Raw genomic sequence first — 70,697 nt, 5'->3', positions numbered from 1 at the left:
ATCTGGAACTGTCTTAATTTCTCTCATTTTTTTTTGTAGGACAGTTTTGCTGGATATAGAATTCTCCATTGATAGGGTTTGGGTTTTTTGTTTTGTTTTGTTTTGTTGTCTTCTAACCATTTAAATATACCATCCTACTTCTTTTCAGTCTGCAAGATTTCTACTGGAAAATCTGTTGATAGTCTTATTGAGGTTCCCTTTTACATAATGAGTTGATTTATTCTTGCTGGTCTAAAGGTTCCCTCTCTGTCACTGACAGTCTGATTTTGATGTTTCTCAGTGTGGGTTTCTTTAAGCTCATCTTAGTTGGAACTTGCTGAGCTTGAATTTTTATATAAATATCTTTCTTCAAATTTGGGAAGTTTTGGGCTATTATTCCTTCAAATGATCTCTCTGTCCCCTTTTCTTTTTCCTCTTCCTGGGTTCCCATGATGTGTATATGAATCCTGTGGGGGAGTGTATCCTTCCCCCACCCCAACACCAAACAATTCTGGGACATGAGCTTTTCTTGGACACGAGGTATCCAAGAATTCAACTCAATTCTGACAGGAGCTACCCAGAGATAGTACCAAATTCCACAGATAAGAACTCAGTCCTACAAGACTGCCCACCAGGGCACCAAGGTGGCTCAGTTAGTTAAGTGTCTAACTCTTGATTTCAGCTCAGGTCACAATCTCAGGGTCCTGGGATCAAGCCCTGTGTCATTAGGATTCCCGTTCAGTGGGGGGTCTGCTTGTCTCCCTCTCCCTCTGCCCCTCCTTCTGCTTTATCTCTCTCTTTCTTTTAAATAAACAAACTTTTTTTTAAAGAGTTAGCTCCACCTCCAACTTTAGACACTAGTCATAAGCTCCAGGCTGTTACCTATGGTGACTGGCTATAGATTGGAGGCTCCGACAACCTCCTCTTTGGGTTCTTTTAATTTGTTAGAGTGGGTCACAGAACTCAGGGAAAGACTTACTTATATTTACCAGTTTATTAAGGGATATGATGAAGGATATGAAACAACAGCCAGATGAGATGTATGGGGTGAGGTATGGGTAAAGGGCACAGAGTTTCCAGGCTTTCTCCAGGTACACCACTCTTTCAATATCCATGTTTTCACCAATCTGGAAGCTCTCTGAGCTGACTTCTCTTGGGTTTTTATGAAGGCATTAGATAGTCATGACTGAGTGTCATTGGCCATTGGCTGATTCAACCCTTAAGCCCCTTTCCCCTCCCCACACAGGTCAAGGGTCAGGAGTGAGAGTCCCAACTTTTTAATCACATGATTAAAAAAAATCACATGACTAGTCCTCCTGGCAATCAGCCCCTGCCCTTGGGTGGGGTCCAAAAGTCACCTTCATTAGTAATAAGACATTCATGTCACCTTTATGGCTCTGCAACATTTTCAGGAACTGTGGATGAAGACCAAATCTATCTGGGAAAAATATATTTGGTCATCTGAATGACCAAATATAGACTTCATTATACTACACACCTCTAGTAATTTTTAAAAATTCGTTATTATATGTTTAGCCCTAGAATTTGTTTTTTTAATGGTATGTATCTTGTCAATATTTTCATTTTGTTCAGGAATCATTTTCCTGCTTTCCTTTAGTTCTTTTTTTTCCCTTTAGTTCTCTGTGTTTTCCTTCTGCTCTTAGGGCATACTTAAGACAATTGTTTTAAAGTTTTTGTATAGCAAGTCCACAGCCTGTGGTTTTTCATGGACAGTTTCGGGAGATTTATCTTATTCCTTTGAATGGACCATATTTTTCCTGTTCCTTGGTGTGTCTTGTGATATTTTGTTGAAAACTGAGCATTCGATGGGGCACCTGGGTGGCTCAGTTGGTTAAGCATCTGCCTTTGGCTCAGGTCATAATCCCAGGGTCCTGGGATGGAGCCCCTTGTTGGGCTCCCTGCTCAGTGGGGAGTCTGCTTCTCCCTCTCCTGCTTGCTGCTCCCCTGCTTGTGCTTCCTCTAACAGCTAAATAAATTTTTTAAATCTTAAAAAAAAATCGGGCATTTGAAAAAAAAACAGTCTCTCTTATCTTTATCTTTCTTTATCTTCTCTCAGTCTTTGCAAACTGATTCTGAGCAAGGGAAGGTCTTCACTAATCAACCTGGCATGAAGGCTTAAGCCTTTTCTGGATATGTGTTTTCCCTGGCCTGTGTGGTGTTTTTTCCAATCCCTCCATACTCATGACTGCTTTTGAATGTCTTAATTTCCCTAAGAATTCTGCTTGGCTTTCTCTCAGGCCCTTAGCTGTTTTATTGTAATTCCTCAATCAATAATCTTTTATCTCAGGGGTCTGCAGCTCTATGGTTGCCTAACAGTTTTCATGAATGTTCCAGCTGCTTTCTTTGGTTCCTCCAGTCTGAGTTCCAAGCTGTGCTGTTTTTGGTCATCTGAGCTCCATATTAGATGACACAGAGACCAATCCCTTAGGCAGCCCCAGGAGAAGTTAGAACATTGCAAATTTTGATGATTTTGTTCTGTCTTACAGAGGGAACTGGGGACCAGGCTACCACTTTTCCCAACATATGCTATGCCAGGGAGTAGTTGGAAGAAAGACAAGTAAAAACACCATAAAATTTCCTATTGTATTTTTGCTTGTTTTTTTTTTTTTTAATTTTAACTAGGCTTCGCACCCAATATGGGGCTTGAACTCATGATGCTGAGATGAAGAGTTGCATGCTCTACTGACTGAGCCAGCCAGGCACCCCTTCTACTGTTTTGAACATGGTTTTTCTTGTTTGGGCATTCACTTGTTTGCTATAGATCTTGACTGATTTCAAGAGCTCCTATAAAGTTAGGTTATCCAGTACCTAGTTGCTTATTTAACATTTCAATGGAGAATAAGGGCCTGGAGACTCCTTGTCTACCATCTTGCTGGTCTCTTGCAAGTTTTGATTTGTTGAACTTTCATTTTCATTCATTTCAAAGTATTTTCTAATTTCCTTTGTGACTTCTTCTTTGACCCTTTCTTCATTTGACCCGCTTATGGATATGCTGTTTAATCTCTATATTTTGGTGAATTTCCCATATTTCCTGCTTTTAATTTAATTCCAGGCTTGTTCAATGGCCTAGCATGTGGTTTAACCAGAGAATGTTCCATGTGTGATTGAGAAAACATGTATTCTGGGCAGCCTGGGTGGCTCAGCGGTTTAGCGCGCCTTTGGCCCAGAGTGTGATCCTGGAGACCTGGGATCGAGTCCTGCATCAGGCTCCCTGCATGGGGCCTGCTTCTCCCTCTGCCTGTGTCTCTGCCTCTCTCTCTCAGTCTGTGTCTCTCATGAATAAATAAATAAAATCTTAAAAAAAAGAAAAGAAAATATGTATTCTGCTGTTGTCAGGTGGAGTGTTTGATAGATGTCTTTTGGGTCTAGTTGGTTTACAGTGCTGTTCCCACCTTCTACCTGCCTAGTTTTATCTATTATTGAAAGTGGGGTTGGAGTCTCCATTTATCATTATTGGATTATCTATTTCTTTTTTAAAAGATTTTATTTATTCATGAGAGACACAGAGAGAGAGGCAGAGGAGGAAGATGCAGGCTCCCTGCGAGTAGCCCAATGTGGGACCCAATCCTGGGACTCTGGGATCATTCCCTGAGCTGAAGGCAGACGTTCAACCACTGAGCCACCCAGCTGTCCCTGGATTATCTATTTCTTGGCTCCTTGATTCATCTTACAGTTCTTCAATTTTTTAATCTTTTCTTTCTACCATCATTAGCATATGGCTTCTGTATTAGTCAGCTTGGGCTGTCATAATAACATACCCTAGACTGAGAGATTTAAACAACAGAAATTTATTTTCTCACAGTTCTGGAGACTGAAAAGTCTAAGATCAAGTTTCTAGCAGAGTTCAGTTTCTTTCTTTCTTTCTTTCTTTCTTTCTTTCTTTCTTTCTTTCTTTCTTTCTTTCTTTCAAGATTTTATTTATTTATTCATGAGAGACACAGAGAGAGGCAGAGACATAGACGGAGAAGCAGGATCCCTGGACAGGATCATACCCTGAGCTGAAGGCAGACACTCAACCACTGAGCCACCCAAGTGTCCCCAGAGTTCAGTTTCTAGTGAGAGCTCTATTCCTGGTTTGCAGATGCCATGGCCTTTTTTATGTCTCTCTATACTTATAAAGTGCCCTCCAGTGTCTTTTCTTATAAGACACTAACCCTAGTCACTCTTAAGACCTCATTTAACCTTAGTTACTTCCTTATTCCAAATGCAGCCACACCAGAGGTTAGGGCTTCCACATATAAATTTTGAGGAAACATAGACATTTTGGTGTCTAATAGCTTCTATCCTCAAGCATGACAAAGTGCATTGTTCCCCCAATAGAATTAGGGTTTGATTATTAAGGAAGAAAGGGGATGTTTATATGGGTGAGCAACTAACAGTCTTCACTCTAATCTCCTCCTTGGGCAACCTACCACCCATCGCACTCTCTTCCTCTTCATAGAACACATTTACCCTGCCCTATGTCTCATGCAATGACTGCATCCACCTCAAAGTCCAGGTCCCCTGGATGGTGTCTTCTTCATCAGGGGCAGATGTAGCTTTTCAGGGACCTAGAAACTGAAAGGCAAGTCACTTGTCCTAAATGTGCTAAACATGTAATGAATGTAGAGGAAGAATGAGGTGTCCACAGCAAAAACTCCTTCAAAAAAGAGACTGTGAGGAACACAGTATAATCACATGATCAGATCCTGAAGATTTGCTATCTGGGCAATGGAGTGAGTGCCTTGGTCAGCCTACCTGGCCTACCTGGACATCCTGGTTCTGACTTCCGTGATCTTCAGGATCTATTATCCTCCCTCCTCATAGCTGGTGTGGGCGTTGAGGAGATGTCCTTCCCAGAAACCATAATTAGGGGTCTAGCAGCCTGCTTGCTGTTGACATGAGTTCAGGGCCAGAGCCTGTGGCGAGACTTCCATTATCTAATTTTTGGTAATATAGTAACTTACTCTACTTGGAGGCTATCATTCCTCTGGTCAAATCTATGTGTGAGTAACCTTAATCCAGCAACTTACCTCCCTATGGCCTTTAGTTTTGTTTTTATTGTGACAATATGTCATACATAAGAGAGTGCATATAATATCACAGACATTTAAAAACTAAAACAGGAGTGCCTGGGTATCCAAGTCGGTTAAGCATCTGACTCTTGGTTTCAGCTCAGGTCATGATCTCAGGGTTGTGAGATTGAGCCCTACATTGGTCTCTGTGCTCTGTGTGGAGATTGCTTAAGATTCTCTCTCTCCCTCTTCCTCAGCCCCTCCCCAGCTTGTGTGCACTGTCTAAAATAAAATAAAATATCTTAAAAAAATCAACTAAAACAAACCCCACTTCCCTTTGATGACTCTTGCAAGGCAGAGGAAGAGGGAGTAGGAAGCCTGATGGAGGACTTGATTCCAGATCCTAGGATCATGACCTGAGTCAAAGTCAGATGCTTAACTGAGTGAGCCACCTTGGCACCCTGATTTATGGGATTTCTTAAGATATTCTGGTCACTAATTCCCATAATTATACTGCTTCAATGACCCTTTTTATTTTTATTTAAAGATTTTATTTATTTATTCACAAGAGACACAGAGAGAGAAAGAGGGGCAGAGACACAGGAAGAGGGAGAAGCAGGCTCCATGCAGGGAGCCCAGCGTGGGACTCGTGAGATTCGATCCCAGAACTCCAGGATCACACCCTGGGCTGAAGGCGGTGCTAAGCCGCTGAGCCACCAGGGCTGCCCCATCAATGACCCTTTTAAAAAAACATCTGAAAATTTTGGGTCCTGTAACTGCTGAGCTCTGCACTTGCTCAGCCCTTCCCCTTTGGCCCCTCTCCCTGGCCCAGCCCCCTCTGCCCATGCCTTGAGGTCATTTAAAACAAATTGAGGTGGGAAGGCTCCCTCCTAGTCTGATTTTCCTGGTGGATTTTCCCTCGTCCTCTGGCAGAAATCTACCCGGTTTCACTGGAAGGAAACTGAAAAAGCCTGAAGGTGAATTTTCTTGCCCTCTGCTAAAGTCCCTTCACATTCATTTCACAGCATGTGGAACAGGAGCAACTGAATTCACTCTGTAAGGTTCCAGATTACAGGACCCCTGATCAATTTAGAGTTCAGGCTGTAGGCAGAGTGGTAGTTCCTTCAGCGCTGATCAGCTGGCTCTTGCCTGGGTTTCTCATTCTTGTTGGATTCGAATGAGCTGAGCCAGCCTATGCGAATATTCTGTTCCCTTTCCGACCATGAGCCCTGACCTACTGCCTTGGTTGGCACAGAGGCCAGTTTCCAAAGCATCAAAGGCAACAATCTGACCAAATATTTCACTACCATATAACCAAAGGTAACAAGTTTCCGGCCTCCTGGCCTCTCACATCTGTACCTTCCAGCCCCAAACTTGACCATTTCCTTTCAGCCAATTCCAAAACTTTAGATTCTGTACCTTGCAGCCCCCACTCCGAGGTATCAAATGAGGGTCAATTAATGTCAGTGAAGATTTGATGAGCAATCCAGAGCTGAAATGGTGTCTTCATGAGGTTTTTAGGGAGGTAGGCTGCTTTTGTATTTTTGTTAAGACAGTGTTAAAATGGGCATATAGCCTTCACAAGATGGCAGCTTGAGCTCCAGCCTTCATATCTGCATTCAAGGCAATAGGGAGGAGGCAAAGGCAAGGGCAAAAGGTTAAGCTCTCCCTCCTCTTGTTCTTTGCTATAAAAATTTACTTATATGAGCACTGAGTCACTCTTAGGTGGGAAAGATGATACTCAGATTTCACTACTAAGTTCAACAGAATATACTGTGGAAAAATGCTATATCCAGCGTGGAATCCAGCGTGGAATCGGTGGTGGCACACTGAAACAAATGTGAAAGAACACTTAATCTGCAAAACCTTATAATAACAATTTAAAACTTCATCAAGTGGTATTATTTCAATTTGAAACACTAAGAAATAGGACCTTTAGGAAAACAAAATCAACTTCTGGAGGTACCAAAGAGATGTAGAACAAACTAGGTGGAAAATTAGTATTTGTCAAGTTATAAATATGGGTTTTTCCATAAGACAGACATTAATATTCCCCTCAACGTTATTGAGGAATAATTGACAAACATAATTGTATATGTTCAAAGAGTACAAAGTGATAATTCGATATACATATACACTGTGGAATGATTACCCAAATATAATTAACACATCCATCACCTCACTTAGTTGAGGATGTTAATTATCATTCAATGACAAATCCTGCAACTACAAAATAAAACTCAAATCTGTGGTTGGGTAATTAATAATGTAACTAGAAAAAAGGCAAGGCAATAAACTCAGATTCTAGCCTGTCCCAGATTTCCTGCACTGACATTATCTACAGAAGCACTTTGCCAATTTGTGCCAAGTGACTCCTTCCGCAGCTGACTGTGGTTCAGACACAAGGCAGTAAGCCTGAACATTAGTATAGAGCCAAAAGATCATTCTTCGCCAGCTATGGGGGTTTTCAATAGACAGCAAGTGACCTAAGGTTCCCTATCTTTGTTGTCTTAGGGTAATTCCAAACACGCGTTTTGAGGTGTGGTTAGTTTTGAAGACATTCCTCTTGAATAGGTGCCCTATGACCACAATTAACAATAATAAATGAAACTCTAGCTTTGAAGAGTTGACCCATACCAACCCAACCCACGGGAGAGACATGACCTTGCGGGACACCCTGAAATCCGCTCACCCTCTGCGGAATTTCTCCAAAACCTCCACCCACCAACTTCATCTTACATCTCATTGGCCAGAACTTAGTCATGTGGTTAGCCCTCTCTTTGAAGGAGCCTGGGACATGTAGTTGTTAGCCCGGCACAAATTGCTAAGACCCAACAAAATCAGGGTTTTGTTAACAAAGAAGGAAAGAAAAGATATTTAGGGTGGGTTATTTTATTTTTTTAAGATTGTATTTATTTATTCATGAGAGACACAAGGAGAGAGGCAGAGACCCAGGCAGAGGGAGAAGCAGGCTCCTCAGGGACCCTGAGGTGGAACTTGATCCCAGAACTCTAGGATCACGACCTGAGCCAAAGACAGACACTCAACCACTGAGCCACCCAGGTGCCCCTGCTTTCCCCATTTCTCTAGAGTAGCAGCCCCCTGGGGAAGAGGTGCCAAATCAGGCCTCCCTGCAGAGGCCAGCACTTGTAACTGGGGAAGTCTGTCGAAGGAGGCTTAAAGCAGGTAACAGGGCCCTTGTCTGGCCCCTGGAGAGAAGGCACTGTGCCAAAATACGTGTGGCTGTCTCTGCCCAGGACACTTGGCTGTGTGGGGCGTAGGGCAGTTCTCATCAGAATGAGGATACTTGACTGCCCAAAAGACTGATGAGAGAATCTAAATAGAGCGGGAAGAGTCAGTAGAAGGCAGTAGCAGAATCTTTGGAGTGAGAGGGACTGGGGCTCAAATCCCAGCTCCTCCACTTGTTAGCCATGTGCTCCTGTGAAGGTTGCCTAACCTTTCAGATCTCCACAGCCTCATCTGTAAAATGGGCATAGAAGCTGCCTCCTAAGGCCATTTGTGAGAACCAGGCTAGCTCGTAAACCTAATGCTCCCATACAACTCTTGGGACATGCTAAGGGCTGGATGTACACTGGTTATTTGTTAGAATATATCTACCCTTTCTGGGCTGTTTGGTGAATGATAAATGTTAGTGGTGGGGATGCGCCTTGCTTTAACAAAACCAAACCTCTCACGAGGAAATGTATCAACTTGACTATTTGAATTCTGGAGGAAGATTTTTTTAGACATTGTCTCCCCTTAGTCCTCCCAACAGCTGTGAGATGCAGGTGTCATCATCTTCATTTCACGAATGAGACTCAGCTCGGAGAGCCTGGTGGGTGCTGTGCCCAGCTGAGGTCCCCACCGGCTGAGGCACTCAGGCCCCCACTGGCCATTCTTACCATTGACTGGGTCCCTCTCCAGGACTTGCCTCCAGCTGAGTCACTTTGCTTAAGGTCATGTCCCTGGGGGCAGCCTGTGCCTGTCATTGCTGAGTGTGGGTATAACCTTTGCTCAAATTCTGGACCATTCTGAGGACAATCCCAGCCCCAGAGCTCCCATAGGATCCACTGAGACCTCACAGCTTAATTCACTCCTCTACCCTCACTCACTCCCCGACAGCTGCTGATCCCAAGAGCACTCCTCAGCAAACATCCATCATGCACTCAACAACAGAGAAGTTAAATGACTTGCCTAAGGTGACATAATCAGTCCCCTCCCCAGAAGTCAGAGGTCACTGAGGCTTACTGTCACTTGGCCCTTTCTTACTCCAGGGGGCTGCCCCCATTATTGTACCCTAGGGAAGCACACTGTTTGCTCCCTCTGGACCTTTGCACACACTGTTCCTCATGCCTGGAGAATCCCTTCTGTTCTTTCACTGCAGAAATCCTACCTCTCTTGGGGGGGAGGGGCGGGCCCAGCTCAAATTGCGCCTCCTCTTGTCCCCCCCCACCTCCAGGAAGCCTGTCTGGGTTGCCTAGCTCTAACATCTCTAGATAGCTTGAAATGCCGAGTGTGCCTCCCAAAATCTGTGGACACACATATTTGGGAAGAGCCCATGGAAACTGCTCACCCTGAAAAGGTGAATGAGGGGAGAATTGGGGGGCGGGGGGTAGGGAAGAGATTGTCCTTTCTGGATACCACCCTTTGAATTTTGGGCGCATTTCTATGTTATTCCTAGAAGATTAGTTAATTATGTAATAGACTATACTAGTGAGTTTCCTATTTGAAGCATCCACCAGGGTGTCTCATGGTAGTTTTTGTCAATCAGATTAATCCAGCAGCTCCTAAGTAGCCCCTCTGTGATGACCCCATGTCAGGTGCAGGGCATACATTTTGGAAGAGGACACGGCCCCTGCCTGGGAGATTCCAGAGCCTGATGGGGGCACAGACTCAAGGAAGACTGTGGTCTTCCCAGTAGGGCCGTCAGCTCCTGAGGGCCTCTGACACCCTAGCCTTCCCCAGCTGTTGGGTGCAGGTTGGGCGTGGCCTGAGTTGGGCACAGCTGCCTCTCCCATATCCTGGCCTAAGCTGAGGGTCAAGGGGCCGTGCCAAAAAGAGGACTGAGTGCAGAGGTCCAGAGTCAGATGGCCTGGGTTCAAACCTTGAATCTTAGGCACCTTGCCTCAGATCACTGCCGCCTTTGGTGCCTGTTTCCCCTCCTGGCAGAGATGCAGTAGGGATTGAACGAATTAAATTTACACCTGTGCAGAGCCAGCGCTCAGCAGGTGGGAGCTTCCTCCCTATCCCCCGCACCCCCCTGCCTAGGGCGCTGCCTCTCAGCAGGAGTCAGAGTCTGAGGGCCCAACAGCCCAAAGACCAGGGCTAGGAGGCCTCCGTCCTGCCAGCCCCGGGCCCATCCAATTTTCCTGTTGGGCTATGTGCACAGCAGTGAGAGCAGCCAGACTTTCACTCTCCTGTCTCAATAGCCATTTGGATGTGGACGCCCCTACCTGGGTGTGGCCTTGGGCGAAGAGGCTCTCACAGCCAAGGCTGTCCCTGACCCAGTTGACGGCTGAGAGCTACCTGCTTACAGCACTCCCTGTGGCTCACACAGAAAGTCCGTCCTCGTCCTGGCAGGGGGATCGGAATGACACACTTTTGTTTCCCTCATGGGATAGAGGAGCAGCGGGGAGGTAGTAGTCCCTGAGAGTGCCAAGAGGAAGTGTCTCGCCAGCTGAGGCCTGTGCTGGAGGAAGAGTTGCTGTGAGCGCAGTGTGAGGGGGGGTCTTACCCACATCCATGCTTGGGGGAGCTGGGAGTTTCAGGACTGGATCTTCGTGGGTCTTCATTCCATTCCATCGACACTCAGAGACAACATCTAGCCCTCCTGTGCCAGGCGCTGTGCCATGTGCTGGGGTGAGTCCTGGCTCGATGGCCTCCACTGTCTCCCTACTGACCGCAACCCACTGTCGATACTTCTTCCAGACTGATCTTTCCAAAAGGTAAATCACATATTCGACTCCTCTCCTTAAAGCGCACTTAGAAATCCCAGCTAGGAGCCGGGCCTGCCAGGCCCTCTGTGCTCTGCCCTGCCCGCCTCTGTCGCCTTATTTCCTAGATCTCCTCGGTCACCCAGCCCCAGCCATGCTAGGTCGGTCTGCCTCGGCAATCACTGGGGCCACTTTCCCTCCAGATGTTCAGAGATGCTTCCTCCCAGTCTGTAAAGCGTGGGCTCAAAGTCGCCTCCTCCAGGAAGCCTTCTCGGATTACCCACTCGATGCATTCCTTTTTTTTTTTCATATTTATTCAGCAAATATTTACGGAGCGTTCACTAGGTCCCAAGCACTTTTCTAGGCAGTGGGAAAACACGGTGAGTTGAGAGTCCAGGCCTTGCCGTCTTGCAGCTTACATTCCAGGGGAAAAGACCATCAATGAACAAAATAAAGAGTACTGTGGCTTCCGAGAGTGGAAAGGGCGATGAGAAAAACGAGAGTAAGTAAGAGGGGCGGGGCGGAGAGCGTCCGGTCCGGGGTCCCTAACGTCCACACGCGGAGCCGCGAGCCGCGGGCGGGGGCCCTCCCTGGGCGCGGAGCCGGGCGCGGGAGGCCGTCGGGGAGGCGCCGAGGGTCGCCCGGGCCCGCCCTCGGGGAGGGAGAGGGGCCGGGCCGGGTCCGCCGCCCGCCCCGCAGCCCCGCAGCCCCCGCAGCCCCGCGGCCCCGAGGCGCGCTCGCTCCCGGGAAGGGCGCGCCCGCGCGGGTCGGCCAGGTGCGCGGCCCCCGGAGGCCCCGCCGCGCCGCCGCCTGGGGGCGGTCCCGGCCGTGGCCCCGCCCCCGAGCCGTCCATAAAGGCGCGGGCCGGGGCGCGCGAGGCTGCGGGTTGCAGCCTGATGTTCTGGCACACGCAGCCCGAGCACTACAACCAGGACAGCTCCGGCAGCTACCTGAGGTAAGGGCTGCGCTAAGGGCTGCGCAAGGGCTGCGGCGGGCGGGCGGGCGGGGCGCGGGGCGCCGTCGGGGCTCCCGGGCCGGGCGGCGGCCGCAGGACCCCGGCCCCAGCGCCCCCGCCCCCCCCCGGCTCCTGGCGAGCGGCTCTCGGGCCCGGGGACGGACGGACGGACGGATGGACGGAGAGCGCGCACCTGCTGGCCGCAGCCTCCGCGTCCGTCCGTCCGTCCGTCCGCCTGCGTGCGCGGAGAGGGCGCTTCCTGCCGTGAGTCGGGGGCGGGGGGGGGGGGGTCTGGCCCCCGCGCCCCTCCCTCCGGCCCCGCGCCCTTGGGCGGCCTTGGGCGAGGGGAGAGCGGGGGGGCGGGGTCGGGGCGCGGAGAGGACGGGCGGCCCCCACCCCGCCCTCAGGTGGTCCAGCCTGGCCCCTGGGGCGCGCACGTTTACTCCCTTGACGGAAATCTTTCTTCCTCTGCAGGGACTTGACTAGTGCTCTTCAAAGGGAAAAGTAAGTCCTGCTTGTGTTTCGAAGTTCATTCCTGCCCCCTTCAAGGAAGTGGGAGCCCCGTTAGCTTCGGTTCCTGGAGGATTGTTGTTCCCTGTTCCGCAGCTGGCCGGGCGCTAATGGGCAGTCAGGTCATTTACCGAACTCGCCTGAACCAGCTCTAGCCTGTCTTTACTTGCATCCGAGCCACGGGTTATGAAATGCGCCTCATTTAACCCAAAGGGCATTTGGTGTGGGCTCAGAGAAAGTGAGTCGTGATGCGGAGGGACTCGCTGGCCCTGATAACCCCGAAGCAGAGCCGTTCTGAGCCCCCCCCCCAAGTTCCCGCTCAGATTTAGCAGCGCGCGTCATTTGGAAATCCTGGTTCTGATCCTGTGTGTCCACGGACCCTCTCTGAAGACATCACCATGCCTGAAGCAGAGAAATGATTGGGTTTAACTGCTGTGGCTTCTGCTTTTTATTCATGGGCCTGAGTAGTAGGAGGTGTTGGAAGTAAGTCTCACGTCGTAAGGAACAGTAGCCTTCCCTGCAGACCATGGAAATGTCACCAGAGGGACGTTCCTCTGGGAGATGTCAGACGTCCACCGGGCAGATGTTAGTCTCTGCAGAAAATGTATCCACTTACCTGTGTGAAATGCTACAGTGGAGCCATTTATTTATTTATTTATTTATTTTATTTATTTATTTATTTATTTATTTATTTATTACTTTTTGGAGTCCATTTAGATTGTACTGTGTGATGATGGGTTATGGTTGGGGTTTTGCCTAAATTTTAGCTTGTGGCTGTTAAATATGTTGCCCTATCTTAAAAATGAGTTTGAAGGTGACCTTGAGGGGAATGTGAGGGTTTTTAAAACTTCCTGGATACTTAAAATGTCATCCCATTAGGGGATAATTTTCTCCTTGTATGGGAGGTGCTTCTGCTTCTGAAATTGGAAATTGGTCTGTGGAATTCCTCAGGTACAGTTTTTTAGGATTTTGGTATTGTTTTGAGCGGGTTGGGATGTGGGGAGGAAATTGAGGTGAAAGGTGCCATAAAGCCAGATTGGTTTCTGGGGTCATTTAGGGACCGTGGATAAGGAAGCATTTAGTCCACGCTATTTAAAAAAAAAAAAACATTTTTTTTTTCTTTTTCACATCTTGGAAGCTGGGGGTTTCACCCTTTTAGAAGCTGACCTCAGTGAAGGCCAAAGTGGAGGATCAGTAAATATGCTACTGGCTCCCCCAACTCCAGAGTGAGAGTCTTCTCCTTTTCCTTGGTTTTTATATTTTCTTTTCCATCATCTCCTTATGCTACAGAACCTCTGCAAGCTGTCTGACCTTACCAGGATAGTGACCTATACTCCTTTCTTCCCCTTTTCTGTTTGATGTTCTTGTGACTTTTATTCTTGGCAAATAAGGATGCCAGACTTGACACAAGTTACTGCTGAGTGATGGTTTTTACCACCCCTGCTTTTTCTCTCTCTTTCTTTCATTCTTATTTTAATTTAAAGGCAGCCCATGGATTATTAACTTAACACGGTCTGGGCAAACATGGAATTATGCAATCCCCAGGTGAGCAGGCCTGCCTGCTTCTCCTGTGTTCCGAGATAACCATTTGGGCTGGGAGTGTGGGTTGGTGTGGTGAAAGGAAGGTGAGGTGTGTGGGAGGGGGACCAAGAGAGCACTGTGCCTCTTGTCTTTGGGCTGGGGACAGTGGCCAGGGAGGCCCCCACACAGGAGAGTTTCCAGGTGTGCTCCACACCAGACTTTAACGTCTAAGAATTGTTTGGGATTACTGGGGTGTGTTCCTGGTTTGTGTTTTAGACTACCCGTTTATTGTGTTGTACCAGGAACAGATTGTACCAGTGACTGCTGTTTATACACTGAAGTGGGGTCGGTGGATCTGACTCATAACCTGGGATCTTCAGGGAGGAAATTATCAAGATAAGGGCACTAGCATTTTTGGGGCACCTGCTTCTATGCTACTTAGGATTCAGAGTTCTTAAATGAACCTCTCCTGCTCACAGGCGCTTTATGTTCTCAAGAATTTCTTTTTCCCTTGTAAGGGCATTTAAAAAGTACATCTAGAGACCAGTCCTAGGCTGATATGAGGCTGATTGTTTTTGGAGGTGGAAGCGAGTTTTGTAATCCCTGAACATCTTATTTTGCATTTGGATAAGAAAACGGAATTAAAACCGAACTCTTAAAAAAAAAAAAAACACCGAAGTTTTCTTCTCTCCTCCTTTTGCATTTAGGAGATCTTAGTATGATCCTTAAAATAAAGATTATGGGCCATCTGGCCCTTTTGGATGATTGGGGTGGTCTCGGCCTGGATGAGTGAAATGCAGTTTCATTTGCATAGTTTACTACGGAGCCTGAGGACAGGGTTGAATTGGTCTGAGAATCCACCAAGGAATGGAAAGAAGGGTTTACTTAAAAAATGAAAAAGTTTTGCTCAGGTTCTTCTGCTGAGAGCAAGACCCCATAATGAGCAGTCTCTTGGGGATGGAAACCAGGTGACATTTAAAGTTCACTCGTCTGCTGCCAGTCCCCTTGTCACAGAGAAGATTTCTCTTCTCTGTAATTTGTAGATATTAGATAACTTTGCATTTTTACCTCCTTTGATTTACTCTCTGGAGGGCCGTTGAGTGAAAGAATCGTGGAGGATTGGTTGACTCCGTTTGAAATCAGCATCTGGGCGTATGGGGGTGACCGGGAGGTGAGGTCGCGTGCTGTGCCGCGTTGCCCTGGAGGCCCCCCGCGAGTCAGGGTCCCTGTCCCCGTCTTGGCTCTGTCTCTGCCCGCGGGCTCCCCGGGGCTCTGCTCCTGACCGCCCCACCCTGTGTTGCAGTGATGTGCTCGCCCGGCCCATCTTCAAGCAAGAGGAGCCCCAGCTGTCCCCCGAGAACGAGGCCCGCCTGCCGCCGCTGCAGTGCGCCGCTGCAGTACGTGTTGTGTGCCGCCACGTCCCCGGCCGTGAAGCTGCACGAGGAGACTCTGACCTATCTCAACCAAGGTAGTGGCCGGAGCGCGGGGGCCACAGCGGAGCCTCCTTACCGGGTCACCGTGGGGTTGGCGGGGACCGAGACTGTTCTGTCTGCTTCCTAGCCCTGTGCCCTCCCCGAGCCTCCACATCTTCATCTGGAAAGTGGGTTACCCAGGCTGGCCGTGGGTAGCCGAGGTCGTGTTTCTGGTGCAGGCCCCCCACGGGGCGGAGGCTCAGTGCTTGGCCGTGGTTAGAGTGACTAGTGACCGGGACCGTGACCGGCGGCCCTCCCTGGACGGAGATGGGGCTCCTCATGTATACTAGGTCTGCTGTCCCCATCCCCACGCAGCACCGGGGCTGGGCTCCACATGCGCCTGACAGGAGCCCCGGGTGGGGGTGGCGGTGGCGCTGACGACAGGCCCGCTCACCCTGTCCTGAGCCCTGAGCCCTGGCACAGGGTGGGGTGGAGGGCCTTGCACTTTGCATCTCCACGCTAGCACCTCCCTCACACCGACTTGGAGCTGCCTTTCCTTTCTGTGCCTGGCTGTTGGTGTTTCCCTGTGTAAACTGAGAAGTGTAAATTTGTGACATTTAAAAGAATGCAGCTGTTTATTTTTTATTTTTTTTTAAATTTATGATAGTCACACACAGAGAGAGAGAGAGAGAGAGAGGCGGAGACACAGGCAGAGGGAGAAGCAGGCTCCATGCACCGGGAACCCGACGTGGGATTTGATCCCGGGTCTCCAGGATCGTGCCCTGGGCCAAAGGCAGGCGCTAAACCACTGCACCACCCAGGGATCCCAGAATGCAGCTGTTTAAAGTGCCCGGTATGATAATGGCTGTTGGGTTGCTGATTCCCTTTATCAGGACACGTGGGTCAGTGTCCTAACAGATGGCGTTTTCGTGGTTTCTGTATGATCGTGTGTAAGTGTTTATTGCACTTCCTTCCTGGGTCACCTCGTAGACACCCTGGCATCAAGGGGATTAATTGACCCTGTGTTTTTAAACGGGCAGAGCAGAGCGGCAGGGGGAGCACGGTGGTTTCTGTAGGGCTGCACTGAACTGCGGGGAGCTGCAACGTGGTGGCAGTTCGTCTTACGTGGGCTGCCTCCTTTCTGTAGAACCCGAGAGGCCTTAATTTGGAGAGCCCACGGGGGTGGAAAATCCAGCCTGATCATCAGGCCGTCCTCTGCCGCCTTGCCAGCTTCTGGGCTGGGGCACCGGCTCAGAGTTAGCAGTGGCCCTACGTCCACCTGTGGATGGAAGCCGCCCCGTCCCCCCCATGGTTGACATGGCCCAGTGGAAGGGCATGATGCTCTCCGAGGGGAGCTCCGTGGCCTCAGCTGGGTGCCGGCCCGAAGCCAGGGTTAGGGGGGGCCGACTCAGGCCCTGACAGCGGTGATGTGGCCGTGCGGGAGGAATACCTCCGTGCCTCTGCGCTCGTCTGTGGAGTGGCTCTGGCCGTTTTCCTTTCTCTTTCAGACAACATCAAGTGCTTCCAACTCCTGTAGCTCTGCTTTCCTCCCTGGGCCTCTGCTTCTTTGCCTAAAGGTAGCCTGAAGCAACGGGCTGACGTGCACAGAGCACGGAGCTCCAAGGCTGGTCTTGCTCCCGCCCCGTCCTGCGGTGCTGAGGAGTGAATGATGTCTGGGGCCCCGGGGGTGGCCCTGCCCACCGAGTATGCCCCTGCCCTCCCGCCTGCCTCGCCTCCTCCTCCCCTCCACCACTCCCCCCTGCAGTCAGCCAACTTTGCACCATGTTTGGCAATCGGCAGACGAGGCTTTTTCGTTTCTCCTTTGATCAGTATAGAAAAGTTAAAACAGAGGGGAAAAGAGTTGCCTTATGGTCGTTACCATCCTGTGTCAGTTTGGTGTATTTACTTTAGATATTTTTTTGAGTTGCATTTTCCTGGTTATTAAAATAGCACATGCTCATTATAGAAAATTCGGATGATTTAGACACGTATGAGGAAGAAAGTGAAAAGGAAAATCTCTTCTGATTTCACCTGAAGACTACTGCTAACCTGATTTCCACATATATTTGTGTATGTGTCTTTTAAAATTGTGATCCCGTTCATTTATTAGAAATATGAGCTTTTCGTATTTCATCGAGAAGCTTTGAGAACTTGTTTTTTGTAATGGTTACATAGTATCACATGTTAATAGGGCTATGGCTTTAACCAGTTTCATGGGATGGACATCTAGCTTTGAATTGTTGTCTTTGTGTGAGATGTTTAAAAAACATAATAAATTACCTTTGAAGTAGGATTATTGGATGGAGAGTTACAATAAGGCTTCCTATGCAGTTTTGCCAAATTGCCTTCTCAGCAGAATGCCCCAGCTTATACTCTAGCCAGCAGGGCACATTTTACTGTTTCTTTTCTGATAGTGGACATTGTGGCTCTTCATCTGAGTAGTGAAACTTAGAACTTAAAGTAGCGCTTTCGTCATTGTGGTTATGATAAGCTAGCATGTATGCAGCCATGCGGTTGAATATTGTAAAATAGGTTTCTTGATCTTTTAAATTTCTCCATCAGTTATGTTCATGTTCTTCACACATTTTTCTATTGGGATGCTTATATCTTATTGATTATAAGAGCACACCATATGTGAAGACTGTCAATCTTTAAGTTGCTATCTGTTGCAAACATTTTTCCATCTTGGTTGCTGGCCATTTACCTATATTTAATTGTGTGATACCTATATTTATGCTGTGGGATCTATGTCTTTTTTTTTCTGTGTGAGAATATATTTGAAATGTTTATTGTAAACTCGGTCTTTTGCAATAGTTTTTCTTCGATTCTAAGAATGCCTGCCCACCCTGAAATCACATAGAGATCACTAAATTTCATTTCATGGTTTCTAAATTTCAACCTTGAAACGCATTTGGAATATTTTTTTGGGAACTAAATAATTAAGTATCTAGTGATATTTTGAATTATATATATATATATTAGCTTTACCAGTGAGATTTCTACTGTCACATTGCATTTGGAATTTTTGATGTTTTAAAGGTCTAACTTTATGTATTTTTCTAAGTAGTTAACTTACTGGTTATTGCCTAGCTGATCTTTCTCTCATTGGCTTAAAATGTGGCTTTGGAATATTTAAGCTGTATTCTAGAGCATTAGTCCAGAAATATAGGTATTTGTCCTGTTGCCCTGATATTCATCTGTTCTTGCTCCAGTTCACATTGAGCTACTCATTGTGGCTTGGAAATTGTTTCCCTATTTGAGTGTAGAAGTTCTTTTCATAATTTTTCTTAGCTATTCTCTATCATATATTATTATAGATGGATTTTATTATCATTAAATCTCTTTTGTATATCTTTCCTTTTACATTGATGAGATTATATACTTCATGAAATTGTTTCTTGGTTTTATTAAATACTATTCTTGTAGTAACGTTTTCTGTCATTATTAGAGCCTCTTTGCTGTCATTTAAAATGTCTGCATATTATCTCACTATTTTTGTTATTTAGGAGAGTATAATGGCATAAATGCTGGAAGAAAATATGCAGTGTAATTATTTTAATGTCTGTCTCCTATAATAGAGTGGAACCTCTATGAGGGCAGAGCCATGTCTGTTTTTCTTAAACATTGTATCCCCAGCATTAAGCATAGTGCCTTGACACTGAAGTAGGTGTTCTATAGATATTCAGAAAATTGAACAGTAGGCATGACTTATTTCTTTTATTTTATTTTATTTCATTTTATTTTTTTCTCCTCCCTTTTTGTTGCTGTTATTAATAATGCTGAACTGAATATCTTTTTCAGCATCTCTTATTTATTTATTATTTTTAAAAAAGATTTTATTTATATATTCATGAGAGACACAGAGAGGCAGAGGGAGAAGCAGGCTCCCACAGGGAGCCCGATGTGGGACTTGGTCCCAGGACCCCGGGATCACACCCTGAGCTGAAGGCAGGTGCTCAGCCACTGAGCCACCCAGGTGCCCAACATGTCTTATTTAAAGTAGCCTCTACTTCTCTGTCATATGACAAATGGTCATTGATTCAGTTAAAAACAATAGTTTTGACACATCCATTAAAACCTTTTTGATTAATTGAAGAGTTAGCTAATAGCATTTGATGTTTATTACATTTCTATGATGTCTGTTGTACTATTTCTATGAGGCCATACCATATCTTTTTCCTTGTAATGGTGTTTTTAAAGTTCTCTGAAAACATGGGGTGGGGGTGGGGGATGCTGTGTCTGAAAGACATTTAAACCATTGGATATTCATTTCTCAGAGCAGTGTCAAGCCAGTGTGTTACATATGGGTGTCTTATCACCAATGGCTAATTTTATATATGGTGAATATTATTTGTAAAACAAAGTATGTCCTCTTCCTCTGACATGGAGTCCTAAGGAATAGGTGGACAGCTATTACATGGAGGTCTGCAAAGTCCCAGATCAACCTTTTTGTCAGTGGCCTGATCTTTCTTGAAGGCTGGAGCCAGAAGGGGCGGGGGGATTGGGGGAGGAGGATTCAGGGAAAAGAGAGGAAAGAAAACCCCAGGCAATCTGTGTGGGGAATTTTGGCTTGGAGCTTAAGGAACAGCTTTAGCTTTGCAAGAATGGCTTGTTACAGAGGTACCTTTTAGTATTTCCTTCCAAAGAACTTGGATCTTAAATATAGTAATGGATTCTTACAGGAATCTTACTTTTTCATTTATTCATGGAATGAAACTTCCTGTCCTTTGGAAGGAGAGGGTGGTTTAGTGAGAAGAAAGAAAAGCCACCAACAAAGGCAAGAATGAAGTTTGTGTGTGTGTGTGTGTGTGTGTGTGTGTGTGTAGGGGTGGGATGGGGGTGCAGTTAAGCACACTGCCTGTCCGAAGAACCCTGAGTGGTTTAGGATGACTAAGGTTTGGGGAATACAAAGGAAAGTGTGAATGCTATGGCTGGAGTGGTAGACCAGATTGCCAAGTTCTCCAGCTGCCTCAAGGAGGCTGAACTGTTGGGCAGCCGCCTGGGCAAATCCTTACCCTCTTACCTTCCATTCCTCATTTGTAAGATAGAGGAAATAACATTTCTGTAAGGTAAATGCTACCATGTGGATAAAATAAGTTAATGCCTGTAGAGCACTGAAAATGGTTCTGGCACATAGAAAGCACTCACATATTGGCCATTATTAATAATAAAGAGTATTCTTGTTTACCTTCATGTTATTATTATTTTTTGCCCTATTCTTACCCCAATTCTATTTTGGAGGTTAACAAGGTTTATCAAATTGGGAGTTCCAGTTTTTTTTTTTTTTTTTTTTTTTACTGTTTTGATCCTTTTCCTAATTCTAAGATTAATACAAGGTTGGTGCTAGAACTAAAACTGCATCTCTTAGAACTGCAAGGTGTCCAAGCTTTGGACAGATTAAAGCCAAGAAGGCCTGCTGGACTTTTCTGTTCTTCATTCACTATACAACCAGATAATAGACATAACCTGGAGGAGACATTTCCTACACAGGCTGTTAAAATGCTATCTTTAACTTTGATTACAAAAGTCCCCCGACCCGTCCCTAAATGATGTGGGCTGTTTTATTGGGGATTACTTTGCTTGAATCCTGAGCGAAGTAAAGCTTTGCGCAAGGACCTCTGCCTTTAGTGAGATCCTTTGTTCGAATACTTTCTGCTACTCCTTTGAATACTTTTCTCAACAGGTATTCCCGTTTTACAGATAGGCTGAGAGAGGCGAAATCCACTTTCCTGTGTCATGCAATTAGGCAAGCCTGGGGAGTGGTTGAGTGGTGTGATGTGATAATGAGGAGGACACCCCCCCACCCTGGCCTGGCCTGGTACTTCCTACCAGGCAGTATTCCCAGCTGGGCGTTTCTGGGAGCGGTGCCTGCCACCTGTTACTCCCAGTGCCGCTCTGAGGATAGTCAGGGAGACCACTGAAGGAATGGAGGGGTAGACAATGCCTCCTTGAACAGAAAACCATAATCCGTTGCCCTCCTCCCCACCCCCCTGCTCTCCACCCACGGTGACCTGAGGGAATGGCCAGAGAGATAAGAACTGAGGGTGGGGAAGTCCTGTCTTCCTGCTCCTAGACCAGAACAGAATGACAGCTGCCTTTTTACCAGCTTCTACTCTAGGGAAGTCACTTAAACTCCAGAAGCCTCCGATTCGGGATGGTTTCACTGGTGTGTTGCCTTGAGAATTAAGTGAGTCCCAAGTGTCTGGCAAGTGGTAAAGCACAGTTATGTTGCTTGCTCTCCCCAGTTATATCGGTGACTCTGAATTTAAGGAATGAGGCAGAGGGTTACTTGTTAGACTTTCTCCGTAGCTGACGTTTTCTTTCCACATTAACTTACAGCTTGGAGTTTGGGAATATGAACTGAGTAAACCACATGATCCTTAAATATATTACTTTTTTCTTAAAAATGCTTTTTCTCTCTTACTGCTTTTTTTCTGAGTAAAAAAGTGGCACATGCTTACTGTAAAACAGAATGTCAAATAGTACACAAATTTGTATTCCAGAAAGTTGTCCATAATCCTACTTTCCAGATTTTTCTTACTCCTACATTAACCCACATCTGTCTAATTATATAGACATATATGCATACATACTTAATAGAAATGTGTGCCTCCCCCCCTTTTTTTAGGGTGCCCATGCCCACATGAGTGACTGGGTGGGGGTGAGGGGTGGGGAAGGGGCAGAGGAAGAGGGAGAAGCAGACTCCCTGCTGAGCAGGGACCACCCCCCAACTCAGGGCTCCATCCCAGGACCCTGGGATCATGACCTGATCCTAAGGCAGCCACTTCACCAACTGAGCCACCCAGGCACCTGGGAGAGAGAATATTAAGCAGGCTCCAAGCTCAGCCCAGAGCCCTGCATCAGCCTCTATCTCATGACCCTGAGATCGTGATCTGAGCTGAAATCAGAAGTCAGGTGCTTAATCAACTGAGCCACCCAGGTGCTCCCTGCCCCTTTCTTTTCAAGAGAAATGGGATCGTATTCTTATTTTCAGCCATTTGCTCTCTTTTCCCCTCAAACAAAAATATTCTCAGTCTTTCCATGTGGGTACATTACAAAAATAAAAAAACAAAAGTTGATCCTTACTTGTTACGTTATGATCCATTGTGTGGATGTCCCATAATTTGTTCTGTTGAGGAACATCAGGCTTGTTTCCTCCTTTCTTCTCTTTGCCTTTTTCTTTTTTTCCTTATCAGAATTATACCCAGCACTGCAGTGAGCTTGCATGTGCACATATCTTAGGCTTAAGCAAGAGTGAGAATATCTGTGGGATAAATATTGAGAAATACAATTGCCAGTACAACATTTTGATAGGTATTGCCGTGTTGCCCTGTGATGAAGGTGTACTTATTTGTAATTCTACAAAAAATAAGTATCAAATAATTTTTTTCCTCCTGCCTTTTCTTCTCTTCCTTCTCTCTACTACACCTGAAATATAAAGTCCTTGAAGCAGAGACTTTGTTCTCTGCTATTCCCAGCTCAGTGCCTGGCATACATGACTTCTTTGTTTTATTTTTATTTTTTATTTTTTAAGATTTTATTTATTTATTCATGAGAGACACAGAGAGAGAGGCAGAGACACAGGCAGAGGGAGAAACAGGCTCCATGCAGGGAGCCTGACCTGGGACTCCATCCTGGGTCCCCAGGATCACACCCTGGGCTGAGGCGGTGCTAAACCGCTGAGCCACCTGGGCTGCCCACATGACTTATTTGAATGAATGAATGATGTCTGTTTTTCTATACCTTTGCCAAAACCTTTTAACCTTAAGAACCTTAAAGTAGTGGGGAAAGTATAAGGTATTCTCATAATTTTTATTGCACTGATGATATTGAATATATGTATGCATATATTTTTTAAAGATTTTATTTTTAAGTAATCTCTGTACCCAATGTGGGGCTCAAATTGACAACCCCAAGATCAAGAGTCGGTTGTTCCACCAACCACCAGCCAGGTGCCCCTGAATATATATAATTTTTATGTTATTTGGTTATTAATATTCTGTTTGCTTTTCATGTGATATATCTTCTTCTTTCTTTCTTTCTTTCTTTCTTCTTTCTTTCTTTCTTTCTTTCTTTCTTTCTTTCTTCTTCTTCTTCTTTCTTTCTTTCTTTCTTCTTTCTTTTTTTCTTTCTTTCTTCATGAGGGACACAGAGAGGCAGAGACATAGGCAGAGGGAGAAGCAGGCTCCCTGTGGGGAGCCCAATGTGGGACTCAATTCCAGGATCATGCCCTGAGCCAAAGGTAGATGCTCAACCACTGAGCCAGCCACCCAGGTGCCCATACCCATTTTTCGAGTGGGATTTTTATCCTTATTTAGTTGTATAGGCTCTTTTCATATTTGTGATAATGTGTTATAAATATTTTTCCAAGGACGCCTTGGTGGTTCAGTAAGAAGCAGCCAGCTCTTGATTTTGGCTCAGGTCATGATCTCAGGGTTCTAGGATCGAGCCCCTTGTAGGGCTTTGCACTCAGCAGAGAGTCTGCTTGAGGTTCTCTCTCTTCCTCTGCCTTTGCCCCTCCCCCTGTGTGCACACATGGCCTCTCAAATAAATCTTTTTTAAAAGATTTTATTTAATCATTAGAGAGAGAGAGAGAGAGAGGAGTGTGTGTGTGTGTGTGTGTGTGCATGAGAAGGGGAGGGGAGGGAGAAGCAGACTTTCTGCTGAGTGGGGATCCTGACTTATGGGGCTCGATTCCAGGATCTGTGATCATGATTTGAGCCAAAGGCAGATGCTTAACAAATGGACTGAGCCACCCAGGCACCCCCTAGATAAATAAATCTTAATCTATTTTTCCCTGTTTTCATTTATTTCATTCCTTTTTCATTTGTTTGCTTGTTCTTTCTCTTACACAGTATAGGTTTTCATAAATATTTATGGGATCAGACTTTTGGATCTTGCCTTCTTTTTGTGTGTCACTTCAGGTCCCATATGGGAGAGGCCTTCCCTACTTCAGGATTTTAATTTACACACCTGTTTTTAAAAAATATTTTTCCCAAGTCTTTGGCACTTTGGCATTCATTTTGGTGTGTAAGAAATGAAGGAGGAATCCACCTCTCTTACCTTTGGGGCAGAGATCATAATTGTCCCACAGTAACTGATTGAATATGGAACATTCATATAGTAGAACACTGTGCAGCCAGAAAAAGCATGGGGCAGATCCTTGTGTTTATCCATGAAAGATATCCAGCATGTGTTAAATTAAAAAAATTCTCCCCTTCTTGGCAACACCAGTTTGGATGACACTATTAATTATCCTTTCTTAGAAACTGGGTGACAGATAAAAATCCAGGAATCTTCGATTTAGATACACCCAGGTTCGGATTCTGGCTCTCTCTCCTCTATCCCAGCTTACTGAACCTGTTGTCAGCCAATGTTTTCTGTGGAAGACTAACACCCACTTCGGGTGTGGTTTTGAGAATTAAATGAAATATTTATTGCTGTTTTTTATTTGTTTTTGCTGTGCAGGGATACTTCATTTTGGGTGCATAAAATTTAGAAATGTTTTCTCAGCAAAGAATTTTATAAACTTTGTTGCAAAGGTTAAAAAGAGAAAGACAAAATAAGGAAGAAATGTTTTCTCAGATGTCAGTTCCCCATGATTAATCTATGAATTAATAAACTAATAAAATACTAATAAGTTAGCTGGGGGTGTGGATGTTGGTTTTTGTTGTTGCTTTGTTTTTAAAACCAACGAACATTTAGAAATGAATATGAGGTTAGTTGTACAGATTGTATATCTCAGCTCACAGCATATAGAAATGGTTTTTAATGCTTCAGAGGTCTCCTAGTTATATAAAACTTGATTGGACCAATTAACTAAGTTAACATATAACACTTACACAATCTAATTCCAGAGCATCCAATTTACTGGGATTGGTATATTAATAAGAATATACTTAGAAAAAAAAAGAATATACTTAGGGGCACCTGGGTGGCTCAGTCAGTTAAGCATCTGCTTTGGGCTCAGGTCATGATCCCAGGGTCCTGGCTTGGAGCCCCATATTGGGCTCTCTGCTCAGCAGGGAGTCTACTTCTCCCTCTGTGCACGCCACCCCCCACCCCCCACACACACTCTTTTCCCTCTCTCTTCTCTCTCTCTCTCTCAAATAAATGAATAAAATCTTAAGCAGAGAATTATGTTAATACCATCTATATTCTGGAAGCACTGTTTTAGAAATGAGAAAATGCAGCATCAGTTCAGTAACACTTTAAATGAAATAGGCCTCAATCAGAATGAATTTAAAGAGAGAAGACACCTCAGATGTCCCGCTGTGCTTGCAGATGTGTAGAAGATGGCTCCTGTGAATCTGAATCTGATCTGCCCCTGTGTCCCTCCCTCACAGCCAACCCCTCCAGCTCCCAAGGGGGTCTGATGATGCAGGGACTGTGCAGATCTATTTAAAATGTAGGTTTTCTTGTTTTTCAGGCATTGTGAGGCCACCAGATAAGCAGACAATTACCATTGAAAGATAGCGTGTTGGTCACTGTTCTCCAGAGGAAGGGGCACACCCCCCCCACTAGGGGGCGGCTATGTGGGGAAGCACCAGAGCCGGTCAGGAGGCAGAGAGATTGAGGGGAAAACCTGGACAGGAGCCTTATGGTGTCCAGGGGAAGGAATGGGCGAGGGCTGAGCAAACAGGCTCAGGAGTGGTCCTGGGGCCTAGGGGCCGACCCTACTCTGGTACGTGGCCCTGGAGTGGTTCATGCAGAGGAATAGTGGCCTGAGAGCAGAAGCCCTGGGAGGAAGTGGTTGGGGGCACGATCTCTGGATTGGTTGGTTTGCTTATGAATGGCACACACAAAGGCTAGTCATTGATAATCTAGCGTTGGAGGGGCAGCCTCTGGTGTCGTTGAGGCCCCAGATGCTAAAGCATCAGAAACAAAGTTAATTTATAGTAATTTAATACATGAGCTTGGGTGCTGCTCTGGGCTGCAAGTGGACAAAGGAGCTACTTGGAAAAAGCTACTTTTCCACCTTGAATTGAGCCACTTACCTTCCATGACTGAGCTTCCTCTCAGTCTGCACAACTACCAGCACACTGAGCTGTTTCCTCACAGGACCTGATCCACTGTAGATTTCTCCAGGTTTTTGACCATCATCCCGCAGGAGCCAAAGTTTGGATGATGTGCCCCTCTTTTTTTTTTCTTTTTTGAAGATTTATTTATTTATTTGAGACAGAACAAGTGCATGGCGATGGGGGGTAGGGGAAGGAGACGGACAGAGGGGAGGGTGAGAGAGAATCCCCACAGGGACGCCTGGTGGCTCAGTAGTTGAGTGTCTGCCTTCAGCTCAGGGCATGATCCTGGGGTCCTGGGATTGAGTCCCCGTGTTGTGTTCCCACTGTAATGCCATTCATCTGCTCACCTACTTGACAGATTCTGTAACTTGGGCAGAACATCTTTTGGCTAGCTTGTTTTCCTGCATCGTACCTTGGCTTTTTACTGCAAAAGCAATCAAAGCTGCGCATACCAAAATTTCCAAGAGATACCCAGATAGGCTTGATCCTTGTGCCTATCATTAAGGCAGCCTCGTCAAGAGTGTTGCACGGCTGCCACATGGTCAGCAGCAGGGACATTTATGTGGTGATGAGCAAGTTCTCCCTGGCCCCAAAGAACACTGTACCCTGCCCCTGGCCAGTAGCTTGTGGGCTACCCCTAAACCAAACAAGTGCCTGATGAGCAGGACAGATCATCAGTGAGGCTGAGGGACAAGGTACCAGATTTAATAAACTTTGCTCTGGTCACTGCATAAGTGGGAAAGGTTATCATTTGCATGGTACCATTGTAGGAAGATAATCATATTTAAATGCCAGGCATATCACTGGGTCTCAGTAAATGTTAATTCCAAGTTTGGCTGTTTCCACGTTTGGCTGGTACCAAGTTTGGCTTTTTCCCCTTGGCTGTTTGGAGGGGAGGGAGCAGGAAGGTAGGTCAAGGGACGATTGGGTGGCTACCAGTGGTTGAGTGTCTGCCTTTGGCTCAGGTTGGGGTCCTGGGATTGAGTGCCACATCGGGAGCCCCACAGGGAACCTGCTTCTTCCTCTGCCTGTGTCTGTCCCTCTCTCTGCGTCTGTCATGAATAAATATTTTTTTTTAAAGGAAGGTAGGTCAGGGTAGAAAGACCCACTTTATGTTTTGTAAAGTGGCTCCTGAATCAGGTTTCAGTTTCAGAGGCCACACAACTATGTATGGTTAGAATTTCGACTTAGAAGAATGTATATAGAGTCTCTGCTCTGAATGAGGAAGGTGTTTTGCATTTGTTTTGTTTTAAAGGAGCCACTCTGATTGTTCCAATCCCTTCATTTCACCAGAGAAGGAAGGAAGCCAAGTAAAGATGGAATGTTTCTGGGCCATCCGCCTGCTAAGGGCAGGGCCAGGTATGAGCCCAGAACTCTCAGCTCCCAGGCCCTGAGCTTGACAGCTTGAGTCTATAGAGCTCACCAGGAGATGGAAAAATGCTTCTCGGTGTTAATTAGAAACTGGTGTTCCCACCTCATTTTTCTTAGGACTCTATGTCCCTCCCACAGGTCCCTATGGGATACTCTTCTTGCTGAGCTCTCTAGCAAAGAGGCACATTCCTTAGGTGGGTTGGTGTTATTTTGGTTGAAGGCCAGAGATGGCCAGCAGGCCTTTCTTTTTACCTTCTACTTTGCCAATCACCTTGTCTTATACAGGAATGTCCTTTGGGTGCCTTGAGGGATGGATATCTTATCCAACCCCCTCTTACTGATGGGGAAACTGAAGTCTGGAGGGAGGAATCAACTTGTCAGCATGTGTAGTGTGTTCTTGACATTCTCTGGGAGTTCAAGCCTGTCTTCTCCCAGGAGTGGCTCAAGGTTATTTGGTCCTTGGACCATCAGCATCAGAGTCTCTTGGAGTTTGTGGTTCCTACTGTGATAGAGCTGGGTAGGGCAGGAATGTCTTTTCACTAAGTACCCCCAGTGATTGATGCTTAGGAGTGCAAAGGTTTGTTAGCCACTGTGTTGAGGGCATTGGTGTTCTCTACCTCCTCCTTTCCAGAAACAGAGGACTGGACCTTGGAAGGCAAATGTGAACCCCCTGCCCCACTCTTCGCTCTTTGCTCGTAGCTTGAAGACCTCACCTATGCCCAGCTGAGGGCTCTGTGCTTAAGCAGACTTGGGAGGTTCTTGATCTTTCTCTGCCACTCTAGCTGGTGTTCATGGCACAGAAGCTTCCATGTGGGTGGTCAGAGGATCCTGTGAATCTTGAATGGGAAGGATGACACATACCCTGGGAATTCACAGAGGTGGGCAAAAGTAGACTTCTAAAGGAGTAGGGCTGGATAGGCCTAGGATCTCATCTCTGCCTTGCTACTGAAAACGTGGTCCATGAACCAGCATCATCTGAAATCTTGCTAGAAATGAAGAATCTTGGGTCTGCTGCAGGACAAAATTAGAACCTGTACCTCAATGAGTTAACAAGTGATTTACAAATATTAAAGTTTGAAAAGTGCTGATCTGGCCTATCCCCTTCCCGCCCCATTACCCCCCTGTATTATAGGTGACTAAACTGAGGCCCAGAGAGGCTGTGTGACTTGTACCATGTCACAGAGCCGTACTTCAATCTGGTCTCTGTTTTTACACAGTTTTATTGGGATGCAATTCACATACCATATAATCCACCCATTTAAAGTACACAATCCATGTTTTTTTTTAATATGTTCAACTAAACATATTACACCACTACCACCACTAATTTCAGAACACTTTGTTCCTCTTAAAAGAAGTTCTACACGTATTAACAAGCAGGGAGCGAATGAGGCAGTCTTCATTGAATGAAGAGTGCCCTGCACCACAACCCTAGGCAACCCCCAGCCTTGGGCAACCACTCTCTGCTTTCTCTAAAAAGTTGCCTGTTCAGGATATTTCATGTAAGTGGCATTGTACTAACGGTGGTCTTTTGTGACTGACTTCCTTCACTTAGCATATTGTTTTGTTTTTTAAAGATTTTATATATTTAAGTCCTCTCTACACCCACTGTGGGGCCCAAACTCACGACCCGGAGATCAAGAGTCACAGGCTTCACCGACTGAGCCAGCCAGGTGCCCCTAGCATAATCTTATCTTTTTTTTTAAGATTTTATTTATTTACTCATGAGAGACACAGAGAGAGGGACACAGGGACATAGGCAGAGGGAGAAGCAGGCTCCCTGTGGGGAACCTGATGGGAGACTGGATCCCAGGATCCGGGATCACATCCTGAGCCAAAGACAGATGCTCAACCAGTGAGCCAGCCAGGTGCCCCTCACGTAATGTTTTCAAGGGCCAACTGTGTTGTAGCATGAATCAGAACTTCATTCTTTTTTATTGCTGAATAATACTCCATTGTTTGGGCCTCATTTTATTTATCCATTCTTTAGTTAGTCGGCCATTTGGGTTGTTTCTGCCTCTTGTCGTATTATGAATATGCTGCTATGAATATTTGTGTACAAGTTTTTGTGTGGACCTGTATTTTCATTTCTCTTGTGAATATATTTAGGAGTAGAATTTCTGGGTCATATGGGGACTCCTTTTAATTTGTTTTTTTTTTCCTTTTAATTTTTTGAGGAACTGCCAGACTGTTTGCCAGAGCAGTTGCACCTATTGCATTGCTAGCAGGAGGATTCCAGTTTCTTCCCATCCAGCGTTTGTTATTGTCCATCTCTTTGATGGTATAAGGATAGGAGGGTGGAGGCCTCTTCTGGTGGCCGCTGTTGGCTGTCTCCTGGCATCACACAGAGCAGGGAACCTCAAGGCATGGCTGCAGCAGGGCCACAGGAGCAAACTGAAGCCATAGGCTTGAACACCATGAGAATTCCCCTACTGTCTTCTCTGTTCCTCTCTGGGAACCTGCCTTATGCTATCTCTGCCTGTCCCAGCTTCCATAGGCAGAGGGAAGGTGGTAAGACCACCAAGAGCTCCTGAGAGCATAGATCCTCAGCCCAGCTCCCAGAGGGGCTGGTGCTCTCATTCCCTGCCTCTGGTTTAGCATTCCCAGGGAGGAAACCATTGGCCTGTCCAGATCCCATGTCTCCTGGCTGGGATGTGGCCCAAGAGTTGGGCCTTCTGTAAGCATGGCTACTCCCACCCTCTCCCTTTCTCCACCCTCTAAGCAGAGGCTGAGATAGACCAGTTCCTGGAGATTGGCCCTAGATGCCTGCTCTTCTGGAAGGCCTAGGGGTGAGGGGAAAGAAGAGGCTTAGGTTGTCTTGGGGCTGCATGGACAGGAACTACAAAGTCCTTCATCTTATCAAGAGGCTGAGACAGAAAATGGGGCTGCCCAGGGCCAGATGTCAGGGGTCGGGATGTGAATGACCAGGAAGTCTGGCTCCTACCTCCAAAATCTTGGCCAATAAAGGTCACATGAACACCTCAGCCCAGGATGTGGTGCAGGGCAGGGCTCAGAGGGGAGGTACTCCAGTGAGTCACAGTTCTGACCTTATCTTAGAGATTTGGTTTTTCTACTCTTTACTGTCCTTTGTCCTAGTAATTTAAGTAGGAGGGTACATATTTCTTCACATCCATGCCTGAGCTCTACATTGTCGGCCTTTTAAACCATTCTAATGTACACACAGAAAGTGGGCTCCTTATTTTTTATTTTATTTTTATTTTTAATTTTTCTAACTAAGCACCAAGCCCAGCATGAAGCTTAACATGGGGCTTGAACTCCTGACCCTGAGATCAAGAGTTCGACGTTTACCAGCTGAGCCACCTAGGCACCCCAAGCTCCTTATTTTAATTTGTATTTACCTAATTTCTAATAAGTGTTATGAGTGTAATTGAACATCTTTTTTTATGTTTACCTTTACATTTCTTATACGAAAAACTGGCTGTTTATATCCATTGCTCATTTCTCTTTTGCCCTTTTAAAGCGTATTGACCTGTAAGAACCTTGTATTACGTTGAACCATTATGCAGTTACCATTTAATATACCTTACTGTCAAATTTACTAGTTAAATCAAAATGGGTTTACAATCTGCAGTTACATATTGTTCATTTGAATAGATAACGATTCAGTTTGGCAGTGTGGCTGGATATAAGCTCAACATACAAAAATTAGTGAATTTCTTATGAACCTACAGTAACCAAATAGGAAAAAGAGATACCATTCTCAGTACTGAGAGCATATCAGACAGTTTAAAAAATTGCTTAGCAAATGTCCCGGGGCTCAGAGGCCCCTGGTTTAGAATCAGCCGGCAGTGCTTATGAGCAAGACCATTCCTGGGTCCCACCTAGGTCTACTGTATACATTTCTAAGTGGAACTTGGGCATCCGGAGCTTTTTGGGGAGGGAGAAGAGAATAATTTTAGACTTAAAATGTCAAAGGGGATTAAGAGGTACAAAGTATCAAAAGTAGTGCCAAGATTCTTATATACCTTTTGCCCAGCTTCCCATAATATTAACGTCGTACATGAACATGGTACAATGATTGAAACCAGGTGCTCACATTGGTGATGCTCTTACCTATACTAAGACTTGCATTTTACCATTGTCTCTATGGCAGTCCCTCTTCTGCTTCAGGATCCAAGCCAGGATCTCACTGGCATTTTTTTAAAAAAGATTTATTTATTAATTTGAGAGAGCATGGGGGTGAGGAGGTCAGGGGAGAGGGAGAGAAGCAGACTCCCTGCTAAGCACAAGTTCCAACATCACTGGCTCGATCTCATGAGCCTGAGATCACCACCTGAGCCAAATCAAGAGTCACTTAAATGACTGAGCCACCCAGGTGTCCCTCACATGGCATTTTGTTGTCTCCTTAGTCCCCTGCAATTGGCTACAGTCCCTTGGTCTTCTCTTGTCTTGCATGACCTTCAGACTGAAAGAGTGTTCACTGCTTAGTTATTTGGTAGGATGCCCTCAATTTTGGTTTGTCTGATGTTTTTAAATAACGAGATTGATGTTTTTACATTTTTGGCAAGAATGTCACAGAAGTGACATTGTGCCCAGACTAGTGCATCATATTGGACTTACCATGCTGATTTGTTTCATTGCTGGTGGTGGTAACCTTGATGAGTTAGGGGTGTCTGCTAGGTTTCTCTACTGCAACGTTGATATTTTTTCCCTTTGTAGTTAATAAATATCTTGGGGGAGATAATTGGAGACTATGCTGATGTCTTAATTATCCTCAAACTTAATTATCCTCAACTTCTGCCCGATAGTGTAGCATCCATGATCCAAGTTGATCATTTCTGCACCAGTTTTTACTGTAGCATTTGCTAAATGGTGATTTTCTATTTCCCTCTTTCCAATTACATTGAGTAATTGGAATGCTATTGTAAGAAGGAGCTTTTTCTTTTTTACCACTGATTTACACATTCACTTATTTATTACATCAGTATGGATTTGTGGATATTTAATTTATTCTCGGCATTAAAATTCAATATCGTGGTTCCTCTGTTCTTGCCCAGTTTGTTCTAGCTGTGCCTGGAGGGGGCTCCTTAGATTGGGTTCTCTGGTGCTTTGACGTACCTCTATCCTTACTCTGAGCCTGTCCTCATTTTTGGCACTCCCAAGATGCCGAAGACAAGATGAGAATCTTGCATTTTCCCTACTGCAGCCCTGGTAATAATCTCTTCTCTAAAAAGTTTCTAGGACATGGAGACCTTTACTTTCGTACACACACACACACACACACACACACACACACACACTTACTTTATGTATGTAAGGGATCCATTGTGTACCAGGCTTGGTGCCTCGTCCCTGACTTAAGTGACTGTGAGGAAGTTAAGTGCCGGGCCCAAGGTCACACAGGCGACAGGTCATCATGATCAAGGCTTGGATGTATTGATGGCACAGCCTTTCCACAGAAGCCTGCCTTGTGTTGGATTCTCTGTGTCGACACACTTCCATGATATTGCACACATGCAGGTGACAAGACAAACTCCACATGCTGGACACAGGGCATGCACTGTTATGCTTCCTTCACCTGCCATTATTGCAGCACTTGTTGGCGTCCTGCGCTCCCGTCTCTGGGGTAATGATGGCCTCCATTATGTTTTATGTGGCATTAATTACCCAAAGCAGTAACTGTTGGAAAGTAAACAACCTTTCAATCTTGGCCGGCCTGGGCAGTTGCCTTCTGTTCTTGGGAACACTGTGATCTGGGCAGGAGGCCCTGTGCTGGGTTCTGCTCCCTGGGCAGAGCGGCTCTGCAGCAGCACCTGGTAGGCATGGCCTGGGGGAGGCAAGCACGGCTGGGCCTGCTCTGGGCAGCACCCTGGTCGCAAGAGCCGTGCTCCTCACCCTCTCTCCCCCAGACAGTCAAGAAGAGACTCAGGTAGCCCTGGTCGAGTCGTCCCAGGACCCGTCCCAGTTTGGTTGCCTCTTGACTTTGTGACCTTGAATGGCCTTGGGTGGCTGGGTCACTGGTGTACGGAGCTGTTGTGAAGGCCGGAGGAGTCCATCTGTGCAGCACTGAGTACAGTGGTGAGTGCACGGATGGGGGTGAGTACCTGAGAGCATAAAATACTCGTTTTAAGTGCTAATTGTGACTGGTACTTGTTGAGTACTTACTACCTGCCAGGCTGGAAGTACATTACCTCATTTAATCTCACAACCATTCTGCAAAAGAATATTTTGCAGATGTAGAGGGGGAGATGCAGAGAGGTTCAGGACTTGCCAAGACACGAGAGGGTCTGAGCTCAACTCCAGTGCCTCTGACCTGACCCTAGCCTCCTTCCCTTCTCCTGTCCTGTCTCCACAGGCTGCGGAGTCTTTGCCATTAACTTGCAGTGTCACCTGGGGCACATCACTACCTCTCAGGGCCTTGGTATCCTCACCTCTAAAATGTGCACAGTCTTATCACACTGTGGGTTCTTGGGGTGTCTCCCAGAGAGACGCTGGGTTGAAGGGACCTTCCTATGTCTGCCCTCTTCTGCATGTGTTTGGTGTTGTGTTTATTGGACGAAGATTGTTTTCCCCCAGATGCCCACCTGTCTGGTTGGGTTTTGGTACTGGCCTGACACTAGAAGAAAAAATACCAATCATTGTCACTGTGGACATCTGTTACATTCCCTACTCTTTATTTTGTGTTTTTTCTCAAATTCATGTGTAATGTATTCCTAGTCTTAAAGTTAATACTAAAGATGTATATAATTTAAGAGGGGAAGGTCCTTCTCTAGTATTATATTAGGATCTAATTTTAGATGCATTATATTAGGTTCACAAATATAAGGGGATGTGTAGAACATTTTAAAATAAAAGTACAAAATCATCTGTGTACATATTATTCAGCAACTTCTTTTTTTAAGTTTTTATTTTTATTTATGATAGTCACAGAGAGAGAGAGAGAGAGAGAGAGGCAGAGACATAGGCAGAGGGAGAAGCAGGCTCCATGCACCGGGAGCCTGATGTGGGATTCGATCCCGGGTCTCCAGGATCACGCCCTGGGCCAAAGGCAGGCGCCAAACCGCTGCACCACCCAGGGATCCCTATTCAGCAACTTCTTTATGGGGTATTTGTATCATAGACTGTGTGTATCTTCAATATTGATGGGTAATTGTCAAAATATCTAGTAGGTTGTGATGTAACATCTCCCACATCCAGCCCCATATTTTGCCCTTTGGGGATGCTAGCAATCAGTTAAGTTTTTGCCAGACTGATAGCTGAAACTGGCATTGCGTTATTGCCACTTGGCATTTCTTTGACCATTAGGGAGGCTGAGCATTTCATCATGTCCTTCTTGCTTTGGTGACTAGTTCTAGCTCTGTTATTTGCTTTAGGGAATTTAATATCAAATTCTGCTATCATTAATTACAAGCCTGTCACATGCCAGTACTGTACAAGGGGGTGGTATGTGTGTGTACACAAACCTCTGGTTCAGTAGCAGGCCTGTCCCTCAGAGCTTCCAGTCCAGTTGAGGTGCTCTGACTTAGGCATCGTGCAAGAAAGCCAAGGGCAAAGCTGCAAAGCATCAAAAGAAGTTGAGGGGAGGAAGAGGTCAGGGGAAAGGGTGAACATTATATAAAAATTCAGATTTCAATGTCTATAAATAAAGTTTTATTGGAACAAAGCCACACCCATTCATTCACATGTTTATGGCTGCTTCCTTGTTACAGTGACAGAGTCAGGTAGTTATGACAGGTATTTTATGGCCCACAAGGCTGAACATAGTCACTGTCTGACCATTTAGGGAGAAAGTTGGCTGATGTCTGGGCTAGAAGGTGTTAGATACTAGGGCTTGTGAGGGAAGAGGGAGAAAACAAAGGTCTGTTGAGTACTTGTCTGGACTGGGTGCAAGGTAAAGTGCCAAACCTATCCTCCTTGGAAAAGAAGTATTTCTTCTATATGCCATATGATCCTTGCCCTCCTTCCTCCCTTTCTGCTACCAAGGTGTGAGGTGGAAGTGAGGAAGGGCAGAGGGGCGGAGCTTGGGCACAGTCTTAAGGTTGGCGTAGAGAGAAGAGTCTACACCTTTGGGAATGGGATCAGGGCCTGTTGGCAGGGTCCAAACCATTCTTTGGGATGTGGCCCAGCTGCCAACTGAGTCCCAGCTCAGCTGAGGGGTCCCCACTATACCCTGAGGACTAAAGGCTGGAGTGCCAAGATGGGAGGGTCGGGGTAACCAGGGTTCTGCTGGTCAGGGTGGGAAGGTGGATGTGGAGCTTGTGACTGCCCCTCCTCTGGCTCATGCCGCTCCTGGCGGCTCAGCAGCTCCGGGCTGGGTTGGCCTAGCGGCCACCTGCTAAGAGCTAGTTTACATCATCAGATGCTGAGCCTTGGGCTCCTTCCCTTCAGAACGCCTTTAACAGCTCCAACACAGAGGATGTGGCCAGGGATATTGGAGGGAATTGCCCCAAAGGCTTTGGGGGAGGCTGTAGAATGACCACCACTGGCCAGCAGGCACCAGTGTGGTCCACTGTGTGCCAGTGTCCTCACCACTGGGAGTTTTGAGATCCAGCCGAACATCTGTGGACCACTCTCTGCTGGTGTGCCTTCGATCCTCCAACAGCCCCTCTGCCTCAAGCACCAGGATTGTCCACATTTTGGAGATGTGGAGACTGACGCTCACAAATGGAGTGATTTACCGGTGAGTCAGTGGTGGGTGCAGCTATCAGCCCAGACTCTAAACCTGGGTGCTGATCAGCTTCCCACGGTAGTTTTGGGAATATGCAGGAGAGCACTGGTAGGTACGTATCTCTGTAATTTTTAGTTACTGTTTATAAGCATTTTCTGTATGCAGGTATGGTATACACTTTTTTTAAAGGTTTTATTTATTTATTTGAGAGAGAGAGAGGGAGCACGAGCAGTGGGGAGAGGCAGAGGGAGAGGGAGACTTCACACTGAGCAGGGAGCCCAACGTAGGGCTTGATCCCTGGATTTTGGGATTGTGGCCCGAGCTGGAGGCAGATGCTTAACCAGATGCCCCTGCTATACACTTTTAAAAACTAAGTTTAAAAAGTGAGTTGATTAAATAAAAAGGCTCCTCACTTACAGGCAGTTTATTTGAGTGCCAAAATTGTGGGGTGGTGTGTAACTGAGTGTGGTGAAGGCTATCCCTGCTAGCGTCTTGGAACGCCCTGCGCCCAGCATGTCACTGGCACAAAGTGGGTGGCATGGGGGTACATGGTGACTGTTGAGTAATGGAGTCCAAGGGATCCTCCCTCTGAGGTGGGAGCGGGGAGTCAGAACACAGCTGTAGTGCAGTGCAAATGACAGCTGGCTCCAAGTGTTCTTCCTCCACTCAGTCATGTTTTGTGTGTGTGTGTGTGTGTGTGTGTGTGTGAGGAGAGAGAGAGAGAGAGAGAGAGAGAGAAATGTTTTAATTTCAGATTGATTGTATACTACAGAGAATAAGAGAACAAATACTCATGTGCCCAACACAGTGTCAGCCTTGCCAAATTTGCTTCTGATTTTACCTCTCTCTACAGCTATTGCCTTTCCTCCCTCCTCAGAAGCAAAACCACTTGTGTTGGTGTTGGCGTTTGTTTGAATCTCCACTCAGATTCTTAATTTTTTTTTTACTTCCTTGTATAGTTAACCCTAGAAACTAACAGCATCATTTTCTTTGTCTTTAAACTTTATATTATGTTTCTTATGTGTCACCATTAACCTTTTCTTAAAAATTTATTTATTTTTAAGTGATCTCTATATCCAGTATGGGGCTTGAGCTTACAACCCTGAGATCAAGAGTAGCATGCTCTAGACTGAACCAGCCAGGCGTCCTTACCATGTACCTTTTTTGCTTAATATTATGAAGATTTCTCTATGTTGGTGTGTGTCTCTAGAGTGCTCATTTTAAGTTCTGTGTGCAGTTAGAATGACACTCATTCTAAGTCAAATGAAAGAATTAATGTATCTCTTTTGCTAGTGCTGGATATATAGGTTGTTGACAATTTTTCCCCTTAATGAGTGATGCCACAGTGAGCAATTTTTGTCTGTTTCCTAACATACATCAAGTGCTTCTTTAGGATATGCCCCTAGAATAGGATTTGCCTGACTGAAGGGTTTGTACATCCTTAATGAAACCTTTTTTTTTTTGCCAGACTTCTCCAAAATGGTTATATCAATATAATCTATCAGCAGTGCCCCAGAGTACCCATTCTCTGTATTGTAATCAACACTTGATATTATCAGACTATAGTTTTTGCCCCTCTGATGGATGTAAGATGGTATCTTACCCTTACTTTGCATTATCCTGCATACTTGTAGAGATCAGCATTTTTTCACGTGCGGATCATTTTCTCTTTCCATAGGGTGATCATTATGGCCCAGTTTTCCAGGTCAGTCCCCACTTACACAGACTGTGTAATTATTAATAGCACACTTGGCATTTTCTTTTTTTAAGATTTTATTTATTTATTTGAGGGAGAGAGCGTACGAGTTGGGGGAGGAACAGAGGGAGAGAGGGACAAGCAGGCTCTGTGCTGAGCATGAGCCTGATGCAGGACTTGATCTCACGACTCTGGGATTATGACCTTAGCTGAAACCAAGAGTTGTATGCTCAATCGACTGAGGCATTCAGGCACCCCACCCCTGCCATTTTCAAAAATGTCTCAATATAAATTTTAACATCATTTTCCTATATAATGTAAGGAACCTAGTTTTTCCTTTGTGTATTTGTGTCTACGTAAAAAAATCCTTTTCTACCCCACAGTCGTGAAAGAGTCTCCTATTTTCTTTAGAAATACTAAGGTTTTGCTTTTATTTTATGGGTTTCTTTCCCCTAGAATTATTATATATGGTGTGAGGTAGGGAAGTATTTTTTCCATCTTTGATAACCAGTTATCACACACATGCTGTGTTTTCTCTCATTGTCATAGATCAAGTTTCCAAGTATCTAAAAGTCTTTTTCTGGGTACTTTATTCTTTTCTTTTAGTCTATTTGTTTGCATGCTGAAAATGACATGGTTTTAGATGCTATAACCTTATGTCTTCGGAGTATTCTAAATGGAGTAGGATTATGTGGTTCAGGGAGACAAGTTTATCATAGGAAAACAAGTATCAGGCCTTATGCCACAGTGTGGTTACGTGTTCATCAGACTTCGAAGGTGCATCTTGGTTCTGGGAACTGAGGTTAGAGGGGATTAGGGATTTGAGCCTTGAGGGAAGGAGAGGGCTTAAATATGTGGGAGAGGGTCATAAAATAAGATAAATATAGACATTCAGGAGGAAATATAATAGAGGGACTCCTTAAATGTTAGAACCAGAAGGGACTTTTGAAGCTATTGGAGACTGTATGGAGTAGTTCGGCTAAGTGATCAGTCTTTGGAGCCTCACAGACCCAGGTTTGATCTTCACCAAGATTCTTAACCTCTCTGGATCATAATTTTAATTTCTTCATCTATAAAATGGGGGTAATAATGAGTTTTCCTCATAGGACTCCTGAGAGGACTAAATCAGATAGTGTACATAACGGGCTTGGCAATGTCCTGGCATATAGCTGTACAGAAACTAAATGATAGTTACTTATTACCCTATTTGCTTGATTCTAGGGCCAACTTCTTCTTTTGCCACATTTTACAATTCTGAAATTAGAACAGGCTTTACTGTTATTTCCTGTAGTACTTGTTTTTCTTCCCAGATCACTGTTTAGAATTTGGGAAGCAGAATATTTTTTATAGGATTTTTTTTAAGATTGTATTTATTTATTTGAGAGAGAGAGTGAGAGAGCGTGTGTGCATGAGTGGGGGTGGGGTAGAGGGGAGAAGGAGAAGCAGATTACCTGCTGAGCAAGGTTCCTGATGTGGGGCTTGATCCCAGGACCCTGGGATCATGACCTGAGCCAAAGGCAGACAGTTAGCCAACTAAGCCACCCAGACACCCTGGGAGATAGCATATTTTACACATCAGGAAATGGAGCTAACATGCCACATCCAGGATTGCCCATCAAGTTGATTTGGTCTTCCTAGGAATCATCTGTATTGCTAATCCTAGAGAGAAGAAAGAAAGAGAAAAACCCATCTTAACTTGGGTTGGGGATGGTTTATATGCCATGAGACACTGTAGGTAAATTTTAGTCAGTGTGCAAGGTGGAATCTGATGCCTTCCAGAAGAGGGAAGTTGAGTATCATTTAGAACTACAGATGTCCTCTGTCCAGCAAATAGCACCCACCAGGTGGGATGTGGTAGGTTCTGGAAACAGATTTAGGTTCTGCTCCTGGCTCTGCCACTTCTTAGTTGTGCATGCTTGCCCAAGTCAGGTAACCTCTCCGACCCTACCTCCTCTTCTCAGCGGGGCTCAGGATCCTCAGCTGCCCCTGTCACAAACTGTTGACTTGCACTGAGCTTCAGGTGAGTTAATACCCGAGCAGGACTTTGCCATTAGGTAAGCACCCAGTGAATGGAAGCTGCTAGTTCTTGTTTCCCAGAGGTATGCCTCCCCCCTCCTACCACCTTGCCCCAGTTTTGCTTGGGATTGCTCATTCATTCATCCCCTCCCCTATAGAAATCCTGCACACTCTTCAAAGTCCGTCTTAAATGTTATCTCTTGATTCAGACCTTTTTTCACCCTCCCCCCTTCCCCATTCTCTGAGTGTTGCCCAACTTTGGATCTTTGTTGTCTCTTCTGGAGGTGTTTCAAATTCTGCCTTCTATAAGAGCTTCTCCTGTGTGGTATGGTATGCCCCAGACTGCCTACCTTTGAGGGCAAGAGTGTGTCTTAGTTTTGCAAACCCTATAATTGTAGCAGAGAACAGCAGTATAAAGAATAGGAAGTCACATTTAAGCACTTGCTGAGTACCTACTGTGCGTTACACAGTGCAGTGGTGAGCAAAGGAGACACATGTTGTGCCTTCACAGAGCCCAATTTCCGTGGCTCCCACCCACGTCCCAAAATGATGCTGATGAAACAGAGAGGTGCCCCGTGCCCTGGGTCAGTTCCACTTTTGTGACCTTGCTCCTCAGTGTGTGTTACCATGAACCATGGCCTTCTGATGGCACTGCACTGTGTGTGAGATCTGGGCTTGGGGAGGATGGCCTGGCCCCGGTGTTGGCATCGGGGCAGGCATGTGAGGGAGGGGCTCCAGAATGGGTGTGCATGGGAGGAAGGGACAGGGACTGGAGATGGGAGAGGTGGTGGGGAAGCGCCTGAGTCAGGTCTCTGCAGCAGGTGGAGGAGGCCATAGCCCCGGGCCTAGGGACCCGCTAGCGTGGATTCCAATCTCTGTGTTCAGCCTGGGATGGGGCAGGCGGGGCCTCCGGTGTGCATGAGCTGGGGCTGCCCTGCAGAGCCCAGGTCGTATTAATTGAGCCCTGGGGCGCCTGTAAACCTGTGGTGATGACCACTTGGGCCTCAGGCCTCATGCCAGAGCTGGCTACGTTTTTTTCTTTGGAGAAGGTGGAGGACACTGGAAAAACCAGTTAGGGTGTGTGAGGTTCCATTTTGTGTTGCTGTTAATGGAGTGTTGGCTCAGGAGCCCGGAAATGTATGTAAAAATCTGGCTTTTTCAGAAAGCTAGATGTGTTGGTTAGGTCAGCAAGACCCTTCTATGAGTTGCATCTCCTGAACTGGCAAGTGGGCAGGACAAGAGTTTGGGGTTTGTGCCTCCTCCCTCTGATGGGAAGGGCCCCCAGCACATTGTCCTGAGGGGGATGGGGGCTTGGTGCATCGCTGTGTCTGCTGGTCCTGTCCCAGGGGCTGGTTGAAGCTGAGAAGGGCGCTTGCCGAGTGGGTGTTTCTCTGCGTGGTCAGCCTCATCTCCAGGCCTGGAGGGAGCCATGGGGACGAGCTCTGTGACACACAGCCCTATGTCCATTCTGCTCATCTCCCAAGTCCCTAGGATTCATGTGGCACTTCGTAGTAGTTGTTGGTAGATATTTGGAATGAGTGATTTAATTGCATGTTCTTTGGTTCTATTATTCATTGCAAGGAGTAGTATATTAGCTTCCTGTGGTTGCTTTAACAAATTACTACAAACATGTTGGCTTAACATGAAACACCACAAGTTTATTTTCCCATAGTTCCTGAGGCTAGAAGTCCGAAATCTGGTAGGGCCGTGGTCCTTTTTGGAGCTTGAGGAGAGAATCCATTCTCTGTATCTTCCAGCTTCTGGGTGCTCCAGGTGTCCCTTGGCTTGTGTTCCTCCAATCTCTGCTGGTCACGTCACCTCCTCTTCTCTCTGTCTTCTCTGTGTGTCTCTTACAAGGACACTTGTCATTAGATTTAGGGACCTCTAGATAATCCAGGAATATCTCCTTATCTCAGTATCCTTAATTTAATTGCATCTGCAAAGACTGTTTTTCCAAATACAAGGTAACATTCATAGGTTCTGGAGATGAGGATCTGGATATATCTTCTCTGGGAGGGAGCAGCATTCCACCTGCCACAGGGGGTCTTAGTATTTTTTTTAATGGCTGTTTTAGCTATTTTAAAACTGCTTGCCACTGGGTTTGTGCTGTTCCTAATTTGTTGTTTGCATTTAAGTTTCATTCATATATATGCGTGTGTCTATACATATACATATAAATACACGTGTGTGTGTGTATATATATATATAGAGAGAGGGAGGGAGAGAGATTTTAGTATAGGTAGATTTCCCTTTTGCCCAATTTTAGTTTCAGAAAATCCTTCTCTATTGAGTGTCTGGTATGATTCATGTTCACATAAAACCTTAAGAAAGTTGACTTTAGTCCAGTGATAACTTGTTTTGCTGTTTGCTATGAGTTGAGTAAAACCTCAAAACCGAGGGAGATCTATGTGAGACTTTTAGTTGAATTGCATTGAACCATGGTCAGGCTCCTGGTTCGTTCGTTTGTCCCTCCCTCCCTCCTCCCTCCCTCCCTTCCTTCCTTTCTTTCTTTTTTTTAAAGATTTTATTTATTTATTCATGAGAGAGACAGAAAGAGAGGCAGAGACATAGAGGGAGAAGTAGGCTCCCTGCGAGGAGCCCAATGCAGGACTTGATTCCCGGACCTCAGGATCACAAGCCATGCCAAAGGTAGATGCTCAACCACTGAGCCACCCAGGCATCCCTAGGCTCCTGGTTTCAATGATGTATCATACTTACCTCAGATGCCACCACTGGCGACACTGGGGGACAAGTATTCAGGACCCCTTTGTACTATTTTGTTACTTCTTGTGAGTCTAGTCTTACCTAAAAATTAAAAAAAAATTTCCAGCAGCCAATCAGATTTACCATACCACCACCAAATCATGTTCTCTTAATTTGTAAAACATCCTTTATTAAGTTGTGAAATGTGTATGGGCGTTTTAGAGCTGTGGTTACACTAACTTAATTTGGAAAAACGACATCGTTCAGTAAGTGGTCTTCCTGTCTAGGAACATGGCGTATCCTATTTATTCAGACTGTATTTTATTTCCTCATAAAACATGTATTTCATCCAGGTTGTTCATGGTTGTAATTCATAGATCCAGGTTCTCCCTGTTACTAAGGATGAGTCTTTTCTCCATGCGATTCTTTGACTAGCTTGTGCTAGGTTATATGTCACCAAATAGAATCCCCACAACCCCTTAAATACATGAAATCTTTTAAGTTGGGAAAATGCTTTTCATTCTGCAATTAGAGACAATGTTTAACAGGCTTTTACTCATTCCTTTAACCTGCTCTTGGAAGGGTATGGTCAGATTATTTACTGTAACAGGATCTGAGTGGGTGGCTGTGTCTCCATCCAAGTGACCGGGGAGGGTGGGCAGGGGCAGCTTTCTAAAGAAACATGAAGCTTCTGTTCTTAACATTTAACTCCATTTTGTTGAATTCTCTTTCTTTGAAAACTGTAGAGGTGCTGCTGTGTTTTGGGGGACACATGGTATGCTACCTAGGGTGTCTTAGGCACAACCAGGCTGGGAGAAATGGGGGTGTGCAGTCCAGAGAGCCATCTGAGTTGGCCATGGACTGACTGCTCTGTCCCCTGGGGCCATGAGGCTTGGGTGGTCACTCAGGAGGTCAAGAAGGCCTCCCTCTGGGTGAACTCCAGGTTTGAAACCCATCAGAAATGGAATGTGTACTGTTAACCCCCTTCTAGGCCAATCTTATGAAATCTGACTGCTGGAGAATCGGAAGTTGGGAGACTTTCAAGATCTGAACACAAAATATGTCAAGGCAAGGCTGTGGGACCACCCTCCCTCCCCAGGAGGTCTTGGGGGTCTGAGAGGTCTGGGCTTGCTGGTGGTGGGGGTCAGGAGTGCCTGGGCGGTTTGGGGAGAGCCCTGGAGTGGGAGGGGTTCCTGGTCCCTGGAACGTGTTGTCCAGGCAGTTGAGGGCAAGCTGGCAGTGCTAAGAGCTGGGGGGGCATGGGCTGATGGAGTGGGCTCTGGGCTGGATGAACTCAGGTTTGATCCTGGCTTTGCCACTTACTGAATCGTCCTGAGCTTTCAGTTGGCTCATTGGCACAAAAAGATATATAGGTTAGCTGTGTATGTAAAGCACTTAGTAATTCTGGAAAAGGGGGATAGTCCTCATTCTCACTGTCCTATGATTGGGGTTCTGAGGGGGGAGAAGCATGCAGAGCTTGAGAGCTGGGAAGGAAGGCTCTGGAAGGAGAGGTCTTAGTCTTGAAAGGTGGGAGATTTTCCCTGGTGGGAAGTTCTCTTGGGTCCTTGTCAGCCCCATACTTAGCTGTCTCCTACTGGCTTCTCCTCCCTAGAGCATCATCCAGGTGGTTTTCCACGACCGCCGACTGCAGTACACAGAGCACCAGCAGCTGGAGGGATGGCGGCGGAGCCGGCCCGGGACCGAATCCTGGACATTGGTGAGTCTGCTGGGCCACGCGGGGCCCAAGGGCACTCCAAGTTCATTGGGAACCCCAAGAAACATTGGGGTTCTTCTTGATGCTGTCGGATGCATGCCTCGCTAGGACACTTTAGTGTACCCTTGCCTCAGGTAAAACACTGTGCGAGCTGGCACCAGGCCTGCCCTCAGGGGATTTCTAACTCAGAGCTCTGCCATCAGGGATTTCAGGGAAAGCATTGCAGAAGGCCCTGCCCTAAAGGATTCTGATCTGTGACGAAGGGAAGCATGGGCATCACGGGGATGGGCAACAGAAATTGAGTTTTGAGGTCTTAGGCGCTGATCCATAGTCTTTTACCTGTAACTCTGGGAGCCAGGTGTGTCTTGGAATTTAGAAGTTTTAGAATGGCAACAGGGTGTGTCGATCCCTAGCTCCAGGTAATGCCTCTGGCAGGCCATCCAGTACACTAATTTTTGCTGCAGCAGGGTAAAATGTCCGTTCACCCAAAATGGGACAAAGAACTCCGAATAGCTTTGTGGCAGTTCACGTTGGGCTTTCTGCCAAATGAGTTATGCAAAACTTAGTTTTCAGAACTTTCGGCATTTCAAATTGTGGTTAAGGAATTTGGACCTGTAATGAGAGTCCTTCCCTAAGCCTCTGGGAGTGGCTGACAATTGCACTTTTGTGTATGTGTATGTGTGTGTGTGTGTGTATGTGTAGATATTCCACCGTCTGTTGGTATCTCTGGACCCCAGGGCCAGCCCGACACAGCTGAATGCAGTCGAATTTTTGTGGGACCCTTCAAAGAGAGCCTCTGCATTCATTCAGGTAAGTGGGAGGGAGGGTGTTCTCGGGGGAAGCCAGAGTTTTGGGGCCTGCATGCATGTCGTTCCTCAAAACAGTCCACCTGCAGGGCCCCAACGGGCTCCTGTTCTATGTTGCGGGGATGTACGTTGAAGGGGAGGAGGCTACAGGAGTGTGGCTCAGTCGTGGAGCTAGTTGGTCCCCAGAGCTAGGAAAGGACGTGGCATGTTGTAGAATACTGTGTGGGTTTTGCTTAACAATATGTAAGCTTGTTACAAAATAAGTGTGCCCTCGCGTATATATTAGGTAATAAATTTTTTTCCATGATAGTTTCTATGATTAAATTAATTGTTTCATGATCAAGCACCTGGCATGGTCCAGGAGCCTGGCGGGGCCGCCGTGCTTCTGGGCTGACACGCACTCTCTCGTTCTCTCTCTATGTCCCTTTCTGAACCTCTTAGTTTTTTCACTTGTCTTATAAATCAGATAATGAACATAAAGTCATTATTGCAGTGCCTGGTCCATAGTAATTGCTCAGTAAAAGTTAGTGATCTTTTTTTTAACATGATTATAATATTCTTACTGTACTTTAAAGTTATTATAATACTACTGTATTAGCACAATAATATATATTATTGGAGTATTTATAGTATTCTGATAATAAATATGTTACCCAGTGCCTTTTTCTGTAGCACATACTTACGTAGAAACATAGAAATGGCTCCAACTTTCTGCTCCTGCTCCTGGCCTGGCCCGAGTAACTCGGACACGCACCAGGCGGGGATCCCTGCTATGCAGTCTGTGGGATCTGCCAGGGGAGAGGAGGGAGTGAGGGTCCATGGGCCTGAGCGATGGCGAGGACGTAGCTGGTCAGGCAGGGCCTCTGAGGTCGAGGGACAAAGGGGAGAGGGTGTGCCCTTTATAACAGGGGAAGGGTGGAGGGGACAGAGAGGGCATCACCCTGGTGGAGTGTGCGTGGGGAGTGGGGAGGCCGAGGCCGAGGCAGCTATGGACCTGATGGTGCGGGATGGAAACCTCCATTTGGCGAGGGGCCCCTTGGGAGTCCAGGGCCTGTCCCCACTCCTCTCTTCTTGGCTCTGGCCCACATTTCCCCTTCCAGGTGCACTGCATCAGCACGGAGTTCACCCCCAGGAAGCACGGGGGTGAGAGGGAGTGCCTTTCCGAGTGCAGATCGATACATTTAAGCAGAATGAGAATGGGGAGTACACAGAACACTGGCACTCGGCCAGCTGCCAGATCAAGGTGTTTAAGGTAGGACGTCCTTGCCACGTTCCACCTGTGGCCGCCGAATCCACGGGTCCCTGCCTGTGCTGGACAGTGACAGCAGTGCATTGACCTTTGGGATTCCTGCTGGAGGCCAGCAGGGAACTCGGCGTCCTGTTGGCTTGGGGCTTCTACCTGGACCCCTGAGGAGCATGAGCCACGCGCCCTGGGGTGACGGGCCTGCCCGCTTCGGGTGTCCTTTGGTGTGGGGCACCTTCTGTCCTCCATCACAGATCATCACAGATGGCTGTGCCCAGCTCTGCCTTGTAAGACTGTCTGGATTTGCACGTTTTCAGGTTTTCCTTATCTTCCCCAGCACTTTGTAGTTGGCCACAGATTCTGTAGTTGCCGGTTTGATTCTCCTTAAAAATCAAGTCAGGACACCCCGTCCCGTGCAGGAGGCCCGGCCACAGACGTTCCCATGGAGGGCCCAAGGCCCTCTCTCCCTCTGCAGTAACCTCCTGTTGGAGAAAGAAACATGTTTGGAGGAACCGCCTCTCTTTTCCTTTCTTGCCCAGCCCCTGCCTATTAACTACTTTCCTCTGTCTGGACCCATACTTCTGAAAGATATTGGCGGCCAATGATGCAACTCAGGGTCCTGCATGGCCTGCGGAGTGCGGAGTTGCAGGGTCGCAGCAGAGCCTGTGGCATCCACAAGGGTGAGGGAGGGGGGGCCCCGGCTCAGTTAGTGATGCTGCCCTAGGTGGGAAGGTACTGGTTGTGGTGGGAGCAGCACGCGATTGTCTTTCGTGCTAGAGCGCCAGCACCCTTCAGAAACCTGCTTCAGGACGGCGATGCCTTGAAATCCAACCTGGGATATTGGTTTCCTGTTGCTGCTGTAACGAATGGCTACACGTTTAGTGGCTTCAAACCACATGCACTTACTACCTTTCAGGCCCCGGGGTCAGAAGTCTGATGGTCTCACTGGACTAAAGTCAAGCGTTGAGGAGGAGGGCTGCATTCTTTTCTGGAGGCTCCCTCTCCTTCCCTTTGCTGCCTTCTAGAGGCCTCTGCATTCCTCAGGCCACATCCACTTGTCCTAGGAGCTAGCAAGAGTGGCTGGGCTCTTCTCTGGTCACATCGCCCCAGCCTCCTCTCCTCCCTCCCTTGTCCACTTTTACGGACCCTGTGATTGTGCTGGACCCCCTGGGATGACTCAGGATAATCTTCCTGTTTCCACATCACACTGCTAGCAATCCTAATTCCACCTGCAGCTTTACTTCCTTTGCCTTGTGAAGTGACAGCCTCGGGTTCTGGGGATTAGGATGTGGCCATGTTTGAGGAGCCCCTGTGCAGCGGGCACCATGGCCTGTGGTCTTAGGTGCTGTCTGCTACAGGGTCTCGTGGGTCTGATTTCCCATGGACAGCCCCACAGCTGTGTGGCCGGATGTCTTTGCCTGGTCCTGGTCACACCTCTGTCCTCATCATCATATACAGACCACATCTGTGGTCCTCGGGTCCAGTGGCACCCTGTGGATATCTGGGGCTCAGATGCAGACCGGCAGCAGGAGGGAGGGATAGTGTCTGTATGACGCCCCCTGCCCTGCCCTGCCCTGCAGAGTGCCTTGGCTTTCCCAGGACCCCCTGCCAGCTCCCCTTTCTACACCTCGAGGAAGAAGCTCAGGGGTGAGGACTCTGCGCACCAGGCTCCTGGACCGTACACTAGCTATCACTGAGGAGTTGGTCTGGAAGCTGCCTTGTCTGAGTGACCCAAGGAAGGCTTTGGCATCTCCTGCAGGGGCGCAGGGGCCCCTGTCACCTGAAACTGGCTTCTCGAATGCCTGAGGAGGAGGTGTGGGCACCCCACGCACCCCAGCCCTGTCACAGAGGCAGTTCAAGCAGGTGTGCGCAAGCTCCGGGTGGAGTCTGGCTAACCTGGCTGTCATTTTTCCCCCAGTCACCCCCGTCACTAGAAGCCTCCCACTTGTTGGAGCCAGGCCCTGGGGCTCTATGGGGGTGTCGGGGCCTCTGACAGGACAGGCAAGACCCCTCTCTGACCAGCCAGCTCTCCACAGGCCTCACCAGGCGAGTGCCTTCCCCATATGCAGGCTTGCCTCGTGGCTTCTGGAAGGGGAGGAAGAGCCTCTTGTTAGGGCTGGGAGGCAGGTGATGGGGGTATGGATACTGTGCCTGGCTCCTTCTCTGGACACTGGATATGTCGTTCCTGTCCCCAGAGGACCCCCTGCAAACCCGCCTCCATCAAATGTGGGTATCACATCACCCTGGGGGCCGTTTTCTAAAGTGCCCTTGATCTGGAAACCAAAAGTTGTGTGGCCTGAAGAAGGTGCATACTGGGATGAAAGTCCCTGAAGGTGACACTGAGCTTGAGGACAGGTGGTTTTCACTATCTGCGCACCGTGCACAGTCCGCTGCATGTGCGCTGAGACCATTCAGTTCTGGGGCTCTGGGGCTGCTTGGAGTCTTAATGTCTGAAGCCACCAACCAGGCTGTGAACTCTCACAGGTGATAGTCACAGGATGTCCAGAGTATCCGCATGAGCAGGGCCACCATGGCCAGCCTGGTGGCGGTACACATCCCTGGGCATTCTCTCTTGGATTCTTTGCCTGGTCAGTACTTGGTTCTACTTCGAGTTTTTTTTTTTTTTTTCCCAGGCCCCCAAGCAGCCAGAGCAGGTTTCTCTCCATTCTTGACAAGTCACTTGTGCCTCAGTTTCCATACCTATAAATGAAAGAAATGGTAGTGCCTGTGAGACCTGGGCCCCTCTGCAAGTTGTTCACATTTGCTGGGCGCCCAGGATAGGCTCTGTGAGGTTGGAGGTCTTACCCTGTATGGGGCGTGCAAACAGGGAGCTGCAGATAATCCTGGAGAGTTGGGAGGTCAGGAGGCCTTCGTGACACATCCAGGATTTCCCAGCATGCAGGTGCAGACCAGACTCCCAAACTCCCAGCAGCAGCTTTGACTTCTTCTACTTTCTTTTGCCCTCCACCCGTAACTCAAGGAATGCACTGGGATTTGCTGTGGCAGCCAAGGGTTTTGTCTGTGGTAAAGATTGTTTCCAAGCATTTTCCCCTGAGTAACTGAGTGGCAGGACCCCGTAGCAGGCTGTGAGTTCCCTCAGGTGAGGAAGGGGAGGGGCTCCAGGAGGAGGATCATGTGCTTGACGCCTGGGAGGTGAGAGAGATGCCGACCTGTCCGGAGATCCGCCTGGACTCCTGGGGCCTGGGGAGAGTGCAAGTCTTGGGACCTGTCTCTAAGTCCTGGGTCTTTCTCTGATAGCTGCCTCTGCCCACTTTGGACTAATCGGATCCCCTGTGCTCTGTACTTGTAGCCAAAGGGAGCTGACCGGAAACAGAAGACCGACTGGGAAAAGATGGAGAAAAGAACTGCCCAAGAAAAAGAGAAGTACCAGCCATCCTACGAGACCACCATTCTCACAGAGGTGAGCCGGCCTGGTGCCGGGGGGTGCACCTCCTGGGGCCTTCTGCCCGGAGCAGGATGACTGCGTGCTCTTGGTTTAGGTTCTTGGGAAATTGCCCACCTTGGGTGAATGCTGCTTTGGAAAGTGCCTATAAAATTGTGGCAGATTCCTGGGTCCGGAGCTGTGTTCACATGATAAGGCCAGGGGGCCAGGAAGGTGTTTCAGAAATATCTTCCAGTTCTGTGCTGCCATTTGTACTTTCCAGAATCAGGTAATTTTTTTTTTAATAAAGGTCCAAAATTCAAAAGGTAGAAGAGAGTGTATCTATCACACTAGAAAATGCCTCTCCCAAAACTGTCCTAGCCTCAAGCTGTCTCTTCCCAGGGCAGCTGGCATCTCTTGGGTCCCCATGTATCTGGCCTAGCTTTCTCTGCCGATGAAGCCAATTCATACATGTTTGCCCCACGCCCACCTTTTTTATACCAACCAACAGTGTCCATAGACGTACTGTTCTGTAACTTGATTGCTTTATTTAATAGCCTGTCTTGGAGTCTGTTCTCCATCTGTTCATAAAAAGCTTTCTAGTTCTTTACCCAGAGGCGTGGTCTTCGTTGTATAGATAGATGGCCTGCTGGTGGACATTTGGTGCTCTCGGGGCTCTTGCCGTTTCACACATGGTGCAGGGAATGACCCTGTGCATGTGAAGTTCTGCATATGGTAGAAAGCTCTGCAGGCTTCATTCTCAGAGCAGGCTTACAGGTCGGGGGTGTTGACTACTTGCCGCTTTGTTGTTTGAGTAGAGACTGGAACTCGTCTCCTCCTAACCTGGACACTGACAGCACCTGCTCTAAACCTCCTTGTGTCCAGCGTACTTCTGAGACCCTCACTGTCACAGGCTCTTCTTCCCCCTGTCACTGGTCACTGCTGGTGCCACATCTTACTGGGGTCTGTTGTGTGTTTTTTTTTTTTTCTTTTTTACAATTTTATTTATTTATGAGAGACACAGAGAGGCAGAGACCTCGGCAGAGGGAGAAGCAGGCTCCATACAGGGAGCCCAACATGGGACTCAGTCCCAGGACTCCGGGATCACGACTTGAGCCAAAGGCAGACACAACCACTGAGCCACCCAGGCACTCTTCTGTTGTATTTTTTAAGCAACTGTTCCCCAGTGTGTTCTGCAATCAGCCCAGCTAGTGGGCGTTCATTGAATAATTTGACTTGCTCAGAAGGCCCTCCACAGATGCAGGAGGCCCAGCCCCAGCTGTGGTAGAGTTAAGGCTGTGTTAAGGATGAGGCCCAGGGCACAGAGCATCTAAGAGAATAGTGGCCGGTCCTGGCTGGTGTGTGTGTGTGTGTGTGTGTGTGTGTGTGTGTGTGTGTGTGTGTGTGAGAGAGAGAGAGAGAGAGAGAGAGAGAGAGAGAGAGAGAGAGAGAGCCATATGCAGAAAGGTATTTGCAACAAGATACAGTATGGAAGGTAATTTTGCAGCGGCATAGACATGTTACCAGTGTTTTATCTGACACAGGATAATAGTGACCAGAGAGCCCTGGTGCAGGAAGAGCCTGTCTAACTCTCAGCAGCAAAGCAGTGCGAGGACCTGCATTTATGAATCAGAGCTCAGACCAGTTAGTTTTCCCCTGGCCCCAGTCCCCTCGCGTGCGGGCCCTCCAGGGTGCCCTCCACGCTCCCACTGCCCTCTGCCTACGGACACCTTTCCCTTCCAGGCCGAGCCTCAGCCTCTCTGCTCCTGACTCTCTTCTGTCTTCCCCCTGGTGGACGAGAGGTCCGGGGGTGCTTCAGACAGCGTCTGTCCACGCCCTTGTCAGAGCGTGGTACAGTTGGTCAAAACCCCCGCCTGGCCCATGACCTTGTAAGGTGACTGTCAGCTCTTCCTCCTCAGCTCCGGGATTTACCACCAAGAAATTCCAGCCCACATGCACAACCGAGTTAAATATTTACCAACCTGTGGTTCGGTGGGTGATAGGAAATCTTCAGGAATGCTTCGAATTGGCCCTCTCCAAAGCGGTGTCATCACAGGGAAGGGGAGAAATGAATACTTTGTCCCTGGCTTCCCCAACAGGCAAAACCTGTACGTCTTTGCTTTCTTTGGGCGATTCTCTCCTATGTTCATCCTTGGCTTCTGCTCAAGAAGTTCCTTGAGGTCGAGGATCACGTCCTCCGTGTTTTTTTTTTTTGTATCCCTTAGCTCCTAGCAGGACGGCTGATGTATAGTAAACACGCATCGACTGATGCCTGAGAGGGCTGGCTGCTCCTGGAATGTTTCAAGTAGTGCAGGTTTTAGTACTGAACTTTTTTGTTTTCGATTTATATTTAACTATTCATTTTAGGGGGAGAGAGAAAGAGAGAGAGCAGAGGGACAAGCAGAGGGAGAGGGATAAGCAGACTCCCCGTTGAGCGTGGAGCCTGATGCAAGGCTCAATCTCATGATCCTGAGATCACGACCTGAGCCAAAACCACAAGTTGGACGCTTAAGTCACTGAGCCACACGGGCACCCCACACTACTGAACCTCACGGATGATTTTTGTTTGGAAGTTATTTGTGTCCAGTGCTCCCTCCTTCATGCTTGTACACGCACTTGTCTACACCTGGTAAAACCTGCCTCTGGGCAGTTGGTCTGTTTTGTTAGTTCTCTTTTCTTAGGGACCCAGATGACCGACGATGTTTCTTTCCCTCGTTGGCTCAACACCTAGGAAGCCCACAGAGACACATGCCTGCCTTTGCTTGCTCTGGGAATGACTGAATTTTAGGTCTTCTCTGCCGCACTCAGTTTCTTGGGCATGGCCCTAGTACCCATGCTTCGCTGGCTCACGTGGGCCCTGGGAGGATGTGGGCTAAGTGTTGAGGGGTCAGGGGCTTCCCGTGCTGGCCTTGATGGATGCTGGCATGGGAGGGATAGGAGCTGGGTCTGCAGCTCTGTGGCCTGAGTTGCTCCTGACCACCATGGCCCTCGAGTCACTACCATCCTGTGCTCTTTCCACAGTGCTCCCCGTGGCCTGACATGGCCTACCAGGTGAACAGCGCCCCATCTCCAAGCTACAACGGCTCTCCAAATAGCTTCGGCCTTGGTGAAGGGTATGTCTGTCCTCTTTCCCTTGAGAGCCCCTGGAGTGATGATGGGTGTAGTCTCCTTTCTTGGTCTTTGTGTCTTCCTCTCTTTGGTGCACTGGCATCGGTTTGGGCTTCGGGGTGGCACTTGTAATATTTGCACAGCTTTCTGTGCTCGGATGTGCTTCTGTAAACATCATCTGCTGGGGCAGCAGCGCAGAACCCACCTTCCCACCCCAGCTACCTGCAGAAGCAGGTTGGCCTGTGGGTTGCCCTTCAGGGCAGAATGGCCTCCTAGGCAGATGGGGCCTAAGGAGGCAGCTGTTTAGGGGGCTCCAGTGACTGTGAGGGGCCATCCTGGCTCTTTCTGTGGTCCCTATGCACATTCTCTGGGTAGCATAGGACAGCTCAGGATGCTCCCTGCCCTAGGGTTCAGGGCTTGTAACAAGGAGCAGCCTCACACTTGGTCACCCAGCTCTCTGCAGATGCATGATGGGCCACACTGACTCAAAGGTGACAGTAGCGTGGGGACTGGCAGGCATCGGTCCAACCTGTCCTGTCCTAGGCTTTGCGGCACAGGAAGGGCTCACGGCACCACTGTGGTGGCCATGCATGTCCTGATCCTGTTGTGGCAGGCAGCAGGGAGACACCAGGCAGACCCAGCAGGTAGGCGTGGAACCTGTGGGCTCCTCACAGCCCGTGCTTGGCATACAGAGAAGCCACTGATGGGAGAGTGAGTGTCCATGAACTTGGTTTCACAAGGTGAGGAGGGGCCTCCTTGAGAATTGGGGTGGCATAGCCAAGGTGTCACAGATTCGGGCGGACCAAGTGTTAAGTCCCACCTTTCTGGGGGTGAGTTCCTTAACCTCCCTCAGCCCCACTTTCTCCACTACCAAAGGAGTGAGGATTTCCACGCAGGGCCGGGGGTAGGGGTGGGTGTGCAAGGTGCCCGGCGCCTTACAGGCACTGGGCAAGGTGCATCTTGTTACCGATGACGGTGTGAGGGTCAGCCCGGTGAGGGCCTTGCCTTTATTGTCACTGTGGTAAGGTACTCGCAGAGTAAAACTTACCTCGTTATCATGTTAAAACGCAGAGAGACACCTACGTCCATTCACGTCGTACCTGCCCCACTGTCTGTTGGGGAGGGTCATTTAAAAATGTATTTTTTCTTTTTTATTGGAGAATCCAGGTGTTCAGGTCTGTGCCTTCCCCCCAGGAGTGAGCCCTGGAGGGAGGTCAGTGGGCCTCCAACTGTTAGAATGTTCTCGTGGATGGATGCCACACCGAGGCTGCTTGTTCCCTCCTCGAGGAGCCCACAGCCTTCTCCCATCTCCACAGAGGGGTGTTGGCTGCTGCTGTCTGGGCCCCACGTGGCCGTGTGGAGCTCCTGGGGCGGCCTGCCCTCCCCTAGGGCCAAGCTGTGGGGAAGCTCTGCCTGGGAAGGAATCAGATGCAAACAAATGCTGAGCTCAGAGTGGAGTGGTGATCATTGGCCATGCTGTGTTGCCACTGAGTCATGTCTGTCCTGAAGGGTTGGTCAGGGATTTGGAGGGATTGTGCAGACAGTTCCCGCCTACATTTCTCGACCTGAGAAATTCTTGAGGCCCTGCTGTGTTTCCAAGTGCCATGCCTGAGGGGGGGGGGGCACCGGGTTGGGTGAGGGGGCCCGTCCCCACGTCCCTGAAGGTGTCCCCCGCGTCTGATGACCTGTTCTTTTCCTTTGCAGTTCTTTTTTTTTTCTTTTCTTTTTTTTTTTTTTTTTTTCTTTTTTTTTTTTTCTTTTTTCTTTTTTTTTTTTTTTTTTTCTTTTTTTTTTTTTTTTTCTTTTTTTCTTTTTTTTTTTTTTTTTTCTTTTTTTTCTAAATGTTTTTTCTTTAATTTTATTTATTTATGATAGTCACAGAGAGAGAGAGAGAGAGAGAGGCAGAGACATAGGCAGAGGGAGAGGGAGAAGCAGGCTCCATGCACTAGGAAGCAGGCTCCATGCACCAGATGCACCGGGAGCCCGATGTGGGATTCGATCCCGGGTCTCCAGGATAGCGCCCTGGGCGAAAGGCAGGCGCCAAACTGCTGCGCACCCCCAGGGATCCCTTTTCTTTTTTTTTTTTTATTTTTTTTATTTTTTTTTTTTTCTTTTTTTTCTTTTCTTTTCTTTTTTCTTTTTTTTTTTTTTTTTTTCTTTTTTTCTAAATGTTTTTTTTTAATTGTTTATTTATGATAGTCACACAGAGAGAGAGAGAGAGAGAGAGAGAGACATAGGCAGAGGGAGAGGGAGAGGGAGAAGCAGGCTCCATGTACTAGGAAGCAGGCTCCATGCACCAGATGCACCGGGAGACCGATGTGGGATTCGATCCCGGGTCTCCAGGATCGCGCCCTGGGCCAAAGGCAGGCGCCAAACTGCTGCGCCACCCAGGGATCCCTTTTCTTTTTTTTTTTTTTTTTTTTTTTTTTTTTTCTTTTTTCAACACGGGGTTAGGGTTAGGTTTAGGGTTAGGGTCAGAGTCAGGGTCAGGGTCAGGGTTAGGGTCAGGGCTAGGGTCAGGGTTAGGGGTTAGGGTTTAGGGTTAGGGGTTAGGGATAGGGTAAGGGTCAGGGTCAGGGTCAGGGTTAGGGGTTAGGGGTTAGGGTTACGGTTAGGGTTAGGGGTTAGGGTTAGTGTTAGGGTTAGGGTTAGGGTCCGGGGTTAGGGTTAGGTTTAGGGTTAGACTTAGGGTTATGGTTAGGGTTAGGGTTTGGGTTAGGTTGAGGTTACGGGTTAGGGTTAAGGCTCAGGTTAGGGTATGGGAAAGGGTTAGGGTACGGATTAGGGTTAGGTTTAGGGTACGAGTTAGGGTTAGGGTGTGGGTAGAGTTTAGGATTAGGGTGAATGTTAGGGTATGGTTTAGGGTTTAAGTTAGGGAACAGGTTAGGTTTAGGGTTAGTTTTAGTGTTAGAGTTATGGTACGGGTGATTGTTAGGGTTAGGGGCAGGGTTAGGATAAAGGTTAGGGTTAGGTTTAGGATTACGGTAGGGGTTAGGGTTAGGGTATCGGTTAGGGTTAGGCTTATGGTACGGGTTAGGGTTAGGGTACTTGTTATGGTTAGGGTTTGGGTATGGTTTAGGGTTAGGGTTAGGTTTAGGGTTAGGATTAGGGTTAGGATTTAGGGTTAGTTAGTTAAAGTTAGGGTACGGTTTAGGATTAAGGTTAGGGTTAGCGTTAGGGTTATGGTACGGGTTAGGGTTAGGGTTTCGTTACGATTTAGGGTTAGGGTTAGGGTTAGTGTCAGGGTCAGGGTCAGGTCACGGTTAGGGTCAGTGTCAGGGTCACGGTTAGGGTTTAGCGTTAGTGTCAGGGTCAGTGTCAGTGTCAGGTTTAGCGTTAGGGGTTAGAGTTAGGGTGCGTGTTATGGTTAGTGTAAGGTTTCAGGTTAGAATTAGGGTTAGCGTTAGGGTACAGGTTAGGTTTAGTGTTAGGATACGGGCTAGGTTTTAGTGTTAGGGTACAGTTTAGGGACAAGGTTAGGGTAAGCTTAGTGTTAGGGTACGTGTTAGGGTTAGTGTTAGGTTTAGGTTTAGTGTTAGGGGTTAGGATAGGTGTTAGGTTTAGAGTTTAGAGTCAGGGTTAGGGTCAGGGTCAGGGTCAGGTCAGGGTTAGGGTCAGCGTCAGGGTTAGGTTTAGTGTTAGGGTTAGGCTCATTATTAGGTTCAGGTTTAGTGTTAGGGTCAGGTTTAGCTTTAGGGGTTAGAGTTAGGGTAGGGTGTTATGGTTAGGTGTAAGGGTTCAGGTTAGAAGTTAGGGTTAGGTTTAGGGTTAGGGTTAGGGTACAGGTTAGGTTTTAGAGTTAGGGTACAGGTTAGTTTTAGTGTTAGGATTTGGGTAGGGTTAGAGTCAGGTTACGCTTTAGGGATAGGGTTAGGGGTTAGTTTTAGGGTACGGGTTAGGTTTAGTGTTAGGATTAGGATATTGGTTTAGGTTTAGAGTTTAGAGTAAGGTTTAGTGTCAGGTTCAGGGTCAGGGCACGGTTTAGGGTCAGGGTCAGGGTCACGGTTAGGGTTTTAGCGTTAGTGTCAGGGTCAGTGTCAGGTTTAGGTTTAGGGTTAGGGGTTAGAGTTAGGGTGCGTGTTATGGTTAGTTTCAGGTTAGAATAAGGTTTCAGGTTAGAATTAGGGTTAGCGTTAGGGTACAGGTTAGTTTTAGTGTTAGGATACGGGCTAGGTTTAGATTTAGGGTACAGTTTTAGGGATAAGGTTAGGGGTTAGTGTTAGGGTACGGGTTAGGGTTAGTGTTAGGGATTAGGATATGGTTTAGGGTTAGGGGTTAGAGTTTAGAGTTAGGGTTAGTGTTCAGGTCAGGGTCAGGTCACGGTTTCAGGTCAGAGTCAGGGTCAGCGTTAAGGTTTCCGGTTTAGTGTTTAGTTAGTGTCAGGGTTAGGTCAGGTTAGGTTAGGTTTAGCTTTAAGGGGGTTAGAGTTAGTGTTAGGGTACGTGTTTAGGGTTAGGGTTCAGTGTAAGGTTTCAGGGTTAGGTTTAGGGTTAGGGTTAGGGTACAGGTTAGGTTTAGAGTTAGGGTACAGGTTAGTTTTAGTGTTAGGATTCGGGATAGGTTTAGAGTTAGGGTAAGCTTTAGGGATAAGGTTAGGGGTTAGTTTTTAGGGTACGGGTTAGGTTTAGTGTTAGGATTAGGATATTTGTTAGGTTTAGAGTTTTTAGAGTAAGGGTTAGTGTCAGGTTCAGGGTCAGGTCACGGTTAGGGTCAGAGTCAGGGTCACGGTTAGGGTTTAGCGTTAGTGTCAGGGTCAGTGTCAGGGTCAGGTTTAGCGTTAGGGGTTAGAGTTAGGGTGCGTGTTATGGTTAGTGTAATGTTTAGTGTTAGAATTAGGGTTAGGTTAGGGTACAGGTTAGGGTTAGAGTTAGGGTACAGGTTAGTTTAGTGTTAGGATTCGGGATAGGTTTAGATTTAGGGTACGCTTTAGGGATAGGGTTAGGGGTTAGTTTTAGGGGTACGGGTTAGGTTTAGTGTTAGGATTAGGATATTTGTTTTAGTTTAGAGTTTAGAGTAAGGTTAGTGTCAGGTTCAGGGTCAGGTCACGGTTAGGGTCAGTGTCAGGGTCACGGTTAGGGTTTAGCGTTAGTGTCAGGGTCAGTGTCAGGGTCAGGTTTAGCGTTAGGGGTTAGAGTTAGGGTGCGTGTTATGGTTAGTGTAAGGTTTCAGGTTAGAATTAGGGTTAGCGTTAGGGTACAGGTTAGGTTTAGTGTTAGGATACAGGTTAGTTTTAGATTTAGTGTTAGGATTCGGGCTAGGTTTAGAGTTAGGGTACGGCTTTAGGGATAGGGTTAGGGGTTAGTTTTAGGGTACGGGTTAGGTTTAGTGTTAGGATTAGGATATTTTTAGGTTTAGAGTTTAGAGTAAGGGTTAGTGTCAGGTTCAGGGTCAGGTCACGGTTAGGGTCAGAGTCAGGGTCACGGTTAGGGTTTAGCGTTAGTGTCAGGGTCAGTGTCAGGGTCAGGTTTAGCGTTAGGGGTTAGAGTTAGGGTGCGTGTTATGGTTAGTGTAAGGTTTCAGGTTAGAATTAGGGTTAGCGTTAGGGTACAGTGTTTGTTTTAGTGTTAGGTTTCGGGATAGGGTTAGAGTTAGGGTACGCTTTAGGGATAGGGTTAGGGGTTAGTTTTAGGGTACGGGTTAGGTTTAGTGTTAGGATTAGGATATTTGTTAGGTTTAGAGTTTAGAGTAAGGATTAGTGTCAGGGTCAGGGTCAGGTCACGGTTAGGGTCAGTGTCAGGGTCACCTTTAGGGTTTAGCGTTAGTGTCAGGGTCAGTGTCAGTGTCAGGTTTAGCGTTAGGGGTTAGAGTTAGGGTGCGTGTTATGGTTAGTGTAAGGTTTCAGGTTAGAATTAGGGTTAGCGTTAGGGTACAGGTTAGGTTTAGAGTTAGGGTACAGGTTAGTTTTAGTGTTAGGATTCGGGCTAGGTTTAGAGTTAGGGTACGCTTTAGGGATAGGGTTAGGGGTTAGTTTTAGGGTACGGGTTAGGTTTAGTGTTAGGATTAGGATATTTGTTTAGGTTTAGAGTTTAGAGTAAGGATTAGTGTCAGGGTCAGGGTCAGGTCACGGTTAGGGTCAGAGTCAGGGTCACGGTTAGGGTTTAGCGTTAGTGTCAGGGTCAGTGTCAGGGTCAGGTTTAGCGTTAGGGGTTAGAGTTAGGGTGCGTGTTATGGTTAGTGTAAGGTTTCAGGTTAGAATTAGGGTTAGCGTTAGGGTACAGGTTAGGTTTAGAGTTAGGGTACAGGTTAGTTTTAGTGTTAGGATTCGGGCTAGGTTTAGAGTTAGGGTACGCTTTAGGGATAGGGTTAGGGGTTAGTTTTAGGGTACGGGTTAGGTTTAGTGTTAGGATTAGGATATTGTTTAGGTTTAGAGTTTAGAGTAAGGGTTAGTGTCAGGTTCAGGGTCAGGTCACGGTTAGGGTCAGAGTCAGGGTCACGGTTAGGGTTTAGCGTTAGTGTCAGGGTCAGTGTCAGGGTCAGGTTTAGCGTTAGGGGTTAGAGTTAGGGTACGTGTTATGGTTAGTGTAAGGTTTCAGTTAGAATTAGGGTTAGCGTTAGGGTACAGGTTAGGTTTAGAGTTAGGGTACAGGTTAGTTTTAGTGTTAGGATTCGGGATAGGTTAGAGTTAGGGTACGCTTTAGGGATAGGGTTAGGGGTTAGTTTTAGGGTACGGGTTAGGTTTAGTGTTAGGATTAGGATATTTGTTAGGTTTAGAGTTTAGAGTAAGGATTAGTGTCAGGGTCAGGGTCAGGTTACGGTTAGGGTTTAGGGTTAGTGTCAGGATCAGGGTTAGGGTTAGGTTTAGCGTTAGGGGTTAGTGTAGGGTGCGTGTTAGTGTTAGTGTTAGGCTTAGGATAAGGTTTAGGTTTAGGGTTTAGAGTCAGGGTTAAGTTCAGGGTCAGGTCAGGGTTAGGGTCAGGGCAGGGTCAGGTTTAGTGTCAGGGTCAGCGTTAGGGTTTAGCTTTAGTGTTAGTGATAGTGTCAGGTTTAGGGTTAGGGGTTAGGTTTAGCTTTAGGGTTAGGGTTAGGGTTAGTTAGGGTACTGGTTAGGTTTAGTGTTAGGATTAGGGTATTGGTTAGGTATAGGGTTTAGTGTAAGGGATAGTTTTAGGGTCAGGGTCAGGTCACGGTTAGGGTCGGGGTCCCGGTCACGGTTAGGGTTTAGGGTTAGCGTCAGGGTCAGGGTTAGGGTTAGGTTTAGCGTTAGGTGTTAGTGTTAGGGTGGGTTTTAGGGTTAGTGTTAGGATTAGGATAAGGTTTAGGTTTAGGTTTTAGAGTCAGGGTTAAGTTCAGGGTCAGGTCAGGGTTAGGGTCAGGGCAGGGTCAGGGTTAGGGTCAGGTCAGCGTTAGGGTTTAGTTTTAGTGTTAGGGATAGGGTCAGTATTAGGGTCAGGTTTAGGTTTAGGGGTTAGGTTTAGCTTTACTTTTAGGGTTAGATTTAGTGTTAGGGTACGTGTGAGGGTTAGGTTTCGGTAAGGATTATGTTTAGTTTTAGGGTTAGGTTTAGGGCCCGGTTAGGGTTAGGGTACAGGTTAGGGTTACAGTTAGGGTACAGGTTAGTTTTATTGTTAGGATTCGGGAAAGCTTTAGAGTGAGGGTACAGTTTAGGGATAAGGTTAGGGGTTAGTGTTAGGGTACGGGTTAGGTTTAGTGTTAGGATTAGGATAGTGGTTAGGTTTAGGGTTTAGAGTAAGGGTTAGTGTCAGGGTCAGGGTCAGGTCACGGTTAGTGTCAGGGTCAGGGTCACGGTTAGGGTTTAGCGTTAGTGTCAGGGTCAGGGTCAGGGTCAGGTTTAGCCTTAGGGGTTAGAGTTAGGGTACGTTTTATGGTTAGTGTAAGGTTTCAGGTTAGAATTAGGGTTAGCGTTAGGGTACAGGTTAGTTTTAATGTTAGGATACGGGCTAGGTTTAGATTCAGTGTACGGTTTAGGGATAAGGTTACGGGTTAGTGTTAGGGTATGGTTTAGGGTTAGTGTTAGGATTAGGATATGGTTTAGGTTTAGGGTTTAGAGTCAGCGTTAGGGTCAGGGCAGGGTCAGGGTTAGGGTCAGGGTTAGGGTTTAGGTTAATTTTAGGGTTAGGGTCAGTATTCGGTTCAGGTTTAGGGTTAGGTTTAACTTTAGGGTTAGTGTTAGATTTAGTGTTAGGGTACGTGTTAGGCTGAGGGTTCGGTAGGGATTAGGTTTAGTTTTAGGTTTAGTTTTAGGGCCCGGTTAGGGTTAGGGTACAGGTTAGGGTTAGAGTTAGGGTACAGGTTAGTTTTAGTGTTAGTATTCAGGCTAGGTTTAGAGTTAGGGTACGCTTTAGGGATAGGGTTAGGGGTTAGTGTTAGGGAACGGGTTAGGTTTAGTGTTAGGATTAGGATATTGCTTAGGTTTAGAGTATAGAGTAAGGATTAGTATCAGGGTCAGTGTCAGGTCACGGTTAGGATCAGGGTCAGGGTCACGGTTAGGGTTTAGGGTTAGTGTCAGGGTCAGGCTTAGGGTTAGGTTTAGCGTTAGGGGTTAGAGTTAGGGTGCGTGTTTCGGTTAGTGTAAGGTTTCAGGTTAGAATTAGGGTTAGCGTTAGGGTACATGTTAGTTTTAGTGTTAGGATACGGGTGGTTTAGATTTAGTGTACGGTTTAGGGATAAGGTTAGGGGTTAGTGTTAGGGTACGGGTTAGGGTTAGTGTTAGGATTAGGATATGGTTTAGGTTTAGGGTTTAGAGTCAGGGGTAGGGTCAGGGTCAGGTCAGGGTTAGGGTCAGGGCAGGGTCAGGGTTAGGGTCAGGGTCAGCGTTAGGGTTTAGGTTAATTTTAGGTATAGAGTCAGTATTAGGTTCAGGTTTAGGGTTAGGTTTAGCTTTAGGGTTAGGGTTAGATTTAGTGTTAGGGTACGTGTTAGGGTGAGGGTTCGGTAGGGATTAGGTTTAGTTTTAGGGTTAGTTTTAGGGCCCGGTTAGGGTTAGGGTACAGGTTATGGTTAGAGTTAGGGTACAGGTTAGTTTTAGTGTTAGGATTCAGGCTAGGTTTAGAGTTAGGGTACGCTTTAGGGATAGGGTTAGGGTTTAGTGTTATGGTACCGGTTAGGTTTAGTGTTAGTATTAGGATATTGGTTAGGTTTAGAGTTTAGTGTAAGGGTTTGTGTCAGGGTCAGGGTCAGGTCCCAGTTAGGGTCAGGGTCAGTGTCACAGTTAGGGATTAGCGTTAGTGTCCGTGTCAGGGTCAGGGTCAGGTTCAGCTTTAGGGGTTAGAGTTAGGGTACGTGTTATGGTTAGTGTAAGGTTTCAGGTTAGAATTAGGGTTAGCGTTAGGGTACAGGTTAGTTTTAGTGTTAGGATATGGGCTAGGTTTAGATTTTGGGTACGGTTTAGGGATAAGGTTAGGGGTTAGTGTTAGGGTCCGGGTTAGGGTTAGTGTTAGGATTAGGATATGGTTTAGGGTTAGGGTTTAGAGTCACGGTTAGGGTCAGTGTCAGGTCAGGGTTAGGGTGAGGGCATGGTCAGGGTTAGGGTGAGGGTCAGCTTTAGGGTTTAGGTTTAGTGTCAGGGATAGGGTCAGTATTAGGGTCAGGTTTAGGGTTAGGGGTTAGGTTTAGCTTTAAGTTGAGGGTTAGGGTTAGGGTTAGTGTTAGGGTACGGGTTAGGTTTAGTGTTAGGATTAGGATATTGGTTAGGTTTAGGGTTTAGAGTAAGGGTTAGTGTCAGGGTCAGGTTCAGGTCACGGTTAGCGTCAGGGTCACGGTTAGGGTTTAGGTTTAGTGTCAGGGTCAGGGTCACGGTTAGGGTTAGGGTTAGGGGTTAGTGTTAGGGTACGTGTTACGGTTAGAATTAGGGTTAGCCTTAGGGTACAGGTTAGTTTTAGTGTTAGGATACGGGCTAGGTTTAGAGTTAGGGTACGGTTTAGGGATAAGGTTAGGGGTTAGTGTTAGGGTACGGGTTATGTTTAGTGTTAGATTAGGATATGGTTTAGGGTTAGGGTTTAGAGTTAGGGTTAGGGTCAGGACAGGGTTAGCGTCAGAGCAGGGTCAGGGTTAGGTCAGGGTCAGCATTAGGGTTTAGGTTTAGTGTTAGTGATAGGCTCAGTATTAGGGTCAGGTTTAGGGTTAGGGGTTAGGTTTAGCTTTAGGGTTAGGGTCAGAGTTAGTGTTAGGGTACGTGTTAGAGTTAGGGTTCGGTAAGGATTAGTTTTAGTTTTAGGGTTAGGTTTAGGGCCCGGTTAGGGTTGGGGTACAGGGTAGGGTTAGAGTTAGGGTACAGGTTAGTTTTAGTGTTAGGATTCGGGATAGGTTTAGAGTTAGGGTACGCTTTAGGGATAGGGTTAGGGGTTAGTGTTAGGGTACGGGTTAGGTTTCGTGTTAGGATTAGGATATTGGTTAGGTTTAGAGTTTAGATTAAGGGTTAGTGTCAGGTTCAGGGTCAGGTCACGGTTAGGGTCAGAGTCAGGGTCCCGGTTAGGGTTTAGCGTTAGTGTCAGGGTCAGTGTCAGTGTCAGGTTTAGCGTTAGGGTTAGAGTTAGGGTGCGTGTTATGGTTAGTGTAAGGTTTCAGGTTAGAATTAGGGTTAGCGTTAGGTTACATGTTTGTTTTAGTGTTAGGTTTCGGGATAGGGTTAGAGTTAGGGTACGCTTTAGGGATAGGGTTAGGGGTTAGTTTTAGGGTACGGGTTAGGTTTAGTGTTAGGATTAGGATATTTGTTAGGTTTAGAGTTTAGAGTAAGGATTAGTGTCAGGGTCAGGGTCAGGTCACGTTTAGATTCAGTGTCAGGGTCACCTTTAGGGTTTAGCGTTAGTGTCAGGGTCAGCTTTAGTGTCAGGTTTATCGTTAGGGGTTAGAGTTAGGGTGCGTGTTATGGTTAGTGTCAGGTTTCAGGTTAGAATTAGGGTTAGCGTTAGGGTACAGGTTAGGTTTAGAGTTAGGGTACAGGTTAGTTTTAGTGTTAGGATTCGGGCTAGGTTTAGAGTTAGGGTAAGCTTTAAGGATAGGGTTAGGGGTTAGTTTTAGGGTACGGGTTACGTTTAGTGTTAGGATTAGGATATTGTTTAGGTTTAGAGTTTAGAGTAAGGGTTAGTGTCAGGTTCAGGGTCAGGTCACGGTTACGGTCAGAGTCAGGGTCACGGTTAGGGTTTAGCGTTAGTGTCAGGGTCAGTGTCAGGGTCAGGTTTAGCGTTAGGGGTAGGAGTTAGGGTACGTGTTATGGTTAGTGTAAGGTTTCAGGTTAGAATTAGGGTTAGCGTTAGGGTACAGGTTAGGTTTAGAGTTAGGGTACAGATTAGTTTTAGTGTTAGGATTCGGGCTAGGTTTAGAGTTAGGGTAAGCTTTAGGGATAGGGTTAGGGGTTAGTTTTAGGGTACGTATAGGTTTAGTGTTAGGATTAGGATATTTGTTAGGTTTAGAGTTTAGAGTAAGGGTTAGTGTCAGGTTCAGGGTCAGGTCACGGTTAGGGTCAGAGTCAGGGTCACGGTTAGGGTTTAGCGTTAGTGTCAGGGTCAGCTTTAGTGTCAGGTTTAGCGTTAGGGTTAGAGTTAGGGTGCGTGTTATGGTTAGTGTAAGGTTTCAGGTTAGAATTAGGGTTAGCGTTAGGGTACATGTTTGTTTTAGTGTTAGGTTTCGGGATAGGGTTAGAGTTAGGGTACGCTTTAGGGATAGGGTTAGGGGTTAGTTTTAGGGTACGGGTTAGGTTTAGTGTTAGGATTAGGATATTTGTTAGGTTTAGAGTTTAGAGTAAGGATTAGTGTCAGGGTCAGGGTCAGGTCACGGCTAGGGCCAGTGTCAGGGTCACCTTTAGGGTTTAGCGTTAGTGTCAGGGTCAGTGTCAGGGTCAGGTTTAGCGTTTGGGGTTAGAGTTAGGGTGCGTGTTATGGTTAGTGTAAGGTTTCAGGTTAGAATTAGGGTTAGTGTTAGGGTACAGGTTAGGTTTAGAGTGAGGGTACAGGTTAGTTTTAGTGTTAGGATTCGGGCTAGGTTTAGAGTAAGGATAAGCTTTAGGGATAGGGTTAGAGGTTAGTTTTAGGGTACGGGTTAGGTTTAGTGTTAGGATTAGGATATTTGTTAGGTTTAGAGTTTAGAGTAAGGGTTAGTGTCAGGTTCAGGGTCAGGTCACGGTTAGGGTCAGAGTCAGGGTCACGGTTAGGGTTTAGTGTTAGTGTCAGGGTCAGTGTCAGGGTCAGGTTTAGCGTTAGGGGTAGGAGTTAGGGTACGTGTTATGGTTAGTGTAAGGTTTCAGGTTAGAATTAGGGTTAGCGTTAGGGTACAGGTTAGGTTTAGAGTTAGGGTACAGGTTAGTTTTAGTGTTAGGATTCGGGATTAGTTTAGATTTAGGGTACGCTTTACGGATAGGGTTAGGGGTTAGTTTTAGGGCATGGGTTAGGTTTAGTGTTAGGATTAGGATATTTGTTAGGCTTAGAGTTTAGAGTAAGGATTAGTGTCAGGGTCAGGGTCAGGTCACGGTTAGGGTCAGTGTCAGGGTCACCTTTAGGGTTTAGCGTTAGTGTCAGTGTCAGTGTCAGGGTCATGTTTAGCGTTAGGGGTTAGAGTTAGGGTGCGTGTTATGGTTAGTGTAAGGTTTCAGGTTAGAATTAGGGTTAGCGTTAGGGTACAGGTTAGGTTTAGAGTTAGGGTACAGGTTAATTTTAGTGTTAGGATTCGGGCTAGGTTTAGAGTTAGGGTACGCTTTAGGGATAGGGTTAGGTGTTAGTTTTAGTGTACGGGTTAGGTTTAGTGTTAGGATTAGGATATTTGTTAGGTTTAGAGTTTAGAGTTAGGGTTAGTGTCAGGTTCAGGGTCAGGTCACGGTTAGGGTCAGAGTCAGGGTCACGGTTAGGGTTTAGCGTTAGTGTCAGGGTCAGTGTCAGTGTCAGGTTTAGCGTTAGGGTTAGAGTTAGGGTGCGTGTTATGGTTAGTGTAAGGTTTCAGGTTAGAATTAGGGTTAGCGTTAGGGTACATGTTTGTTTTAGTGTTAGGTTTCGGGATAGGGTTAGAGTTAGGGTACGCTTTAGGGATAGGGTTAGGGGTTAGTTTTAGGGTAGGGGTTAGGTTTAGTGTTAGGATTAGGATATTTGTTAGGTTTAGAGTTTAGAGTAAGGATTAGTGTCAGGGTCAGGGTCAGGTCACGGTTAGATTCAGTGTCAGGGTCAGCTTTAGGGTTTAGCGTTAGTGTCAGGGTCAGCTTTAGTGTCAGGTTTATCGTTAGGGGTTAGAGTTAGGGTGCGTGTTATGGTTAGTGTCAGGTTTCAGGTTAGAATTAGGGTTAGCGTTAGGGTACAGGTTAGGTTTAGAGTTAGGGTACAGGTTAGTTTTAGTGTTAGGATTCGGGCTAGGTTTAGAGTTAGGGTAAGCTTTAGGGATAGGGTTAGGGGTTAGTTTTAGGGTACGGGTTACGTTTAGTGTTAGGATTAGGATATTGTTTAGGTTTAGAGTTTAGAGTAAGGGTTAGTTTCAGGTTCAGGGTCAGGTCACGGTTAGGGTCAGAGTCAGGGTCACGAATAGGGTTTAGCGTTAGTGTCAGTGTCAGGGTCAGGGACAGGTTTAGCGTTAGGGCTTAGAGTTAGGGTGCGTGTTATGGTTAGTGTAAGGTTTCAGGTTAGAATTAGGGTTAGCGTTAGGGTACAGGTTAGGTTTAGAGTTAGGGTACAGATTAGTTTTAGTGTTAGGATTCGGGCTAGGTTTAGAGTTAGGGTAAGCTTTAGGGATAGGGTTAGGGGTTAGTTTTAGGGTACGTATAGGTTTAGTGTTAGGATTAGGATATTTGTTAGGTTTAGAGTTTAGAGTAAGGGTTAGTGTCAGGTTCAGGGTCAGGTCACGGTTAGGGTCAGAGTCAGGGTCACGGTTAGGGTTTAGCGTTAGTGTCAGGGTCAGCTTTAGTGTCAGGTTTAGCGTTAGGGTTAGAGTTAGGGTGCGTGTTATGGTTAGTGTAAGGTTTCAGGTTAGAATTAGGGTTAGCGTTAGGGTACATGTTTGTTTTAGTGTTAGGTTTCGGGATAGGGTTAGAGTTAGGGTACGCTTTAGGGATAGGGTTACTGGTTAGTTTTAGGGTACGGGTTAGGTTTAGTGTTAGGATTAGGATATTTGTTAGGTTTAGAGTTTAGAGTAAGGATTAGTGTCAGGGTCAGGGTCAGGTCACGGTTAGGGTCAGTGTCAGGGTCACCTTTAGGGTTTAGCGTTAGTGTCAGGGTCAACATTAGTGTCAGGTTTAGCGTTAGGGGTTAGAGTTAGGGTGCGTGTTATGGTTAGTGTAAGGTTTCAGGTTAGAATTAGGTTAGCGTTAGGGTACAGGTTAGGTTTAGAGTTAGGGTACAGGTTAGTTTTAGTGTTAGGATTCGGGCTAGGTTTAGAGTTAGGGTACGCTTTAGGGATACGTTTAGGGGTTAGTTTTAGGGTACGGGTTAGGTTTAGTGTTAGGATTAGGATATTGTTTAGGTTTAGAGTTTAGAGTAAGGGTTAGTGTCAGGTTCAGGGTCAGGTCACGGTTAGGGTCAGAGTCAGGGTCACGGTTAGGGTTTAGCGTTAGTGTCAGGGTCAGTGTCAGTGTCAGGTTTAGCGTTAGGGGTTAGAGTTAGGGTGCGTGTTATGGTTAGTGTAAGGTTTCAGGTTAGAATTAGGGTTAGCGTTAGGGTACAGGTTAGGTTTAGAGTTAGGGTACAGGTTAGTTTTAGTGTTAGGATTCGGGCTAGGTTTAGAGTTAGGATAAGCTTTAGGGATAGGGTTAGATGTTAGTTTTAGGGTACGGGTTAGGTTTAGTGTTAGGATTAGGATATTTGTTAGGTTTAGAGTTTAGAGTAAGGGTTAGTGTCAGGTTCAGGGTCAGGTCACGGTTAGGGTCAGAGTCAGGGTCACGGTTAGGGTTTAGCGTTAGTGTCAGGGTCAGTGTCAGGGTCAGGTTTAGCGTTAGGGGTAGGAGTTAGGGTACGTGTTATGGTTAGTGTAGGGTTTCAGGTTAGAATAGGGTTAGCGTTAGGGTACAGCTTAGGTTTAGAGTTAGGGTACAGGTTAGTTTTGGTGTTAGGATTCGGGATAGGTTTAGATTTAGGGTACGCTTTACAGATAGGGTTAGGTGTTAGTTTTAGGACACGGGTTAGGTTTAGTGTTAGGATTAGGATATTTGTTAGGCTTAGAGTTTAGAGTAAGGATTAGTGTCAGGGTCAGGGTCAGGTCACGGTTAGGGTCAGTGTCAGGGTCACGATTAGGGTTTAGCGTTAGTGTCATTGTCAGTGTCAGGGTCAGGTTTAGCGTTAGGGGTTAGAGTTAGGGTGCGTGTTATGGTTAGTGTAAGGTTTCAGGTTAGAATTAGGGTTAGCGTTAGGGTACAGGTTAGGTTTAGAGTTAGGGTACAGGTTAGTTTTAGTGTTAGGATTCGGGCTATGTTTAGAGTTAGGGTAAGCTTTAGGGATAGGGTTAGGGGTTAGTTTTAGGGTACGGGTTACGTTTAGTGTTAGGATTAGGATATTGCTTAGGTTTAGAGTTTAGAGTAAGGGTTAGTGTCAGGTTCAGGGTCAGGTCACGGTTAGGGTCAGAGTCAGGGTCACGGTTAGGGTTTAGCGTTAGTGTCAGGGTCAGCTTTAGTGTCAGGTTTAGCGTTAGGTTTAGAGTTAGGGTGCGTGTTATGGTTAGTGTAAGGTTTCAGGTTAGAATTAGGGTTAGCGTTAGGGTACATGTTTGTTTTAGTGTTAGGTTTCGGGATAGGGTTAGATTTAGGGTACGCTTTAGGGATAGGGTTAGGGGTTAGTTTTAGGGTACGGGTTAGGTTTAGTGTTAGGATTAGGATATTTGTTAGGTTTAGAGTTTAGAGTAAGGATTAGTGTCAGGGTCAGGGTCAGGTCACGGTTAGGGTCAGTGTCAGGGTCACCTTTAGGGTTTAGCGTTAGTGTCAGGGTCAGCTTTAGTGTCAGGTTTAGCGTTAGGGGTTAGAGTTAGGGTGCGTGTTATGGTTAGTGTAAGGTTTCAGGTTAGAATTAGGGTTAGCGTTAGGGTACAGGTTAGGTTTAGAGTTAGGGTACAGATTAGTTCTGGTGTTAGGATTCGGGCTAGGTTTAGAGTTAGGGTAAGCTTTAGGGATAGGGTTAGGTGTTAGTTTTAGGGTACGTATAGGTTTAGTGTTAGGATTAGGATATTTGTTAGGTTTAGAGTTTAGAGTAAGGGTTAGTGTCAGGTTCAGGGTCAGGTCACGGTTAGGGTCAGAGTCAGGGTCACGGTTAAGGTTTAGCGTTAGTGTCAGGGTCAGTGTCAGGGTCAGGTTTAGCGTTAAGGGTAGGAGTTAGGGTACGTGTTATGGTTAGTGTAAGGTTTCAGGTTAGAATTAGGGTTAGCGAAAGGGTACAGGTTAGGTTTAGAGTTAGGGTACACGTTAGTTTTAGTGTTAGGATTCGGGATAGGTTTAGATTTAGGGTACGCTTTACGGATAGGGTTAGGGGTTAGTTTTAGGGCACGGGTTAGGTTTAGTGTTAGGATTAGGATATTTGTTAGGTTTAGAGTTTAGAGTAAGGATTAGTGTCAGGGTCAGGGTCAGGTCACGGTTAGGGTCAGAGTCAGGGTCACGATTAGGGTTTAGCGTTAGTGTCAGTGTCAGGGTCAGGGACTGGTTTAGCGTTAGGGCTTAGAGTTTGGGTGCGTGTTATGGTTAGTGTAAGGTTTCAGGTTAGAATTAGGGTTAGCTTTAGGGTACAGGTTAGGTTTAGAGTTAGGGTACAGATTAGTTCTGGTGTTAGGATTCGGGCTAGGTTTAGAGTTAGGGTACGCTTTAGGGATAGGTTTAGGGGTTAGTTTTAGGGTACGGGTTAGGTTTAGTGTTAGGATTAGGATATTTGTTAGGTTTAGAGTTTAGAGTAAGGGTTAGTGTCAGGTTCAGGGTCAGGTCACGGTTAGGGTCAGAGTCAGGGTCACGGTCAGGGTTTAGCGTTAGTGTCAGGTATAGCGTTAGGGTTAGAGTTAGGGTGCGTGTTATGGTTAGTGTAAGGTTTCAGGTTAGAATTAGGGTTAGCGTTAGGGTACAGGTTAGGTTTAGGTTAGGTACAGGTTAGTTTTAGTGTTAGGATTCGGGCTAGGTTTAGAGTTAGGGTACGCTTTAGGGATAGGGTTAGGGGTTAGTTTTAGGGTACGGGTTAGGTTTAGTGTTAGGATTAGGATATTTGTTAGGTTTAGAGTTTAGAGTAAGGGTTAGTGTCAGGTTCAGGGTCAGGTCACGGTTAGGGTCAGTGTCAGGGTCACGTTTAGGGTTTAGCGTTAGTGTCAGGGTCAGTGTCAGGGTCAGGTTTAGCGTTAGGGGTTAGAGTTAGGGTGCGTGTTATGGTTAGTGTAAGGTTTCAGGTTAGAATTAGGGTTAGCGTTAGGGTACAGGTTAGGTTTAGAGTTAGGGTACAGGTTAGTTTTAGTGTTAGGATTCGGGCTAGGTTTAGAGTTAGGGTAAGCTTTAGGGATAGGGTTAGAGGTTAGTTTTAGGGTACGGGTTAGGTTTAGTGTTAGGATTAGGATATTTGTTAGGTTTAGAGTTTAGAGTAAGGGTTAGTGTCAGGTTCAGGGTCAGGTCACGGTTAGGGTCAGAGTCAGGGTCACGTTTAGGTTTAGCGTTAGTGTCAGGGTCAGTGTCAGGGTCAGGTTTAGCGTTAGGGGTAGGAGTTAGGGTACGTGTTATGGTTAGTGTAAGGTTTCAGGTTAGAATTAGGGTTAGCGTTAGGGTACAGGTTAGGTTTAGAGTTAGGGTACAGGTTAGTTTTAG

At 46.7% G+C, this 70,697-nt stretch overlaps 1 pseudogene; it reads left to right on the top strand.

The window, feature by feature from the left end:
• The first annotated feature begins 11,823 nt into the window (after window positions 1–11,823).
• On the top strand, window positions 11,824–53,146 carry LOC129514736 (transcription factor CP2-like protein 1; annotated as a pseudogene).
• Window positions 53,147–70,697: the final 17,551 nt, after the last annotated feature.

The sequence above is a fragment of the Nyctereutes procyonoides genome, unplaced genomic scaffold (genome assembly GCF_905146905.1).
Source record: "Nyctereutes procyonoides isolate TBG_1078 unplaced genomic scaffold, NYPRO_anot_genome, whole genome shotgun sequence".
NCBI lineage: Eukaryota > Metazoa > Chordata > Mammalia > Carnivora > Canidae > Nyctereutes > Nyctereutes procyonoides.
Note: the sequence above shows the minus strand (reverse complement) of the source record. Positions and strands in the feature narration are given on the sequence as shown.